This window comes from Oxyura jamaicensis, chromosome 5 (genome assembly GCF_011077185.1).
Source record: "Oxyura jamaicensis isolate SHBP4307 breed ruddy duck chromosome 5, BPBGC_Ojam_1.0, whole genome shotgun sequence".
NCBI lineage: Eukaryota > Metazoa > Chordata > Aves > Anseriformes > Anatidae > Oxyura > Oxyura jamaicensis.
Genome location: NC_048897.1, coordinates 48,615,619 through 48,680,982, shown reverse-complemented (window position 1 = coordinate 48,680,982; position 65,364 = coordinate 48,615,619). Strand labels below are relative to the sequence as shown.

The following is a 65,364-nucleotide window of genomic DNA, read 5'->3' as shown; positions in this document are numbered from 1 at the left end:
ACTCCACAGGGGCTGATTACAAATCACAGATTACCTATAAATGATCGACCTGATCAAATGAGTTGAACCTGAGTCTTTCCAACCCAAAAAAGGTGCCAATCTATTTGCATCTTATAAGCTTCTTGGGAACGCAGAAAAGGAGATAAAGCCTCATCATGCTCCATTTTTGGAACTGAACTGCAGCAATTCCATCCATTTCTTGTGCAGATGGAAGCCAGTGTTTGTGCTGAATGAAGCAGTTTTCCTTTATGCTCTCCTGACTGCTCTGAGAACAGACATTGCTCTTTTGTACAAGTCTTGAGTTGACTGGGACAGGCATACAAGGCTGGGGCAGGCTGGGGCAGGGTGCCTGGTCTAAAGGTTAGGCTGTCATTTACAGTGTGTCCTGGAGACATGATTTTGTCACACTCATCTTCATCATGTCCTCATTTCTTCAAAGTGGTACTTCACCTACATTCATGCTGACACATTTTGAAATGAATTTCGGCCAAGTAGAGCAAACACCAATCCTTTTGTGTGCTGCTTGGATCACGTTCCGCTCTCTTGACTTGGGTAGATAGTCTCTTTGAAGCCACTTGGAAGAGGTGAGTTGGATTGACTCTGCTACTGAGCAGATTGGTTAGGAATTCAAACATTAGTTAGTCTGAGTTGTAATCTTCAGAGTCACTGACTGACACTGCTAACTTGATGGTTGATTTATACACTGTCAGTGACAGGGTCAAGCCCACAGCAGTGCCTCAGCTTCAGGCTTGTGCTCTAAGCACAGGAGCAGGTCCTTGTCTTGCTGTCCCTGACTCACAAGGGTGATGGGCACACAAGTGTTACGGCAAAGCAGTCAAAAGTGGAAACTTCCCGCTAAGTAAATAAAAGGCTGTAATTTTCTTGAGTGCAAGCTCTAACCCCAGAGAAGGCAGCAGCTGCATCGCACAGACCATTCATGTTTACCTTTGCCAAGTTCTGCAGAGGTGCATTACTACAGGAAAGCAGGCTCTCTGGCAACAGAGCCTCCATTCTCATCTGACACCTTTCCTCCCCCACATCCTTGTCTTGGAAAATCCCTCTTGGCTTTTTCAGTTCCTAACGTACTTCATACAGCAGCTGTGCTGTTGGCACAATCTGCCACTCCAAAGCTGAGCGAGCCCACTGCATACAGTGATCCCCAGGTAAGAACAGGAGAAAGGGAAGGAAGGTGAAAGGAGATGTTGGGAGAGGAGAGACAACATGGACAGGAGGAAAAGATGGTAGACAGAGGTAACGGAGTAAGTGTCTTGGTCCCTCATCCAACACTGACCACTCTCTGGACACAAGATCTACACCAAATGGGACCATTTCCCCAAGTATTAAACATAAAATCTACAACCCTACTGTCTGTACCCATGCTGTCCTTGCAGAAGAAATGCATTGTATGGGGCAGGAGGATCATGAGAGAAATGAGAGAAGTCTTTCAAGGCTAAGTCTAAGGTTTAATTCCTGGAGAAGCTTCCAGGCTTCTTCAGGAAAAAGTTCTTGCCACAACATGACATGCCTGAGAAGTATAGATATGTGAAGAAGGGCAGTAAAACAGATTATGGCATTAAGTACTATGAGGTGACATCTCCTTGCCTGCTCTCCTCCTCTAGGAAGATAAGACTTCCTCCAGTGAAGGGCACAAATTTTCTATTCATATCCCACCTCTTTCAATTCCTACCTTGACATGCAATGGGTCAGCTAATTGGCTGTATCCTCATTGGTGCAGCACTGGGGACATATCATTTATTCTTGCTATGGATTTATTCTCTTATTTGGAAGAAGTTTTGACAACTGACTGGACACCTCCGTGAAATGTCTAAGATTAAAGGTTAAGGACTGTGTGAGGAATCCAAGCACCAACCACCACACCTGCTTTGCAGAAAACACGCAGGCACCAGCTAGGGCTTCAAAGGGACTCCTTTGATAGGTAACGCATATGAAATAGAGCTTAGAAAAGAGCTCTTATTCTGCTTATTTTCACTATGACAGATCCTGAGACCTTGTTGTATCTACATGTTGGGTGTTCCTATGCCAGAGTTTCTCTTCTAAATAGAGACACCAAACAGTGTGAGCGAGGAACAGCCCACAATCAGAAAGACCAGCATGATAATGAGACATGAGGGCCATTGTTTGGGAAGGAGTTCAGTGAGGATTAACAACTGGGAAGAAAGGGAGGGAGCCAAAGGGCCACGGAAAGCCAGAGGAAGCAGCATGGAATCGCTGGGCTGGGACAAGCAGCCCCTCGGCATGGGGACGTCCTGGTCAGAGGTGCCCAGCCAGCTGCTTCTCCTCAGTGGAGGTTTCTTCCACAGATAAGAGAAGAAACCTAGACCTAGACATGTAAATTGGAGATTACAAAACGTGTTTCAAATCCCAAACTATCTATGACCCACTAAAAGGGGAAGCAGCTCTGCATCTCAGGGATTCTTTCCTGACTCGTCTTGATCTCCCTTATTAATAAATTTATAGACTCTAAGATGACATGGCCAGACTGTATTCATGTCTAAATTTAGCAGTCAATTTGGTTTATTGCTTCAGGACTGCACTGAAGAAAAATCAACAAAAAAGCGTCCCTCTTTTTTTTTATTTTTTATTTTTTATATATTTTTTTATTATTTATCACTGCAGTTGAAAGTGCATTTGTGTGAAAATGGATCTGAGCTTGGAAATAACAGGATTTAATTATTTATTAAGCCCACACTGGGGACAGCCTTTAAAAAAAATCTCATTGCACAATGTCTTTTCCACACAGTCACTCATTTGTCCTTTGTCTGCTCGTTGTCTGCCTGTCGCAGCGGGTCTGCCAGTGATATTCCCTGCACACAAATGTTGCTGCAGGAGGAAGCAGATGTCTCTGAGCTATCACAAGGGAAGGAGATCCTCTTGGTGACCACTTCACCAACAGCAGGACTGAGACTGTAGCTGCTTTGCAGCAGGTTTCTGCCATTTCAGAAGCCCGTGATGCCATCTCCCATATTTTAATCTGCTCTCCCTCCTTGGAGATATTCAGAAGCTGTTTGGACGTGGTCCTGGGCAACCCGATCTAGGTGTCCCTGCTTGAGCAGGGGGTTTGGACCAAATGACCTTCAGACCTCCCTTCCAGCTTCAACCATTCTCTGATTCTTTGATTCAGCTGAGAAACAAAATTAAATCCCTTCAGTGAAATCAATATGACCAAGTAAAACTTATCTGGAACCATCTGCTGCCTAGTTAGAACACAAAGGAAGACAGTTTCCCAAATTGCTCTTTCAATGGGAAATGAATAGCAGGTTTTATAACAGAATTTCGTCTTGCGGGAAACCAATCAGAAATGCTTTTGTATCTGAACTTAGTAACTGGCTGCATGTCTCGTAATCTCTTACAGAGGCTCCAGCCCTGGCAACTGTGAAAGAGTCTTCTGTTTTATTTTGTTGAAGAAAAAAACACAATGGGAATTAGGTTAAAATCTCCTCTCTTTGAACCAGTTATCAGTCATTTGAACAGTTGTTGGTTCAAGGTCTATTTCAACTCATTTTCAAGGCTTGAATGTGTTGGAGTGACGAAAACCCTTGTTGCATCTTCACTGCAGTCTCTGTTCCCTCTTCTTTTCTGCCCAATTACAACCAGATTCACGTACTTTTAAATGCTCCCACAAAGCTCTGTGGTTTTGCTGGTGAGATGTTGGTGAATGTGCTGTTGAGCCCAGCTTTCCAAACGAGTAACAATGACAGAAATGTGGAAAATGAGCAAAACCTGAATCTCCAGTCACCTTTTTCTGCTTGAAAATGAAATTCTTCAGAAAAGTAACAAAACTTGTGTTTATTTATGTAGTAGGGAGCTCTGATGCCATTAAATTAGTTTTGACATTTTAATGTAATTAGACAACATTAGTGTCAGATAAGATTCATTAATGGACCTTGATCTTTGGTGCTTGTTCAAAATTGATTTTTGCACTGGAAATCTATGTTAGATTACATATATATATATAAATTCACCTTTCTGCTAAAATGTTCAGCTAATTGACATAAGTACATTAATGAGAGCAACACACTAATAGGATTATATCAATATTCCCCCTGCATCAGTTAGAGACCCAGCAGCAACGGTCATTAATTATTGCCTTATGGTAATCCTTGGCAGCTCTTGCAGGAGTTGGATTGTCCTTCTCTGAGAAGATCTTTCTGCTTTGTTATTTTTCCCAGGTTTGTGGCTTTGCTGTTATTTACACTAATGCTATCCCATTGTTCAAAACTTCAAGCCTGGGTGCCTAAAATTATTCTCCTAAATCTACACTTCTGATAATCACTCTGAAATACAGCCAGACTTTCTCCTCTCAGAACAGCTGCAATTGAAAGGCAACGAGCAAAACACGACTAAAATACAGGATGTTTTTGAGGTCAGAGCCTAACTATGCACTTGGAAGGGTTTTGCAAGAGCAGGAAAGATGAGGGTTCAGTTCTCACTAAAAATAAGATTTATCCAACAAATGTCCTGCTTTTCTATGTCAAGTCTGAAAATTTTGGCTAAAGATTTCATCAGAATTATTCCTCATTTATATTAATACCTTTATATTCCTTGCTTTGACAATAGTTGCATTACACTAAAAGAAATTGTTAAAAGTGCTGAGTTCTAGCTATAGGCTAAAGTGATAAAAGAGTTTGGGTATTTTGGCACTGACTTGGTTTTGTGATGTTAAAAATAACAGTGATGTTTAATCTTAAACAACATGGGTTTAGTGATCATTGTTTATCTTTTACATAAAATCCAGTTTTTGTTTATCATCTCAATCCATCCCATTTTCACCCCAAATACTTAATGTATTGTCTATCAGTCCATCAGGCTGCAGACAGCATTTTAGCTACATTTCTTCCATTGGGTTTTTCTGAACAGAGAGTATCTGTATCTATATATAAAAAAGCAGAGATACAAGTAATCCCACTGCTACATACAAGAAGCTGTATGTTTATTACCAATGCCACTCATCTGCTCAGGGAAAGGCAGCCTGTAAATAGAGACTATTCCTCTGTTTATAAACCAGTTCATCGCCGTTGGATGTAATCCACTTTGGAAGCCTTAGGGAAAGAAATCCATTAACTCCAGGTAGCTTTGGACCAGGCTCTGTCTGGAGGGAGACATTTCCACTTGCAGATACAGCTCCACCAGCAATTTTCCCTGCAGAGCCTGAAACAACACGACAAAAACTTTTAAGGCTGAAGCAGAGGAGTGCAAGCTGAAGTGTGACTCTCGGCAACAAACTGATCTGAGACGCCTGTTTCCCAGCCAATATTTTGTAATTGGCTAATACCGTCTTATTATGAGCCCAGGATGTTGGTGTCAATGCAAGTAAATCTCTACAGCAGGTGCAAGATACCTTTGCGTTACACAAGCAAGTGGCTTTGCAAACAGAGAGGAGTCAGGGGACAGAGCACAGAGCCTATCAGCAGGATACAGCAGCAAGCCTCTCTGAGGAGGAAGAAGAAATAGGTTTCTTTGTCCCAGCCAAAAAGAGATGGGAAATTAACTGAAATGTTCATGATTCAAGAATTCTGCAATGGCTTGTTCACCTAAGTGCACAAGCCAATTAAATGAAGGCAAGATAATAAAGCAATGCAGAGTAACAAAGTAGTACTGCTGCATGAAGCAGTGAAGCTTCGGTTGCGATGGATCTGTGCCCTTTGTCCCCCAAATTTCTCTCCATGGTTGTACCGCCAGCTACCTCCCCCTCTCTGGCAGTATGCAGCAGACTGCTGGGGCAGGTAGGTAGACAGGTAGGACAGGGAAGCCTAAAGGCATAGGGATAGAAGGAGGAACTGCTGGGCAGGTGGTCATCCAGGTTCCCGCTGTTTGGGGTTTTGGTCCTAGTTACAACATCTTTGTTTGCACATCATATATAATGTGAGATTTTAAATTGTCTCCTAATTTACATAGGATCTTGCATACATGCAAATGGGCAGAAGCCACAGCTGTCTGGCTTTCTAACCACTTTAAACTCCTGTGCAGAAGAGATCACTGCTCCTTGCTACCTCCAGAGAGCATCCTCACTGCTGCAGGGAGCCCTCACCTAGAGCAGAATACCTCTGCTCAGGAAGCTGCACTCACTTGTCTGATCAGAGTGAGCAAAGGGGCGAGTGGAGGTTTCCCAGCTGTGGTTTGCAGATCCCCAGGGAGCTGAGCATGGTGTTTAAGAAACACGTGGAGAGCAATTAAGGAAAGCCAGCCTTTTGTCAGAGGCTAAAAGGCATATGGGTGCTTACTCCCACTGAAAAAATAAAAAAATAAAAAAAAAAATTAAAAAATAGACATTTATGAATCGAGCCACATTTTTATTTATTTTTATTTTTTTCCAAGAGACAACACAGCTTCCATTCTGCCTTACCTACAGTGCAGGTGGGACCCCACAGAGAGTCACAGTTCCTGCCAGAGGATGCTCATGAACAACTTTACAGCAGCCACCAAGATGGATGGACTGGGGAAGCACGGGCAGATGCACCAGAGCTGAAGCTACATATTCAGTGAGACTAATGCAGAGGAGGAGCAACAATCCCTGTTGTAATGTGCTAAGCAGATGAAGCCACCAGGTTTTGTGTTTATTTAAGGTCATGAAAGAAAAGGTTCTTCAAAAAGTGTTGAAAGTAGGTGAGGGGAATGACTTTGTGAAGCACCTCAGGAAAGCTGTGTATAGTGGCAGCAGGGGAAATGCCAAGAGGTTTGCAGAGAAGCAGATGCACGGGATGCTGAAGTTGGTACATAGGGCATGGAGGATGCGCGGGGGGTAGCACACGGAGTGGGGAAGAGCTGGAATTATGCAGGGCACAAAGGCAAGGACAAGAAGCTTGAACAAGATGCAGCAGAGAAAGGGGGAGTTAGGGAGGGATTGAAAAAGGCTGGGCTGATCTTGGCAAAGACAGAAAGGGATTTTAACAGCTGTGTTCTGCCTGGGTGGCAGGGAGAATGGAGAAAAAGAAGTTTTATTAAATAACTAATAAGCAAATAATTACCCTGGATTTTTAGCAGTGCAATTTGAAAGGCAGAAATTTAGCTCTTTGCATTCTCCCCACAGACAGACCTTGCTTGATTCCTGGCATTGCTGAAAAGAGCTCTGGCATTTTATTTAGCTTTGCTTTCATTTGTATTGAATTTTTCTTCCTCAGTCACATGCGTGGTAAATGTTTTCATTTCATCCTGGCTCAGAAATGCTCAGGACTGACTCCTATCTCTCTTACTCCAGCCCTGCATTGCTGCAAATCCATTGGCAAACTGCAGTTACCTCATTTTTTTCTGCGGATGTAAATGCAAGAAGCATCAAGCCTTGTATTTGGATCAGGAGGACTGACTGCCTCTTAACAGAAGCATAATGAAACCATCAAGAGTTTTCATTCAATTAGACTTCTTTTCCCTCTGGCAAATGATTGTAACACATTTATAGCATAATGGGCAATTACTTCATACTCCTTGTCTGTTGACATCTTATTAAGTCTACGTTTTCTGTCCCTAACAAAGAGATCAGATATAATTGTTAGGAACTACAAGGAATACATAAGAACTACCAGAATACGTTTAAGCAGAATGAATATGTATCTGTTAGTGAGACGCATGATACGCGATGGCAGATTTCTCCACTCCTTTCTGCTCTGGGGAAATCTCCATTACATATTCTTTTACTTCTTCATACATTAACTTTTCCTCTGATGTCAAAGAATGATCTCTGTGCTGAGTGGGTGTGGATTATACAATGAATTCTGCACTTGTGAATATGAGATTGAGAGATGCGATGAAGGCTGCGGAGGAAAGTTTTGCCCCTGGAGGCTTTGCAGATGTGTGTTTTGTTGTTTGTTTGGTTTTTATCCTGTAGCAGGGAGGCAGGGAAGGCAGGGCAGGGGCATGAAGTGATGGAGTCAGGTCTGTTGTGAAGCACAGTGGGTCATTCTATCAAAGCTGATGTTTTCTTTAGCTCTATAGCATTTCTAATCCAGCCTCTGAAGAGCAAGAAGCTTCCTGTGGTGCCCTGCTACCTTGGGATGTCCTGGTGCCAGGCAATAGGCGGATGCATTCAGCATGAGTGTGTATTAACGGGAACAGGATACAGCCTTTGGATTGTGCTACCTAGCAAAACTCTTACACAAGGGTTTTAACAGCAGAAGTCCTGAAGATCATTGATTTTGAGCAGCAGACACAGGCTACCATGGACCTGGGACTCTTCTGGCTCAGCAACAGTCTGGAAATAATTCCCTTTTGAGCATCCCTGCTCACCCTGTTGCAGGGCTCAAAAGTCCTAGGGACGCACTTAGGTGGGCCAAGAAGCATCTCGCAACAGCTCTACACTTGTTTCCTGCGACCTTGCGGAATTTGGGTGTATATCATATGTGAGACATGAGGCCACTGACTGTGGCAAACCGTGAGAGCTTGTGTGGGACATGTCTGGGACCCTGCAAGCTGTGGGTCTTCAGTGAGGTTAGCAAACCACTCGCTGGTCCTTGCCCGTGTTCCAGCTCATTGCACCAGAGCTCCTAATGACTGCAACAGGGCATACAGAGACCTTTTGCACGTCCTTGGCTTTATGCTTTGTTATTTCATTATCCTCTGTGGTTATACACCCATGGCTGTAAGGATGATCATAGAATCATCTAGCTTGGAAAAGACCTTCAAGATCATCAAGTCCAACCATCAACCTAACCCAACCTGACCTACCAAGAAATACCACATCCCGACACAGTTTGCCTGGGAATCCTGAGCACAAACCAGTATAATCCCTTCCTGCCTGGCTGCCACAGGGTCGCTTTACAGCTCAGGTGATAATTTATGTTGCAGTGGGGAGCCGGCCAGGACTGTGGGGTGTCTGACGGAGGCAATGAAATCAGCAAGTCAGACAAAACTACTGCATCTGCTACTCCAGAAGCCAGTAACAAAGGATTTTAACCTGAGCACCCAAGTGTTCACTCCTCTTTATCTGCCTCCTACACTACCTGGAGATAGGCAAGAGTGTGTCAGTGGTGGGCTAGGACACATTTCTTATGTTAGGTCCTCAACATCTTAAAGTCAGCATCTAGGTCCAAATCTGACCATTTGTAAGAGCCTGAAAGGGTTGTTTTTCCATCCTTACTGCCTAATTTGGGTTTGGGGTTGCTTTTCTCCAGCCTCCTCTGAAAGATCCTCGTGGGGATGTTTTCACTGAAACTGAAAGCATTAATTCAGAGCACTGAAGGTGTTAAATCTGGTGTCACTGTCAGAGACTGCTGTGTAACACGGAGGTCAGAAATGATGGCATGTGGGGACTGGTGTGTGCTCTGCTATGAATCTCTGAGCCTGTCACCAAAGTGCTTGTGACACCAGGGGTGTACTTTGGTGAAATGGGGGACCCTTTCCAAGTCTTTGTCCCCATCTACCTTTGCATTCTTCTAAAGAATAGGAATGCAAACACCTGTGCTTCTGCCTACTGTTTGCTCTTGTCTCTTCATCCCATAGGTTCAGGCGTTACTTTGTTTTTCACACTCTACCTAAACTATCCATTTTGCAACCATTTTTCAAGTATTTCTTCTAAAAGGCATTTATCTGGATTTTCTTAAATGAAATACCTGTATGTATTTTGTTTTCAGAGTAAATATGAATTTCATTCTACTTTGATTATTGTTTAATAGCACTGGGATGTTTGGAGGCAGTGTGAATTTTGATTCAAAATGTCAGGTCTTTTTCTGAATAGCTCCTTCAACTGGAGACCTTCCCCATCAGCTCTTTCATAAAGAGAAAGGAGACAAATGGGAAGATAAGCTGACTAGGAAAGAAAGAGATATTCCTTCCCTTGACCTAGAAGCCTGGCAGGACTCTTTTTCAATGCAGTGTATTATGTAGTGGTTTTCACTATTATGCATATATTTAGCAACTGCCGCTCACCAATCTGCAAAGGGAATAGGGTGGTGAAAGATGGAATTCAAGGGAGGAAAGAAATGCAGGAGATGTTTTGTCTCTGCTTTTATATTGCAAAGATTACACTGGAATATACACAAGAATATATCTCCATTGTAACTTGGGACTCTGTAGCTTTTATACCTTTGGCATCTCTCCATTAATATACTTCCTGGTGACATTTCTGAACAAAAAGACCACTTCAAACTGCTGTCAAGACCAATCAAAAAGCAGCTCTAATTACAAACAGAGGTAAAAAGATGCACCACAGTGATGCAGGGGCCTACAGAATGTATATACCAAAACAGCCCTCATCGTCTAGCCAGAGAATATATCCTGAGAAAGACTTTGTCTAGGAGCTGGATTTTGGGCATCTTTTAGGCAGGTTATTTTTGGTGAGGTCCTACTTTGCACACAGTATGTGTACTGGCTTGTAAGTAACTTTCACTAATAAATTCTCTCATCTTGAGTGCTTGGTACATGCTAGTGCTTAGATTCCCAATTTTAAAGAACTTCTGGGGGAAAGAACCTCTAAATGCTATGAGTTGTTACATAGTCTGAGCATTCTTTGTTTCCTTGCCATTATTCCCTGGCAGATTATCCAGCTTGCAGATAAACCACTCCTGTGCACGGGCATTGTGCAAGCAATGTAGATGAAGAGGGTCTGGTGCAGAGTCACAGAAATGCTGCTGTCCTGCTTTTTCTGAGTCTATTCAAGTGTCTTCACACCATGTAGATCAGAACTGGCCGTATATCATAACGTAACCCATATGAAGTAGTCTAATGGCTGAGTAGTCTAATGGACTGTGCTTGCACAGCTTCTGCTTCACCCTGCTGGAGGTCCCTGGATATGTCCACAGTGTACATTATAAGGAGTAAAACTTCACACTGGTACTTTCAAAGCAGCCAAGAGGATCTGGTTACTCACTTACTCATTTAAAAATATTACAGACAGACTGCAAAGACAGAACTTGGTTTCAGTGTCAGGCATGAGAAAAAATGTCTTGCTTCAGTAGCTGTGTCTCTGGGTCTCCATGAGGACAAACAGAGAAGACAAGGGAGCTTTGATTCCAGAAGGAGAAATACAACCCCGAATCTCAGCACTGTGATAGGCAACAGGAGGAAAGGCACATCTGAAAGGCATGGTAAAGCCACACTAGATAGGAGGAAAAGAGAAAAGGATATGAAGGTAACTGGAAGACCATTGGTATGTAACAGATGCATGTCTATGACATAGGACACCCATCTGAGTAAATATACAAGCCAAGAGGAAATAAAGTCAAGAGAAAATATAATTTTCTGTATAAAATATATTTATTTTATGGTTGGAGGGGCATCTTAGAGCAGATCTTATTTCCTTTATGTATTCAGGTATTCAGTGTTATTTTTGAAGTTTATTGCAAGGTCTTTGTTTCACCTCCCATCTGGTCAAAGGCAATTCATTGTGAATATCGGGTGCTTGTTACTAGAGATTTATTCACTGGATTAAACTGAGCAACGAGAGAATATTCAGTCATCTGTCCTCATCCCTCATCATAAGTCCTTACCTCCTGGAGTCCCTCCAAAACTGCTGCACAATCCTCTGTGCAGGAGAACTTGAAATAGCCTTTCTGGCACAGAGGGCCTGGTACAGGGGACGTATTCACAGCCTGTGACCAAACCCAGGAGTCAGGCCTCAACCAAACAAACAGAGAGAGGCTAAAGTAGTGTGACTTGAAATGTTGGCATTTATGGACTCTTTTCACTACATTCAGCCCTGCACGTATCAGAGCAGACGAACATTTTTGTGAAAGCATCTATCAACTGACTAAACCAAGTGCTTATCAGGTGCCCACGTTTTTGCAGTGTTCACAGACTGGAGAGTAAAAGCCTCCGGGTGAGCCTCCATCACAAACCTCCCGTGTTCATTGGCTTATACTGACAGAGTTTCTTCACAGATATTTTTTGTTTATATTACAATGAAAGCACAGCTCATTTTATGAGGTGCTTAGTCTCTTTTAAAGGCTTTTAGAAGCAAGGTGTGTGGCTCAAGTTAATTCTATTCTTGGCTCTGCAGTAATCCCAGTAATGAGAACCATTTCCTAAGTTACCTACCATCCACTGCAAGAGCAGTTTTTGAGTGGACACTGAAGCGACGGAGAATCCCATAACACCTGGCTATAATTTGGTGGTTGCAGCAATCAGAGGCCAAATGACCTTTCAACAAAAAAATCCAAATTTATTTTTCTTTATCAAAGTGATTATTGATTGGCTTAAGGCAAAGCTGGTGACTAACCATATGGGGATGTCTGTTACACGATCGGATTAGTGTTTGCATCTAACTGCACTCCAGCTCCAGCGCTGGGATCTATAGGAGATGGTAAAGCACAATTAGCCTTGTAGCCTCACTGTACATTGTAACTCTTTAGCCATGGAGAAAAATAAAAATAAAAAGGAGAAACTAAATATGAAGAAAAATAGCTATGATGTCTAAAATGCCATTCATTTTTTTTCCTAAACTGAAAGAAGCAGTAAACAGTAACACAGAAATATCAAATGCAGATTCTTATTTAGTTCAGCTTCCTCTTCCAAATGCCTCTACTGCTAGAAGATGCAGAATCATAAATATTTCGGTCATTTGCCTATAAAAACTGTCAGAGAATTAGATCAAACTTCTTTCTTTCTTAAAGGATGGAGAATAACGGATTATACTGACTAAAAAATATGAATTATTGAATACATTCTAAAGCTTCCTCCTTATTCTTTCAGAATCTTGTTGCCTCCCCTTTATTCTGTTTTTAGAAAATAGTACAGGGTTGTTTTTTTCTGCTTTGGGATGAATGTGGAAAAATAGCTTTTAATACAAAGAACCCCCTACCTTCTAATATATGAGACGGCTTGGGTTACTAATCCCTATTACTAGGAGCAGATGCTGATTGTCCAATTAATCAAAGCAAAACATTAGGCATTAATTACACTTAGTAACAGAATAATTGCTTGGTTTACCTAAACTGTGGTAGGAACGTTTGTTTTTTTTTTTTTCTTTCTGAGTAGGATAAGCTTATTTAAATTATGTCACGTGCATACCCACAAAACATAATGAAAATAGATCAAAATCTGCTTAGTTTTGCACATGTAAGAGGCGAGTTGATCTGTGAAACAGGGTTAGTGCGTTGATGTTTGCAGCCTAAGAAATGATTGGCCCTGGATATGTTCTGGCAGAAGGGAAAATTGTTGTGATATACGAGAAAATACTAGATAATTGTTGTGTGGAAATACTGGCAACTACTTCTTTTTTCTGCTTCACCTGGTCGAGGCTTGAATGCTTAGGGGTTCAGCCCTTCCACTGCAGTACTATCAGTCAAATAGACCCCCAGTGTTAGTGGAATACTTTCTCTCATCAAATAAAGATGTAAATAAACAAAGGCATCATCTAACAGCACATTATGATCTTTAACATATTCTATGCAAAGTTTTTTGTTGTTGTTGTTGTTGTTTTTTTTTAAAATTTAATTTCCTTTGATGAGATGGGCATATATGTTCCACCTGGATTTTAGGCACCCTGTCTGTCAGTGCAGTGCTGATGTGGCCAGACCGTGCCTGTGGCACCCAGAGCTGTTCCAAACATAAAGGAGAGGTAACAGTTGTGTCAGGAAGATTGGAGCATGAATGTATATCTGTGCTAAAAAAAAAAAAAATTATTTTATTTTTAAAATGAACAGCATTGGCCTTTCCTGCCAATAGGTTTGGAAATGCCATACTTTTCCCTGGGAAAGAATCACTACCTCCCTGGTGAATAAACAAAGCAAAGCAAAAAATAAAAATGAAAAAATGCTGTCAACCAAGGCTTGGAAATGCTTTTGCCAGGTTTCCACCTGCAGTTCTTGGAGCAAACAGCCAGCTCAGCTTTGCTGTATTTGTTACCAGTAGCCTGTCCTATGAATGTTTGTGATATTTCAGTTATAGAAAAATGTGTCTCTTCAGTACCCTGACAAGGCATGAACCTTTTTTCATTCTCATTTAAAAGAAAAAGAGAAAGGTGGAAGTAGAGAAGTGCCTCTTCGCAGGATGCCAGGAGACACACACAGCACTTCTCTTGCTTTTGTGGAGACCCTTTTAGGTCTTCTTGAATAACTGGCCTTAAGATAAAAAAAAACGAAGCCCTTCTAGTGGATGCATTCTCTGAAACGCATCCCGGGCATAGCAACCTGGCACTGGCACTGAGAAGCACTTGTCACGATGAAGTTAGTGTCCTAGGGTGACAGGGACCGCGTGTCCCTAGCCAGGAGTAGCTGTTCCTCCTCTACCTCTGCTGCGATTCCCAGCCGTGGTCAGAGCGCCCCATTCCTCTTGCGGACAACAGATGGGAGCAGCACCCAGGTCAGACGGCTCACAGCAAGCTTCGTGCTGACCTGAGTATATGTATACCTGAGAAACCTAAATGTTTCTCACAGTGCTTCACAGAAAAAGCTGATCAGCAAGATATGAACTGCTCTCCTCCAACACGGGAGAAAGGTTGTACTTCCAAATGTCAAAGCGTGTCATAAAACCTTCCGCCCTCTGCACGGCTTTAATCTCAGGCATAGGTGGCAGCAGAGGAGTCAGTGCCCTGGGGACTCTCCTCTTAGTGCTACATCCCCAGAGGTTTTCCCTTCAGAGTCAGCTTGGAGGAGCCTTGCAGAGAGCACCGCAGGCAGCAGCTGTGGGCAGAGATGCTGTGCAGAGGCGTTTACAAAATCACTCCCTGGTGCTAGACTCAGGGATGAATTGTGCAAATGACAAGTCCAGCTTTTACGAAGGAGTGGGAGAAGCTGCCAATACATGGGAAGAGTGAAGAGGAAAGGAAAGGAGCAAAGTCAGTGACATGGGCTGGACATGACAGCAGAAAAAGCTGCTGGTGGTGTATGGGTCTGTTTTCACTTGGAGTGACACTTACGTATTGCTAAGATCACAGAATCATAGGATGGTTTGGATTGGCAGGGATACAGCCCCATCCAAGGTCAGGGACCCCTGCCGTGAGCTCAGGCTGCCCCCAACCCCATCCAGCCTGGCCTTGGGCACTGCCAGGGATGGGGCAGCCACAACTCCTTGGGGCAGCCTGCGCCAGGGCCTCACCGCCCTCAGAGTAAAGAATTTCTGCCTAACATCTAACCTAAACCTACCTGCTTTTAGTTTAAAGTCATCACCCCTTGCCCTATCACCACACCCCCTGACACAGAGCCCCTCCCCAGCTGTCCTGCAGCCCCTTTAGGCCCTTTCAGGTCTCCCCGGAGCCTTCCCTTCTCCAGGCTGAACACCCCCAGCTCCCTCAGCCTGTCCCCACAGCAGAGGGGCTCCAGCCTCTGAGCAGCCTCATGGCCTCCTCTGGACTCGCTCCAACAGGTCCCTGTCCTTGTGCTGGGGCCCAGAGCTGGGTGCAGGGCTCCAGGTGGGGTCTCAAGAGAGCAGAGCAGAGGGGGACAATCCCCTTCCTCACCCTGCTGCCCACGCTGCTGCTGGTGCAGCCCAGGATATGGGTGGCTTTCTGGGCTGCAGGCACATGTTGCTGGCTCATGTCGAGCTTCTTGTCCACCACCACTCCCAGGCCTTTCTCAGGGCTGCCCTCAGTCCATTCTCTGCTCAGCCTGTGTTTGGGTTTGGGATTGTCCTGGGCCAGGTGCAGGAGCTTGCACTTGAAGGACCTTGCACTTGAAGGCAAACTGTAGCTAAGTCAAATTGTGATTGCATTTTTTCCCTAATCATTCAGTCTAATAAAAGGTATTATTTCTTCTCATAGACTTTTTAGCACATAAAAAATAATAATGACAGTAATGGCATTACTAACATGGCAATTTTGATCCATTGAGAGTAGAGATACAGGAAAACCGCTGACTTGCCCAGAGACACATCCAGTTCTTCAGAGGCTTAACAAAACAAATACATTTGGAGCTTGACCATTGAACTTCATAAAATAGGACTGGCCCAGAAATGGTGAAGCTGCATTTATGGTTGCTTAAATTAGAATTTTATTTAATGGCACTAATACACAATGATGATCATGGCTTTCTTGTCATTCAGCAGTTTGTTTAGAGTCTGCACCAGTGCCAGGCTTTCCTACATCCCCATGTGCTTCAGGAAGTAAGAGGCTGACAACTGAAGAGCGTATGCAAGAGGGAATGTATTGCTGTTTGTTTGCGTACATGAGCCTGCGTCTGCACGTATTTCGTTTATGGAGATAATGTTCTGGCTGCTCATGAATGCTTGAACAGCCAGGTCTGCCAGCCACAGCAGTGTGTGAGTGCTACTTATACCACGCTATAAGTAAGGGCAAGAGGAACAAAGCTGAAAAGCAGTTTGTCCTTGCTTTACTTTCCAAGGCTTTGAGAAAGTACTAGCAAGGAATGTAAACCAGACACAGTTATCACTTGGTTTATTACAGAGTAAACACATCATGTGAAATAAATTTATGATATGATAAACAACATCGCCACTTACAAACTTATTTGTTAAAATCAGCTGATACCTCTGGCTGTCACAAGCAGATGGTGAAGTGAATTCTGAGTCCATGAGAATGATTCCATCCATCACAAAAACCCAATGATGCACGCATCCTCCATAAGTGATGCTCCAAGTGTCCTTGCATTCCTGACATTACATCCAAGAAACTGGCCAAACACGAGTCCTGTTCTAATGGTATGCAAGCAGCTCGCACACAGAACTCAATTTTAGCAGAGCCGGTCAGGCTGGAGCAGCACCCAGATCAAGTGCAGCCCACTTCACAAAGGGAGAGTGGCCACTCTGGCTTGCTCTGGTCAGCTCTGCAGAGGGACAGCCCTGGCATTCTGGAGCACTGAGTCACGACATGGGGCATGAAAAGATGCTTCATGCGGTGGTCAAGCCTGGCCATGCAGCGGGGTGTGCCAGGCCTGGCACTTGGCACAAAGAGGGGTTATGCAAGCAGAGGCACGCACAGGCTTAGGTATTTCTGCATCAGGACTTCCAAATTTCTTTGCTACTGTCGTTCTCGGCAATGGTTTTACTTTCTGAGCAGCAGACTTGAGCATCTCCTCTGATCACTGCCATCTAAGTTGAGGTAATCGGCCACTGAGGTACCAACAATAAGCTCCAAAAGCAGTAAGAAAGCCGAGGTCCCTGACCAGCAGCACTCGGCCAAGTCCTTGCAGCACTGCCCAGCCTTCACTGGAGCCAGAGCACAGCAGGGAGGAGATGCTGATGAGGCAAACAAAGCATTCGGGTCAAAGAAAAGTGACTCAGCTGGAATAAACAGGACCCGATTGGGGATCTGCTTTCCCACACAGTGTTCCTTCATTGTGCTTTGTGATCCTGTTCTTTTTCTGATATCCTGCCTGTTGCTTACTTGTGTTTTCTTGCTTGGCTCCCCTGCCTCAGTCTCTGTTTAAATGCCCTTGCACGGTGTTTGCAAATTCCTCTCCTTCTGCTCCGGATCTTGTGACACCTGCGGTAGCTAACATTGTGTCTGGCCAACTGATACTGCCAGCATACTGAGAGCTCACCACCGGTGAGACTATGGGTGGCATAAATAAGTCCAGTGGTTCACACCCACTCCCCCACCTTTTATTTTCTCACACAATAGGGAAAAATGAAGAAGTGGCCCAAAGCTGCCTGTCCACAGGTCCACTCTGCCTTCAGTCCTACTGTTGCTGGAGAAGAGGTGATGGCAGATAAAAGCCTGTTTTTATCATGTGATACTGTGCACACGTGTCGCTCTGTGCATAATGTAATACAAACAGAATTAGCGGGGATTAAGGTTTTGTTTCTGCTCCCACTAATAAACGCCAAAATCCCCACTGACTTTACTGAAACAAAATCAGGCCTTAGATGACCCACCACTGACATTGTAAGGATCTGCCCAAACACGGGATGCTTTGGGTACAACACACAGAGCCATATGGACAGCCTTCTTTTCGGCTCCCCCAACAGCTGCCAGAAGCTGTAATGCTGGCTCTAGTACGACAATAAAAATAACCCCAGCAGAGATGGCATTTACTATAGGAGGAATAAGGCCAGCTTCCCAGGCCACTTACCTGACACAAAGCTGCTGACTGCTGCATCTTTACGCCGATTTACACGGGCTGCTGCTGTACCAGTGCGACAGATTGACCCGTGCCCGATGCCGGGCTGCGTAGAGCTGCACTGGGAACAGCTGTGCCATGGAGCTGCCCTGCTCTTCCTGAACCCAGATCTGAGAGCTCTGGAGCATGCAGACATTGATTATCTTACATATAGTCCTACACAATCTGGGATAAGAAGGAATAAACGCATGGCATCTGTGGCACTAATTGCCAGTCTTTGTTTGATATCAATGATTTTTCCATAAATTTTTCTTCCGTGCTATTTGCCTCTCTTTGCCTCACCAGATTTGCTCTCTCATCATCTTTCTAGACTGACATACACTTGAAAGGACATCCAGCACTTTGAAAGCTGCTGTTCTTCAGGTTTTATAAATTTCTCCCAGCTTAAGTTCTTGATGACAACTCTGCTCAGAGCATGGCTTGTCAGTAACACTGATCTAGTGGAAACAGCCCAGTTTGAATTTGGTGAACGATGCCTTCCTGAGACATCCTAACAAAGCATAGCCAAAGAGAGGAATTCTGTTTTATTTCCCACAGCCACAATTTCCAGATGCCTGGTACTTCTTTTAAGGCCTTTTTTCTCCCCCTGCAAATGCTATGAAACAAATAGAGGGTTAAAAAAAATGATTATTTTTTATTTTTTTTAGCTGTTATTTTCTTTTGTAATGGGTCCTACAGGCTTGATGGAGCAGACTTACTGGTACTGACTGGTACAGAGTTAAACAATGTTCACTCCCACTGGCTTCCAACTGGAAACCAAAGGTGCTCAGCACTTATGGGAAACACTCAGGATTTTATGATCCAGCCCACCATTGTCTGCTCAGTCTTTTTGAACTGTGAAACATTTAAGGCTTGGATTCTCTCACTGTGCATAACAGAATGCAGCCCTATATGAAGCTGTACCCTGTGGGCACTTCTGCAATATACATGATAATTGCTACATACGTCTCCTAGCTATACATCCAAAGTAATTCAGACCTGTGCTTGCTTTCACTGATGAAGGGAGAACAGGAAGGATTGCTCCTGAATCAATCTTTCGAGTCGTAACAGCAGCGATGTGTTCCCAGCTAGGAATATTTACACAAGGTTTACCCAGTTCTCACAGACAGGGAATAAGTCAGCCTAGCTTTTATTTAGGAGTAGCTGAGTGCATAAAACTAAGTTTTGGTCCAATATTACGCAGTGCCTGGAATCTCAACCATAACATTGAAATGATTTAGCAGTAATTATGTTTTCCTTTGCCAACACCAGAGTCACACTGCTCATACTTTATAACTCCACATACCTACATTGCAAATGCAACATGACGCAGTTCTATGTCTTGATACCTAATTATCATTTAGTCATATGAGTGAAGAGCTAATTATATGACTTCAATATTTGAACTTCACCTTTCTCTCTTCCTTTAAATCATTGTACATTCATTAGACTTTATACATATTAGAACCCTCAATGAAAGAACTGTCTAATTACAAGGACTAGTGCTTCAGCTAGGGAAACTCGAGGTAAGTGTTACCTATGTATAGCACTAGGTTATAAAACTAAAGTACTCTTAGTTGCTGCACTGTAATACATAACAAAATCAGCTAACAGAAGCCCACATTTGTTCTAATAACAACATTGTTCTAATACTTTCTTCCGCTCAGGAATGCACAGAGATGTAAGCATTTCTGAAATACCCCAAGTTTTCAAGAGACATGTTCAGCATAGTATTTTTCTCTTCCCTGCTCTGTTACTGCAGACAATCTTCTGAAGCTATTTTGCACAACTTGACAAGTATCGAGAATTTGCCAGGTGTGAATGTACATACATGACAAACAATTCCATGGAATTAGCTTTATAAAAGCGGAGAGTACATTTGTGTAAGTACGTTTGCTGCTCCTAACTTCATTTAGTAATTTACCAAGACAATAAATAAGCACTGACCATCAACTGTCAGCCTTGATATGGTAATAGCAGATAACTTAACTATTTCTGAAGCTCTGGAAGAAATCACTAACCCAGCAGCACTCCCTTGTCAAAAACATCACCGTAACTGACAATGTAAGCCACGAAAGACAGAAAACAGAAATTCGAATCATTATTTTACTTTATGCCAATACTTGCAAATGACGAAAGTGCTCTGCCCAGCCTTTGACAATCTACTTTATTCCAGCAGTGTCAGCTTGGATAAGGCTCAACAAAGGGAACTGAAATACATACACTGTCCACTGGAGCATCTTTTTTTATTATTATTTATTTATTTTCTGGTGTAAAATGTTCTGTGTTGAAATACTGACACCACAATATGTGAGCTAGCTGCAATGAACAGGCAAAGTGGAGTATGCTGCTGCCAGCCTTACGCTGCTGCAAGTGTGTAATTTACACAGTGAAAAAGCCTTAAGCCTCCGCCCTTTGCATGTGCTTTGTATCACAGAGCTGCCCAGTGTACCACGAAAGGAACTTTGACAGCACAGGAATTCTGTTTTAGGTCATGCATGCCTTCCTCTTCCTCCCAGATCAGTGCAGGGACATCAGCAGAAGGTGTGTGTGGATCTCCCATACCCCAGCTTCTTGTAAGGGCACAGCAAGTGCAGAGAATTCAGTGCTAACCTACAGATGCTTTATGTACGAAGGTAGCTGATCTGTATCTCATCATTCTGAAGCAGTATTTCTGATTCCTCAGAAATTTCATATGGTCTCGGGTTGATGGCACAAAAATCTCTTGCCTACTATTTTCAAGTTATTCATGTGGATAAGTATCCCTTGGAAATATTGCTATTGACAGCCGCATGTTCTTTACACACCTGTAGATACTCCAGCAGTTCAGGTAGAAGCAACAGATTCAGATCTGACCTACCATTCCTGCTTGTGATCCCCTTGTAGATTTGAGGAAAGTCGGCAAATGTCCAATATCCTTTAACAACCCAACCCCAAACGCCGTTCCTCATTATGTTACTGGGGGCTGAGAGATGCTCAGTGACTGGGGTAAGGGGCAGTTTCTTCAGCTAAGGCCAACCCATAGTTCGAGTGCAACACAAGACAGGGAATCCAAGTGTCCCATTGATAAACACCAAGAATATTTCAGGAATATTTAAAAGAGCAGCCTGAACAATTAACCTCTTGTGTGCATCAAATTATTGTTTTTTTTTATGGTTCTCCAAAAGTCGTAAGAACTGGTAATTTAGATACAACTCTGTGGACAAGTGATAACACAAAATTCTTACCACACGTGGCAGCAGGCACTCAGCAGACCCCATCACTATTACTCTGTGTTTATTTGTACGTGGTGACACTGGCAGCCCCTCAAGACCCATAAGGTAAAGCCACTTTCGTAGCTCTCAGGTCCATGAAGTAAGGTTAAGCAGGAAAACCTGCCCAACGGTTACTGCACTATTTATGCCATCAGAAAAACATCCCCTGATGATGACCAGTGAAACCCAACTGGTCAAGCACTTGGGGCAAGATTCGCAAGGCAAAAATCACTTTAAAGTATGTATTTTATCAGGTGACATTCGTCAACCCACCTGGGATGATCTGAGGCTGTGGTGCATGCCACTTGTACTTGGGTAATGGCTAGAACGCTTTAAAGGCTTGGCATCTCCCTGAAATGTAATGGAAATATTGCTTACAAAGGCTTTTTGTAGCTAATAGTTAAGAAACATTTTTAGTAACTTCTGATACCCATGGCTTCTGGACATAAGTCCTTTCCATCTGTGGCGGTGAACATCACTGATCTCAGTACCATGTATTGCGTGGAAACCATAAAACTAGCCAAAGACGAGCCTCAAGAAAAAGCAAAAAGCAGTGAAAGCCCACATTTAGCTGAAGGCAGTCCTGTCCCAGGAGAAAGGAGCAGGTAAGAACGGCAAGCCTCAAACAGACTTTCAGTACAGTTTCAGTTCAGTACAGACTTTCAGTACCAAGTTTCCCACCAGTCAGAGCAGCTGGTTCCCTACTAGATAGAACGTTTATTTACTTAACCCTGCACTTCTTTCCCTGATTTTCCCCAACCAAAATCTCAAAGTGCTATGGAATAAAGTGTGCTGTGAAATAATATTGTGACTACTTTTTGGATTATGTTATGATACCGGAAAATACATTTATGCTATTAGAACATTTGACAGTATTTCCCCTAAGAAATCATAACAATCAATGTATTTGCCTTCTGTATATGTTTAAATATCCTCTTAACACTGAAATGTCCATCTTTTGGTATGAAACCAAATGCAGATTACTTTTAATTGTGGAATATAAATGATTATTGAAAAGAAGAAAATCTGGGACATGGAAAGGTGGGGGAAAAAAAATTACCTTTTCAAAGGTAATGTGTTACAAGTGCTAAAAAGAGCATCATCTTCACATCAAATCAAGCAAGGTACAGGATTCAAGAAACAATGTGCCAAGAGGCAATTTCTCAGCAAGATGTTAGCATCAGAACAAAAGCGATGTGTCTGGAAGCAGAACTGCTGAGCTGCAAACAACCTGGGTGTGAGTCAGAGAACATTAGGACAGTGCCTGTCCACCAGGAATACAGACTTGATTGCATGTGACTTGTGTCAACTCTGGAGACATCAAGAGTGGAACATAAAAGCAAGGCAACAGATACATTTCTAAATGAGCCATTCAGCCTCTAAGGCAATGAATCTGGCAACAACTCAAGTTCCAAGAGAAATCATCAACATTCCAGGTTTGTGTTCCATGGTTATAGCCTTCATTCCTTTTTTTTCCTTCTTTTTTTTTTTTTGTTTTCTTTTTTTTTTTTTTTCAGGAAAAAGGTCACTAAATCATCCTGTTTTAAATCATTAAAAAAACAATCATCTCCTTTTAGACTAGCCCATAACTTTGAAACCAGAATCCAATTGCCTGTTCAGGCTCATTAGTGTCTTTGGATCTTAATGACCCACTCAGTTGCAGTAAATGAAAAACTAATCCTTGTTTTATGCCATTGGCCAAAAAGGATTAGCCAACTCTTGCTACTCATGCAATCAGCCTTGCACCAGGGAGATTACTACCATCTAATACTGTAAGTCTACACATTCCAATCTGTTACAATAAGTAGCACTTAAAGCTTATTTCCTTGAAATGCTTAAGCGTATTAATGCTATAGTATAAGACTGTTTTCTTATGATGCAATGATTCTGCTACCACCGTCCCTACAGTTTGCATTTAAATAGATATATGCAGTGATGCCTCTTGACTTCCAACATTGTCCTAATTATGTTCATAGTCTGGAAATGAAAATTAAAACATTTATTTATTTATTTATTTTGCCCAAAAGTGGCAGTCAAGCATGTGGTATTTTTGACACCCTACAGTTAAGTCTTAACAGGTAGCTAAACATAGAGCTACTGCTTATATTTAGTGTTCTCTACTCAATACCACGAGTTGTAACTCAAGTTTGTACCACTTGTACCACTGCAATTTTACAGCTCATTATTCTGGCCGCTCTTGTTATATTACTTATAAAATGAGTGGATATTTGTATGAGATGAGTCTACAGTGTGATGCTATATAAGATTTTTTTCTCGAAGTATTCACACAATGGTATTGTGGAGAATTTAGAATTGTAAAGAACCCATTTCATCACTATTACATGCCTCATTCAAACTTGAATATTGAACAATTTTTCTGATACAAAATGAAGGAACGGTTGTGTTTTTATCACCTTAAGTTGTATATATAATAGAATAGCCCTAAAGAGTGCTATGCTGTGCATATATGTTTTATATCGATAGATTGAGTTACAGAAAAGGAATAAATTTCACAATTTATTGGGAAAGCTGATTTTTGAGTGGAAACAGGTCAACAAATGTGCAATTTTCTATCAAAGGTGTTGTGTGAAGCCGTAAATCAGCATTACATGAAAATAAATACTATATCCCAGAGCAGCTGGAAGTCATTCCAGGTAGCCTTTACCTCCTAGTTTCTAAATTAATTTTAGCATGAAACTTGTCCAGCTGTTGCATATTTGTTAGTTAAATATGCTCTCCAGTTTATAAGCATGTTTTACATTTGGGCATCAGTAAAATTAACAGTAAAACAGTAGATGGGCCTCTGCTCAAAGTGTTACAGAAGTATCACCCTACAAACTATAATGGTTATTTTTTGCTGGAAGACCACTAAGCACGACAAAGGAAAGTGGACAAATGTTATATACACTAGCTGTTACAAGGAGTTTTCAAGTGAAGCAGTTTTCTGGGCAAATTGTAATTAAAAACGTAGATGGAGTGGTAAAGACATCAGGCCCTAAATAAACATTTACCTTCTGATTAGAATACACATACCAGATTCAAAGCCAACCCCCTGCTCTGTTTATTTAAAAGAGTGGGTTGGTTTTTGTTTGTTTGTTTTTACTATTATTACCTTAGGGCTCAGTTACAAACCTGAACTCTGTTTTACTAGGTACAGTACAAGGGCAGAACAACAAGACAACCCCCACCTCCAAAGGTTCACAGTACCAGTAGGACCATATTACCACTTCGGAGACAGCTGCACAGCTTTTAAGAGATTACAGCTCCCCAGCTGCCATTGCTGGCGTGCTGCTGGAGGCTACTGGTCTCTAGCTAAGCTGTAGTCACCTGTCCCTCATCCACAAGAGCCCAGAGTCAGCTAAGTTAGCTGTCCACACTTCCAGCAGTGATACAAGTTAAACCTACTGACTCTGCCTTGAGGAGTGAGGAACAACCACGTTTTTTAACTTTATCTGTACCACGGGGCCAGTAATGGCAAATAACAAGTGGTAATGAACAAAAAAGCACGTTATTCTCAACCAACCCCTGCTACATTGACAAGAGGATCTCTACCTACACTTTTAGACCAGAGATGGGTGTAGTCAGGTGTTCACGTAAAGGACAGTAAGAACAAAATCTTTCAGTGTGACAAATGTTCATTTCAGCAGTCCAGCAACATGACCGCTATTGACTTTATAGGCATAATAACAAGGGCTCATTTCTAGGCAGAAATTGACAGTTTCATTTACAATGAAAAATCCCAGTGCACGTTTAAAAGTAGTTCATGGTTGTAAACCTCTGAAAAGTATTCCAAATACTGTGTGGTTGCCTCTTATGAAATAGCTGTATTTTTTATTTATTGGTATTAACAAGCCTATCCAATTTCTGTAAGTAATCATCCAGCAAGATCTAGAACTGTGGTTTCTTCCACTTCAGCCAGCAGCCTTGCAGTATACTACTGCAGTATAACAAATATCTGAGACACGGATGACAGAATTCATCAGATGACAGGAAAAGAAGGTTCAGCTATGGAATAACTGAGCCAATAAAATTGCAATAAAATTACACTACATCAAATAACACAGACAGGCTCACAAATTTGCCTTTAGAGAATTAGGTATGCAGTAAATTAGAAAAAATATTTTAAATAAATAAGCATGGAAGCCCATATAAAGTCCACCAAACCCAAATGTGTCTTACTTCTTGTATGTGTCTTACTTCTTCTGGGTCAAATGTGTCTTACTTCTTCTGATCGTCCCCCTGTACTCGGCTCTGGTGAGGCCGCACCTCGAGTACTGTGTTCAGTTTTGGGCCCCTCGCTACAAGAAGGACATCGAGGTGCTTGAGCGGGTCCAAAGAAGGGCGACGAAGCTGGTGAGGGGCTTGGAGAACAAGTCCTACGAGGAGCGGCTGAAGGAGCTGGGCTTATTCAGCCTGGAGAAGAGGAGGCTCAGGGGCGACCTTATCGCTCTCTACAGATACCTTAAAGGAGGCTGTAGAGAGGTGGGGGTTGGCCTGTTCTCCCACGTGCCTGGTGACAGGACGAGGGAAAATGGGCTAAAGTTGCGCCAGGGGAGTTTTAGGTTAGATGTTAGGAAGAGCTTCTTTACTGAAAGGGTTGTGAGGCATTGGAACAGGCTGCCCAGGGAGGTGGTGGAGTCACCATCCCTGGAAGTCTTCAAAAGACGTTTAGATGTAGAGCTTAGGGATATGGTTTAGTGGGGACTGTTAGTGTTAGGTTAGAGGTTGGACTCGATGATCTTGAGGTCTCTTCCAACCTAGAAATTCTGTGATTCTGTGATTCTGTGATTCTTATCAGTTGGATCTCTGCAGCACTTCACTTAAACTTCCTGAATCCATCTCCACCCTGCTTAAAAAATAACCAACCTCCACCAAAGTCTAGGCACAGGTACTGAAGGATAAGCTGTGCTGCGTAAAAATGGTCCTAAGGCATTTAGGGGTTTAGCAGATAAGACATCATGGCATAGTGCAGCTCTTGGTCACTTTACATGGGCAGATAGTGATAGGACAAGGGAGAATGGTTTTAAACTAGAAGAGGAGATATTCAGATAAGATTTTTGGAGAAAGGTTTTTACTCAGAGAGTGGTGAGGCACTGGCACAGGCTGTCCAGAGAAACTGTGGATGCCCCATCCCTGGAGGTGTTCAAGGTCAGGCTGGATGGGGCTTTGAGCAACCTGCTCTGGTGGTGGCATCCCTAGTGGGGTGGAACTAGATGGTCTTTAAGATCCCTTTCAACCCAGGGCATTCTATGATCCAGGGCTTTGTGGGTCTGCAGAGAGAAGGGGAACTCTACTCCCCTTTGGACTTTGAAGACCTTTGATTGGTGGACTCTGCAGACTATAATGGTAAGATGATTTTTGTCAGCCTGTTTCACTCAGTCCATGTGCCCTTCTAACTACTTTGTGCATTTGCAGTGTCTTCTGTGAAGTTCGCTGAATAATGCTGTCTTCCTTTTATTTCCTCTGCTTCCATTTCAGCATTGTGCTTGCCTGCTGTTACACAGAGTATTCACTTCAAAGTAAATTACCAAGAAACAGATTTCCCTTATAAATTCATTAGGAGTTTCAAAAACTAGTAATAGTAACACATAACAGGAGAAAAAAAAAAAAAAAAAAGCAACCTTGTATCTCCTTCAAAGGCCATAAATGTGAAACTGCTGCTTTTGGGGAGGACAGTTCTGAGGCGTTGACAGTGCACAGTGGTATGGTGGCTCTGAACAGTCAGCACTCCTTGCTGAGTTACTATGGTATCATCTTCACAGCCACCCAGCCCAGAAAGCAAGCCGTTTGTGGAGAACTGGTGGATACCCTTGTACTGACCACTGTTAGACTCTGGAAACTGACTTTGTATTTTTTTTTTTGAAAACCTCTAGATAAAGTGGAAGGATCTTACTTTGCTTTCAGTGTTTCAAGTTAGATAGACAGAAGTTTAAATGTCAAGTATTATTACAACATTATTTCACTTTGGGTATTAAGAGATATCTACAAAACCTTACACAAAATTAACGTTTATTTCAAAAAATCTATAACAGATAACCAACTTAAGAACACTGTAACTCAAATTCAGCTTTGTCTGGTACAATAAAGTTACTTTTACTAACACTTTATTTTGTAACAGAGACTGAAAGTACTCATCTAGAAGTACTCTTTAGATGCTCTCTCACAGATATTGAATTAACTCAGCATGCTATTTTAAAATGGTATTTCTGCTGCTTGTAAGTGCCAATTTAGGGACAGTGTATCATAACATTTTATGAAAACAACATATTTAGAAAATAAATAAGAAAAATAAAAGCTGCATCTCAAAGCATGTGCTTGCTGGATATACACATGCTCTTGCAGCAATTGCAATAATGTATTCTTACATGAAATGAAAGGAGAAGATGAAATGCTTTGTACTTTAACTTAAGAAACTGAAAACATTTGTCAAGGCTAAGTAGGAAAAGAATTTAAAAGGAAGGCAAAGGTATTCAAAAGAATGTAGATGGCTTTGTATTTTGTAAGGAAGAATGAAAACCTTTCACAGAAGGAGACTGTGATGATCTCTGATCCTGTCCAAATGCAAATGGAAAACTAAAGTCATCTTTTCCATCTCCAAATGCATGAGAAGTCGATTCCGAAGGGAAGGGAAAGGCAAATGCATCCTCACTTTCTGATTTCCCAAATAAGCTTCCTATACAGAATGAATATTATATTAGTAGATTAAGTCTTACTGAAAGAGTACTGCATTCAGGATATAATATGCTTCCTTTAACAATATCTTACTCCCAGTGCCCACTGCATATCAGCCTACAGTTGCGTGTTTATTTCTGCACTGGACATGGTACTTAAAGGTGGGCATTGTCAGAAATTATGTAGAATGAAGTACTTGAATGATTTAGAACAACAAAACACTTTTTTGTTATATACTGGGTGAAATATTTTGAATACTAAGCAACAGAGTCTTTGTAAACTGATACATTTTTGTGGTTTCTTTCTCCTCTGAAAAACCACTGAAAGATTTGGAGAAACAAAGCTACAGACAGGAACTCCCCAAGTTTTACATTCAGTAAATCAAAATTCATACCCTTTTCTCTGCAATACATATGTATGCATACAAACTTTTGTTCATCCACTTCACAAAAGTAGCTTTGCACCTGCAGGACCTCTAAAAAGAGTAGATTACAGTTCCCTTCAGAAAAATGCTTGATCAAGAGTGAATTTTGATCCTACTGTTATCACTGAAAAATTGTCCTTTCTCCTCACTAAAGCCAGGATTTCACACAGAATGTATAAATGTGTGTGGCTCACTTAGTATGGGTAGAAGATATGGTTTATGAAGTCTCCTCTCTCACTTGTGCTATTTTTACATTGTGTACCTCCAATGATTTAAAGTGATGATCAAGGTTTCTTTTATCAAATGAAAACTTTGCTTTAATTACAGATGAGGAGGGAAAAAACAATAGATGTATTTTTCTAACACTGAGCTAGCGTAGCCTTAAGTTAAAAAAGTGGTATTTACGAAGTACTATAGCTTTGTACGTGTAAAGAATAGAGCGCCTTTCAGGAATGAAAAGGCTTACAAAACTTCAACACTTAAATTTTTCTTTCCCCTTGCAGCTCCTCTCAGAGTTTGCTTCAAACACACCTAATACAATCCCTACTTCTGTTTCTTCTTTCTCACATTTCTGTTTTCCATGAAATTTCACACATTTCAGGTCCATAAGACAAGTATGCAGAGAAAGATTTAAGCTAGTCAAAAACCAAACATAACCAATCACTAAACTGCAATATCACAAATAGAAAACAAGTACTTTCAGACTTACCAAAATCTTTCTGTGGGGACATGGGATTCAAGTGTCCCACAGGATAATTATCATCTGTCTGAAACAAAGCAGACATTTTATTTAACAAATTAAAGAGACAGAAAATAAGTTCTATGCTGATATGTAATAACTGAGAAAGACATGTTCATAGAATCATAGCATGGCTTAGGTTGGAAGAGACCTTAAAGATATCTAGTTACAACCCCCCTGCCATGGGCAGGGATGCCACCCACTAGATCAGGTTGCCCACCAGTGAATATTAGCATTTGAATTTAAATTTATGTATCAGTCCCTGAGTTTGCAAAGTAAATTCTTTGATACATTTCATGCTTTCCTTACTTGAGATATATACAGAGAATCCTTAGGCAAGATTGATAACAGATACTTAAGTCCATAATAGACTTTCAAATTTCCCATCTAACTTGTTAAGTGTGAAGAGTGAAGTGACTGTGAGAGGCTGGTAAATTCCTGAGCTGTCACAATATAACATGAATTCTGACAATATTAGGCGACTTACCTACTCACCTCACCTTACCTAGACCTACCTCATTCCTAAACAGTTCACAAACTATTCACCAGTCTATTTTCTCCTACACAGCGCTGATGATAGGAGATACCACCAACAGGTATTTTGAGAAATACAAGATAAATATTTTGCCTCTTTCCTCCTTTAGATTTCACCTAGTAACCAAAAGACGGAGCACACCCACTGAAATATAAGATACCTGGGTTCAAGTCCCTTGTTTTTGTAATGGGGTTTGTATCTGCATTACCAGTGAGTGGTACCTAACCACTGTGTTACGCACTGACACACATCTATCCTGAAGATCCATTTGACTATCTATTAGCCCAGAGAGAATAAAAATTACTCTGGAGTACTGCAGTTAGGCAATCTGCAAAGTATAAGGAGCACTAGCTAGGTTTCAGTCCCTTTAGTTGGCTATCTCCTCCATTGAAATATAGATGCTAATACGTATTTGCTCTTCAGTACTCCTAATAGATAAACCTTTCTTTTCCTCTGAATTCTGTGAAAACTGGAGGATAAAATAAAATAACAATTTAGGCACCCAATTCCCCACTACAGCGAGACAAAACTATGCATGATAGTCATGTGAATTGTGAATTCTGCCAGGGTACCTAAAATTTTGCATTGCAATGTTAAACCAGTAACCTTTTTGTGAATCTAGTCACTTATGCACCTGCACAATACCCAATCTTGCCCATAGGGGTAAGATCCAATCCTTGATCAGAAGTCATCACAGGAGAATCAGAAGGTAAGGAGATAAGCTTTTTCTAAAGGTATCAAATGTGAAATTAAGCATGCTAATAAAAAAATGCTTAAGAGATGATCATTCAAGAAATCCTCATTCACGGTCAATCCTTTATTTTTTTAGCATCGTTTGCTTTGTGGAAATTTAATATTCTTATGTACTCATTTTTACCTCATCAGATGAATTTTCTGCCCCAAACACAGAAGAATCAAATAAATTAAAGCCAGGAGACTTCTGGGAGAAGTTCAGGAGAGAAAAGAAAGCCGGAGATTTTGATGTTCCTTCTTCACAACCTAAGTTGTGAATACTGCAAATACAGAAAGGAAGAACATACATTATTAGTTTTAAAAAGTAGCACAGACTTTTTTTGTTGTTGTTGCTGTTGTTCTATTTGTCCTTATTATATTTTGTGACTTTCCCAAATTTCTGTAGCTTCCATCAATAATTACTTCTTGCAACACAGAACAGGTAATACAGCCCTTCAAATCAGACTGAAGAGTTCCTACCAATTTTACTCTCGTATTTCAAAAAAAATGCGAAAGATAGAAATCGGTTAACAAATGTGACTGCAGGAAAAGAAAACAATTTTAGCAAATGAGCTACAAAGAACCTGCCTCACATATTTGTAAGCCCCCGCTACATTTCAAGTAACAATGATACTGTAAGAACAAAATCTAACTCAGAAAATAATAACAATATTTTCAGAAGAGCTTTCTATGGAAGTCTTTCTATAGTATCTTTCAAAAAATAGCAGACATATACAATACACATAATTACAAATTTTCTTATGAAATCTAAATATAAAAGCTGAAATCATACAAGTCAAATGGAGGTGTTTTAGAGAACTGGGTTTTCTTCCCCTTTGCGTCAGGTGTTCCAACAAACTCAGGTGTTTCAGGTGTTCTTAGAAAATGTTCTGCACTTTCCTCTGCTGAGTCTGGATTATTTTCATTTGACTTAAAATAGGTATGTATGTTCTATTAAAAAGAAACATATAAATAACATTTATGGCATATGTAATTTCCCCAAATATTGTTTTAAACATAGTAATTGTATGCTTTAGGCTTGGTTAGATTTTTTATTTTCATAAAAAATAAAGGGAATTCAATAAATTCTCAGTTACATATTCTCCACAGTTACAACTGTAACCTTAATTTACCTAATTTTAAATGGGCTACTTCTGATTGCAATTATGTATGAAAATTTTCATTCCAAAACTTAAGAAACTTGTAAGCTGAGCAAAAACACTGATTTGGAATAAAAGAACTCTCTCTTTCTAAAGTATCTCAGCTAATGCTTTAAGTCACATTGGAATCCTCGTGATATTCTAGTGAAATAAAGGAACATCAACCATCAGAATATATTTCATCTGACAGAGATATTTCCTCTTTCTCAGAAAATGTTAACAGAGAATATACACTTGAATTCTGTAGAACAATTTCCACCAGGCTCAATATTGTTTTAAAGATATTTTTTCTCCACCAGCTGCCAGCAGCCATGAACCTGTAACCAGCTAGAAGAAGATGAGTATCTCAAACTTGATCTCAGTATCACCTATAAATGCAAGCTGTACAAACAACTGGCTTGAATAATACAGCATGGTGAGCTTAAACTCCCATTCAAGTACAGATTGTAGAAGTAGTGCAAATGGAGCCTTTCAGATTCTGTAGCCAGCACAGAGCCTGTTTTCTAGAATTTTGTGGAAGAAGTGAGTTTCCCGTGCATCTTAGCTCACACAGATGAAAGTTATATGTACCAGTTCTATCTAAAAAATGCTGTGTATATGGGCCAGATGGCCAAAGTCAAGGTAGCATAAAAACCCACAGAATATTGACAAGGCCAAAAGCAATGTTCATTGTATTAGTAATCAGAAGACACAGATTGGCTTCTCACCTCTTGGGTGCCTTAAAGTGAGTCACTTTGCCAATTCCTGAGAAATCTAACAACCTCTTACCAACTGATTCAAATACTTCAGAATAGTTTCACTACAGTAAATAAAATAACTGTTTGTGACATAAGAAATGCTTTCCTTACTTGAGGTACATAAGAAGAATCCTTAGGCTCATCTTCTGCTTTATCATCACATTTGGCCTCTTGGTCTTCTATACAAAGAATACAGTACTGCTTGTATTATAGCAACATTTTAAATGTATATGTAAAAGTTATGTTGTGGAAAGAATCCTTGAAAAAGATTTACTAACTTGGCGTTGCTATTGATAAGGAAGTGTTCCCACCATAGTGTTCATAATAACCCACTTTGTGGCCATTTTCGTAATAGTTACCTTTCGTTCTGCCACTTACTTACTAGCATTAAAGCAGAGCTAAAGCTTCTTCATATTGTTTGGTGTGTTCTTCAAATATAGTTATTGCTCCCTGAGAGTCCTATTTTTGTCTAATCCAGCTGTTGCACTCTGAGAGTGCTAATACCAGTCAATAGAAACCACGTGGAAACAACATAAAAAACACATCCATATGAGACTGACGGAGCATATCTTCAAGACCTGGACAGAATCTAGGGTAGGAAATTAGTAGAAAGCTACCCAAACTTCTGCTCGATGCTGTAGACCATGCAACATTTCACGTACTGTAGGCTAAGATCCTGTGTTTCAGGACATATAATTAGGATCCTATTTATAAAAAATTAGACTATAATTTTTGAAATGCATCTAAATTGACAGTGTGATTAGGAACAAACAAACAAACAAACATTTAAGCTACAGCTCAGTGCCCTGGGATTTCAAAACTGTAGGTGCATCTGCAGCTACTCTTTCGTTTCTGAAAGTGTTTTGTGCATATTTCTTAATTTTCATTTTTTTTAATCTTAATGTGATGCTTCAAATTTCCTGAATTCCTTAGTTTGCAACAGACCTTTTCTTTGCATTTTATCATGCCTTTTGGGTAGATTTTCACACAGGTTTCCAAACTGAAACTAAGAGCGTAGACTTACAAGATATGCTGGGAGGTGCCCTTTATTAACAGTGGTTAATGCAGAATGCATACCACATTACTGCACAGTTCAGTCTCCATTTAAATTAGGACTCAGCCTGCCTGCTGTATTCACAATTTTAAACTAAATAATCAAGACGTAAAAGGAAAACAAATGGTGGTCCACTTCACACCAGAGTGAAATTCTGGGTCCTAGAATTTTCCCTTTAATCATTTTGTGGTCTAGTTTACAGTAACAGCACACCTTACCAAAAAATACCTGTGGTACTTTACCTATTACTGTATTTTCACTCTCAAACTGTTGATTAGTAGTCACTTGCTTTGGAGGAACTAGCTGTCTAAAAGACAAAAATTACACTGCTGTTTGTTTGAATGTGGATTATTTCTATAAGCTTTAATCTCAAGAATGAAAGCTACTTCATTAGAGAAAAGTTACCTGAACTGCATTTGGTTTTGCAAGCTTGCTATTGATGGAACTTGGGCAATTTGTAGATTATTAGTCCGCGCAGTGTCAATAACCATCTAAAACATAGCAAAAAATTCAACTGAGGCAGAATACACAATTGTCACTTCAACAATATCATTCTGATTTCTCTTTAGACTGTGTAAATCAACTCTGTTAATCTTTCCTAAACAATTACGCAACATATACACTTTTTTGCCTGTCTGTTTTACCTACAGATTAACATTTTTCTTCTTACAGCATGGTACCCAAAAGCACTTCCATTTTTCTGACAAAGTTGCATTCACAGCATTGATAACGAGAGGTTAAAAATTAACTTCTCAGTCACAATAACATTACATAAGTTACAAACTTTATCCAGGTTCTTTATTACTGCAGCCAGTTTGGTCCTGCTTGACAATACAGCATGGGCTGAAGGGCCTGTCTCCATGTCTTAAGGTCAAAGTGGGCACACATAAGTGAGTGCCTGCTATGTGAACGGAATAACTGTAAGTAACATGCAAACACTCCCACCTCACAGAATTTCATCAGATCAGAAGCTCTGTTTCTAACATGTATTTGTGCCTTAAGGGCAGAGTGGCACTAGGAATCTATGCCTCAGCATCAGATAACACATTAGTTCACAGCGAGTTGCTAGTTCTGGTTTGTTTTTAATTTGCAAAATGCTATCAAATTGAATTCAGCTTGGGGTAAGGGACAAAAGGGCTGGGTATGCAGAATCTGTCTGCCACTCACCTCCTGTAGTTTACCATACTCCTTTTCTGAAGCATAAAAACCTCCCTTCCTTCAATCGTTTTATTTTTCCCTCAGACTTCATCTTCTCGTTGTTGCCATCAACCTTTCTTAAAATTCTCTTAACTGTGACTTACTGCTTCCCACTATTTTCTAATGCAATTCTAGCTCCCAGATTCCCATCTTCATTTTTGGATTATCCAAGCAACAACCCTTCCATCATCCTCATCCTGTTCAATTCACTCAGCCTGTCGCAAATCAGAACTGCCTCAAGTTTCTTTTGGTCTTGTTTCACTCAGTCTATAACCCTTGCCTTTCGTGTTGTCTTGTCTCATCTTATGAAGGTCTTCCCTCCCCCCATTGGGCATCACTTGCTTTGTATATTTTCATTCCTATTATTATTATTTTCTCTTCTTTTTCTGTCCTATTAAACTGTCTTTATCCTTTATCTTTCCTATTCACTCCCCCATCCCTTTGAAGGGAAGTGAGCGAACAGCTGTGTGGTGCTCAGCTGTCTGTTGGGTTCAACCACAGCATCTACAAAGATTACTCTAAATTTTAAAAACATTTTGCAAAAGTATACATATTTTCAGTTGAATTAGAACTAGTACCACAGATTTTTATTACGGTTACCAAGTCTTCAGCGTCCTGGTTCCAATGTTAAGTTAGCTTAAGTTTTATATAAGATGTTACAGCACTGGATATATTTGAAGTATTTTCAATTTAAACAACCACACAAAACATTATACAATCACATGTTTTTACCAGTGGGAGAACTGCATACCTGTGACGGATTTTCTGCATGGCTGGAGGAGCAGCTAGTAGCAACTGAATGTTCCATACGTTTCTCTTTTTCTTCTCTCCCTAAATTAACAAAACTTATTTAATACTGTCAATAGGAGTAAGTATCCAAAAGCACTGCATTGTTAAAGTGCGCTTGTCAACAAAGCTTAGAAATTTTTCCTGTTAATGAACAGCTAAAACAAAGGTATCAGAAAACATGAAAGTATCAAGCAAATTCCAGTAAATAGTATTTACAGGATGTTGGTTTTATTTTTTTTTCAAACACTGCTAAGCGTATTCTTCATTTTATTCTGGCACTACGTATTAGATATACCTACCATGTCACTTTACTCATTGCACAGATAAGAGAAGAATCAGAAGGTTTTCAGAACATAAAGACAGGTATGTACTCAACTTGCATTGAAAGCTTGGCTTCAACTATCACAGTAAAATAGCTGAGTACATTTGATACCATGGTTTTCATTTATTTACACAAAAATAACCCAAAATCTTCACAAAAATATCATTAGAAACACACTGCACCTTTGTCTGTTCTCTTCATAGAGAATCTAATAGTCTGTACAGACTGGACTGATTTCCGAGGAATGCACGGGAGATGTAATGGTTTATACAGTTGATGTTTCTCATTTAACAAAGAAGGGTGCTCACTCTCTTCAAATATCCTAAAAAAATTAAGGCATTGATTGAAAAAGAAAGGAAATCATAAAATACAACTGCTTCAAATAAGTGGAGTTTTCAAAGGAGATGCATGATTCCAGAGAGGTTCTGCATCTTGCAGCTCCAGCAATCAGCAAGACTTAATTTTTCCTTAAAGAATACCAGACAGAGAATGCCACTGAAAGCAGAAGACATGAAATAGCAATAAGTTGATCATAAGAGCATTGCTGACTTGAATTTTGTCAATATCAAAGTATTAATAGTTTTGGGTTTACACTTTTGTAAAAGCACTTTAATAATTACTGTAGCTCTTAAATCACACTTTCACATTTAAAAACGCTATTTTCCTCCTTGAGATTGTCCAAAATACTTAGACAAAAAGTGTTAGGTAGACAAAAGACAAAACAGCAGTGTTTTCACTTGTAGGGTAATTATCTGTGTACGGTAAATAGCCTTTTAATGAGTAGAAAGACAAAAGTTAGCAGAACAATGCAGGATAAGGTGCCTATTTGGCACAGGAACATTTACCATTTTCATTTTAATAATGTTTTATTTTATTTTCTCTTTGCCATTCCTGCTGGGCGCCTCTGTGCTCTAGCTGCAACACCTGGTTTTTAGCTGAGTAGGCAAAACTACTAAAAATAACCGAAGACTCAAGCTAGTCTTCCTGGTTTTCTTGAAAGTTTTCATAAATGAAAATAGGATAAAAAATATGATGAACTTTATAAGATAGCATAGAGTAAAGTTAGTAATACTGCTGGTTAAAACATACCAACCTAGAAGCACTGGTTAAGATATCAGACTTAGCAACACATTAAACTCAGGTGCATGGTCAACTGTGATCACATAAAATCAGGAATGCACCTCAGTCAAATAATAATGATGAAAAAGAACAATCTTCACCTATAAAGTTGCATACACACTTAGTGCTGAGCTGGACAACGACCTAACAAACCATAGAAATCACCCAAAATATCAATCAAAACAGAAATAATTTTAAAATATCTGTTTCTTTTATTTACAGCAATTATAAATGTTACTTGTATCAAGAATGATTACTAGAGGAAGTAAGATGTTTATGTGACCAAATATCTTTAAGATCAGATGTAGAAAACTTTAAACCAAGGAGTGATAAAACTAGAGCTAAGCACAGAACCCTGGCTAAAACTGCTTTAGTTTGTTCAGTATGGCTCATTTGGCTATTTTATCACAATCATCAATGAAAAATGAATTGAACAAGGCTGCTGCTGATGGTTATGATTTAGATTGCCATCACCCAGTTTTTTACACAAGTTAGGATGTCAATTTTGTTTTTACAAGTTCCTGGAATCAGTTTCTTTTTTTTTTCTTTTTTTCTTTTTTTTTTTTTTGTAAAACCTAGCAGACAACCCTCCATATTTCTCAAAAATTGCCATACATTAAATAAAGCTTTCTTTTACAATATGTATCTATTCAGAAGAATGTATTGATGGTAGAGTTGCAAACAGGACTCTGAAGCTCTTAAGACATATTTTTAGTAACAAAAAATTCCAAAAGAGTCTGCAGTTAAACTTTATAGATATACAGTACACCTGCCTCCTTTCTTCCCCCAAAACTGTTGAAATCTTCTTTGACATAATTATTAATTACTGAACAAAAAAAAAAACCTGAAGATTAAAGCTCAAAATAGTCTGAATTGCAGTAACAAGAAAGATCATTTGTCTTCTCTATTTCATTATCAGTAACCATCTGAGTAGATAAAAATCTTCATCTTGATTCATTTTGCAAAATAGATAAGATTTTTACTAAAGTGCAAAAAAGATAGATATCCTTAAGTCAAAATCCCATTTCTTCAGCAGTAGTTTCTTCTCTGTAGTATAATGAAAACCAAAGACTAGTATGACTTTACCTTCACTATAGGATTTAAGTGCATCTGATTATACGTACAAAAAATCACACTGACTACTGTGGTATTTACGAGGACACTCTACTGAAGCCAAGTTCAGAATTCTAATCAGGAGCATGTAAGCAAGTCCTTTTGGAAGTCGGACTTTTAATAACTAGCTGTCATAATTCATAGTAACTCTGAGGTTGTGGTCAGTATGGGGTTGACTCTTCATATATGTTTACACCTGTTAACAGCTTGTATGAAAAGATAAATTTGCATTTTGCAGTCAGTCTAATCAATGACTAGCTGGCCAGCAATGTTCTAGTCCTTTAAATGAAAAGTTACCACTGCCATCCTCCTGTCCAAAGAATATACAAACCAGCACCTATTAGTTAACTTCCGAGTTTGTTTCTTGTCTTGTAGCCATCTGAAGTATTTCATGGGTATTAATTTTTACATTGTTCTGCTCAGTGCTTTCATCGCTCTATTTACTTCTGTCCCTTGATGGTGCTGGCTTCTCTCCACGCTGTTATGTCAGTTCGTGGAGATTCAAAACTCTTTTTCCATCCTTCTTTTGTAGCAGAAGATGAAGATAACTCCTGCTTCTTCACAAAGCTCTCTTTGCCTAGGAGCCACAGTGTAGTGACTGCAGAACAGCTCGCAATAGACTCCTTCTTTTAGTACCCATATTCTGCTGTTATATTTTTGTACATTGTCTTGAGTCTGCAAAGGTTTAAATTCATATGACTCATTATCTTAGCACGTTTTCTGTTTGAGTTCTTTTTACAGTGATTATAATCACAGACTAATAAAATATTTATTTTTAACATCGGTGGTTACTTCTATGCTTCTGTGTTCATCTTAACATTGGCTAATTCTATGCTTCCTTTTTCTTTTAATATACTAATGCCACATAGGGATATTTTTAAAGAATTTTTAGTTTTCCACAACCCTTTATGCTGTGGATATCTTTGACAAGAATAAGCTTTAAAAAACAAAAACATTAATTAGTAATCAGGTGGTGGTCTGATACTATATGCTATTATCTCACATACATGGAGGTTAAAGAGAAATGTGAGTTGGAATAGTGTAAAATGTTTACAGAAACTTATAATCATGACATAAGCCGTGGAATTATTTCTTCAGTAAGAGCACCAAAAAGATCTACTTTTATGCAACCTAGACAAAACTTCTGGTGAAAGTAAAAGCACCTGAAAGATCCATGACAGAGATAAACGTACAACTGGAAGGTCTAGCAACGCAACCTATGAATTCATTTCCATTAAGTGTTTGATTGAATACTTCTTACGTCTCCACGCCCAGAATATAAATCTCCTCAGGCCATTTTGTTTCTGCAGACTGAACATACTTGGGTTCCTTTGAAAATTCTACAGGAGTGTTTCCAATCTTTTTCACCTAGTCTTACAACAAAGTAGATTTCTTGTTTCTCTTTGTTTCTAAGATCTTGCCAATTATAAAAAGCTTAGAAGGCAGAACAGGTATAAGGCTTTAAACCATAAAAAAATAATTCATTTGAATAATTCAGGGATATAAAAGCAGATATTAAAAACATAAAATGTCCCTATGAAAAAAGCTTAGAGAGTTAAGATGGCACATTTCTGTACATATGGTCCACTAAATTCCAATTCAAAACTCTAAAAAACTTCTTTTTCAATAAGACCATGATGTAAAATCACTTGGAAGACTTTTGGACATATTTTAAGTTTTAAATGGTCTTTGGTCTAACAGAATCAGTTTTAGGCGTGATTTTTTAATACTTACAAGAACTCCAGATGAGTGCAGGATGGTCCTGATGGTGATTTCAGTCCTTGTAGTTGAGCTCAAATTAAAGTGAGTCCAAGTTGTAAATGATAACTAATTTACTAAACCATTAATCCTGTCTATGAAACTTTCACTCATGCTTGTTTTTAAGAACCAAAATAAGAGTTAAATTTCTTAAGTAATTCAGAGCTGAAGATGAATGACATTTGTAACCATTACTCTTTTTCACCAATTATGTGTTTAGTAGAGTTAATGCATTGTATTTCCAACTGCATTCACTGTAAATGTATCCCAAATCTTTAAAACTATACACACAGATGTATTACCAGTAGCTGTGAGGAGCAAAGCCTTACACAAAATACTTGTGAATAGTATGTTTCCAGATGCATTTACTTGCCAAGAATCAAAATTAGCCACCACCTTTTACTACACCTCAAGTAACAATTACATAATTCAACCACATGACTGTTGCAGTCTGCGTATAAATGACGAGATAGCACTCTGGATGAAAGCAAGGGAAAAGAAATAATTTTTAACATACCTTTCCTTAAAATCCTTTGGCTTCTCTAGACTTTTCAGATTTTTTCCTTCAACCATTTCTGAATCATTTTGATCTTCTGTAGTCTCTTCAAATCTCTTAAAAGATAAAGAACAAATAAACATAAAAACTTGGTTTCTAAACTTGATGAATCAGTGCAATTAGAAGTTTTTTTGTAGCCAGGAAAGAAGGAAAGAAAAGGAATTTATGCAATTTTTACTGTAAAGAATATTTAGTTAAATACATTCATATTAACAGAACCTTCTTAAAAATAGTGGGACCTGTGAAAGCAGTATACTCAAGCCCTGGGGCTCACAAAGGAATAGTCCTACTATATTTTGTTGAGTATGCTCTGGCCCTGTTGTGCTAGCATGAAAGTCATCGCAACACAGGGCCTTGAGAAAATTATGGTGTAAACTGAGGTCAACAGAAAGCAAGCTTTAAGAGCCTTTATATTCATGGACACCTCTTCTCCAAGAAAACATATGTGATGCTATAGAAAAATAATTGCCAATTCTGATATCATCCTGTTGTTCCATGTGTTTGAAAATATACTTCTCTTTTATGTTTCAGAAAATGACAGTATAAACACCTGCATATATATAGTATACTTGTATCAAAGAAAATTAAAATACAGTTACCTTTTTAAAATAGTTAATTTTCATTTCTAATTCCTCTGCTTCTCTTTCTAGTTCAATTGATTCTTGTGTAGCATCTTCAGCAAGCTTTAACATTTCCTGTGTTTTTTGCCTCAGAGAAGCACTTTCATGTTAAGGGACAAACATGGCAACATTATTTTTTTCAAGCAGGGAATACTTACAGATTCCTCACAATTCTATGCCATAACTGAAAATTACAGAGCTACGGAAAGCTCTGACAAATATACATTTCATAGACCAAATCCAAATCAAACTTCAATTAGTCTTCTCCTCCTTAATGAAGCATTTTGACTGACATGTCATTAAATGAAATTTTACTTTCTTCCTTCAAAATGCTCCCATAAAATTTAACTGAAGAATATTATTTGACCTTCAATTTTCCATGGGGAAATGCCTACTAGTGCCACTCTATACATAAATAAATATTATACTTTTTTAATAAAAACACATGAAAGGTGAATAGAAACTTTCCTCCCCATAAATGGTATAAACACCATGCACTAAGGATACATATGCAAAGCCCAGTCATTAAAGGATTTAAAAGGAGCAGGCTCTGCAGAAACAAAATTTTGATTCAAATCATTAACAAGTCTAACATTTACAAATACAAGATACATTAATGGTTCAGGAACACTTATCATTGCTTAGCGTACATAGCAGAAATAGCAGCAATACTGAAGGTAATGCCATTTAAAACGGAACAAAAAAGCTTGTATGAAAAATAAATTTACATTTTTGAGAGTCTAGTTCTGAAGTAATTTGGGGATGTTTTTACTCCAAGAAGCCCAATGGCAAATCAGCATGTGTATTGAAAATTCTTGTTCCAAATCTGAATTTGCTACATTTTTTTTTTTCCTTAAAAATGGTGTAACAAAAAGAAGTATTTTTAATCAGCTTAAGAGAAATTGTGACGAATCAGTTAGTGGATTTCTGTACAGCACTTGTAACGTGCAGTACACTAGCAACAGTCTGTACAGTTTAAACATTGATAACCATAGTACCCAGAACATCCGAGCAAGCGTCTTCTTTCAATCTATATTGTTCAGACTGCTTCAGAATTCTGTTTTGGATTTCTTCAATCTCTTTCTTTTTTTTGTAACACTCCTGTGCAAGAGCAGTTTCTGCATACTTTTCCCGGTGTTGCTTCAAAATCTCTTTATACTGTATTATGTAATCTTGATACATTTTCCTATAAAAATAAGTCACATTTTTTTCCACGTATTAAGCTATTGTTTATCAGGAAAAAAATACTAGTTTATGGAATCAGTTCAATTGGACTTGCTGTTGTTCTGCAAAAAGTCATATTACTTTTAGCATATCACTGTGTGACTCTAATTTTTCTCTTCCATCTATTTTCAAGGAAGACTATACTGCACATAACAAAGAATACATTCATGATATAACAAACAGTCATTATTCTGATAGGAATGTAGACCATACCATGTTCAAAGGTAGCCTGGCAGATGACAAATGTTTCTTCCTCCTGTAATTGTCATGAAACTCACAGCAAGCCAAATTCTCTGCTTGTGTTCACTGGCACAATTCCACTGTTTTCAGTGGAGCTGTATCAAACTTACACTAAAACAGAATTTGGCCTAGCACCCAGTCTTTAAAGCAGCCTGATGCATCACTCAAGAGCAGCCTCCAAGGAAATGCTGAGCAATCTGCGTCTGATTCAGGGAAGACTTAAACATACACATTAGTGTGTGTTAGTCCTAGAACAATAGCACTATCCATGTTTAAGGTTAAGCAAACATTTAAACTTTCAATTGGCAAAGAGCCAGAATACTCAGGTTTTTTTAGGACTGCCCTCAAAATTAGTCCTACACTAATATAATTCCACTGACATCGTGTGAGTACATAGCTACAAATTACTGAAGTAAGTAGCATCAATTAAGAGGCCCCATTAAGTAAATGTCCGTGACATCTTACAAGTTTAAATGGGCTTCAGAAAAAGTTGCTATAAAAACAAATACCGTAACAAGCAATTGGATATAATTCATCACATAAGGCTGAAAATTGATCAATATTATGTTTGAAAAAAAAAAAAAGAGAAAGAAAAACACTGTTGCAGAGAGCAGCCATCATCTTGTGTTAAATCAATGACAGTGACTACATTGGAAAAGATTTTACTTGGTCTATTTTCTCATTCAGACAAGGAATTTACAAAGATAGACTGCTAATGACAGATCAATATTCAACTATCTCATTGGGAAGCATCTCTTGTTACACCTGTAATGATGCTAACCATAACTTTGGTTACAGGTCATTTCCAGTGCAGAAGTAGTATCTTTAGCTGAGCAATTAACAACACTGAGTAATTAACAAAAGAACTAGTTTGAGTTCTTAATGTCACACACATGCAATGTGAGTATAAACCTACAGGAAGTCTGTATTTCCCACACAGACAAGTCCTAATTATTTACAGTCTTTTAATAGTATGAATAACAACCATAGCCCAGTATATTTCTCTCCACATTTGAAAGCAAAAGCTTAATAACTGCTTAAAATGAAATTAAATCATTAGTTTAAAATGTTTGTATTCCATCCAACCTCATCATTGGAAAAAAAAAAGGATGAATTTGGACATATGCAAAATACATAGTAAGAGTTGACAGTAAGAATTTATGCAGATGGTATACATTTATAAAGACCTACCACAACTCCACACATCTAGCATGCATCATTAACTCAGCCTGGTCAATTAACTGATAAAGAAATATTACATAAAATTACTTGATATTAAAACAGGGCCCTACAAAATCATAGATTTGAAGGTGAATAAAATGTCATCCTCTAGTAAAAGGTTATGTGAACAATGGAGGGGCAAATTTAAAAATACTAAGTTATTAGTACACCTGTAGATTAGCCAGAAATTCCTTTATGAAACAAATTATCATGCGTAATAGCAACTAAAGCCAGAGACCCACCTGCTTATCTGCATTAAGGAACAGCTCTCACTACAACAAAAGCATTCTTTAAAGAATATGTTTTATCTCAGACTACTGTTAATAACTTGAATGCACTATGACTGAACGACAGACACTTCTGGATGCCCACTGGTTAGGCTGGGCAATCAAAGAAAGTAAAATTTGTGTCCAGACACAACAGTAGAAGTTTCTGCTCTTACAAAAAGAAATTTATTTTTTTTTTGTCATAGGAGAAAAAACTAGGATATCAGTTTTCAAATAAAACTATGCTCCAGGTACTAGTTCCTGTTAAAGTGACTGAAGTTCAAAACACCTGTATAGAAGAAAGCAGCTGTAGATTAACACTGCTGTGATTCAAGGTTATGAAACCAAGGAATTGAGATTTCTCAGACTTGATGTAGAGAAGGACATTAATCTATTTGCTTTTCTCCATGGGCGGTCTTTGGAACCCAAGAAGCTATGGGATTTACTAAAGATTTGTGTATACTGTACCAGATTTACAAGGTATGAAAGATGGAAGATATTTAGTTCTATTGAATGTAACAGATGCTACAAACAGTGAAACAATGAAATTTGCCGATATACAATTAAGAATGCATTACAAATAAATGTAAATAATAATAATAATAATAATTTGTCAAATAATTTGTTGCAACTGGTACATTTCAAACTTCTGAAAATAAACCTCAAACTTTAAATACATGCCTTTCCCAAAAATGTATTTTCCACAGATAAATATTTCTAGCCATATAGCGTTTGGTGTAATAGTCTTGAGAAATTATCACCATTTTTAGTATTTTTCCAGTTCATGTAGTTAAACGTAGGCTATTTAGAATTCAGCACTGTTCACACTAAAGTCATTAGAAAATGCTCTAATTTAATGTCAAAAGGAAAAAAAAGAAAACATCCACAAAGCTCCTGAACGCTACATAGTTATTTATTCCTCTTTTCATTTTTTGTTCTTCCCATCCCTTATAAAATGTAAGTGATATATGTGATATTTTCAAGATGAATTTCCAGTACTACACATTCTTATGTGTTCTTGAAACTAATAATAGTAACAAAACTGAATGCTTTTAAAACCTCTACAGTAAGTGCCTAACTAAATGTAAATTGATCTGCCCAGCTTTTAAAAACATCCTTCAATTTAAAGCAGCATGCCTTGAATATGCACTTATGCCAGATAAAATGGGCATTCAGCACATAAAGTTATAAATATTCTTATCTGTCTTCCTAATTTGTATATTTAAAATTTGTTGACAGCACATCTTGCTAATTTGAGTTCACCATCAAATGCTTCAGTACAGAGGAACTGTATTTGAAAGAAATATCTGAAGACCAATTGTGAAAAATATATAAATTAAATTCATTTTATCATTTATAGTCATGGTGTCTTATAATTAAGCTCAGGAATACAAATCAAAAAGTTGGGGGTTGGAACTGAAAGTAGTTATCTAAAGAAGCAATTCAAAAGTAATGATTCTTTGGCTTATCATAGAGTCATAAAATATCCTGAGGTGGAGGAGACCCGTAAGGATCATCAAGTCCAGTTCCTGGCATCACACAGGTCTACCCAAAATTTTAGACCACGTGACTAAGTGCACAGTCCAATCGTTTCTTAAATTCAGACAGGCTTGGTGCAGAGACTACTTCACTGGGGAGCCTGTTCCAGTGTGCGACCACCCTGTCGGTAAAGAACTTCTTCCTGACGACAAGCCAGGCTTGTCAGATCTAACTAGTGAAGGCCAAAATGGCTTAATCCTATACACATAGCAAGCCACTTTAGTCTTATTTTTCACCAAATATGGAGCCCCAAATAGGAAGGCATCTATTTCTGCTGTCTAAAATTACTGGAAAGAAGAACACATACAAAAGAACAAAGCCAACTTAACTGTAGCTACCTACAGTTACACCTCTAAATTGGTATTTAGGTATGTAGATGGATCTGTCATGATTTTTTCAGCATAAGGCTAACCAATCTCTTCCCCTTCCCAAGCAGATCAGTGAAGGTAAGCAGCCTCTCTAAAGTGAAGATCACTTTTACATGAGTGTTAAACAATACTTCAGAGGGTTAACTTTGCACACCCCATTTTGAAAATTTCAGTGAAGATTTTCAGGGACTGTTCTTTATCCTGTTCAACGTAGGCAGCTACATCCCATAACAAGCCATTTCTTTAAAATGTAGAAATTAATTAGTGAAGATGAAACTTAAATGAAATCCCACTTACTATACAAAATTGAACATGTAATTAATACTCACAAGAACCTTACCCACAACTGGTCTTAAGTTGGTTATAGAGTAGGCTTTCCTTAGGCACCTACCTCATTTTTCATCATTATTCATTCAATTTGTATGCTTTGTAGTTATTTTGAATAATATATAGAAGTATATGAAACTTTTATTTGTATATTCTAATAATCATATTCAATTCATATTCACAAATAACAAAGACTCAAAATTATCTGAATGCATCTGTTATCTTATTTAGTGCATGTATGAAAGTAAAGGCTTAGGGTCATTTACATGATGCTTCTGAAAAAAACAGAACCTCACTATTTCCAAAACCTCTTCCCAAACCTGAATATCTGAAATACACTATGTGAAGACATGTCACAATAATGGTTAAAAGCGTCTTTAAATAAAACATATTCCTGCAAATGTGGTCAGATAATTTCATATTTCTGCCAAAGCTGAAATATTAATTGCCTTTATTTCACAGGCTTTTCTTGAAATAAACGGTGTTATGAAAAATTATAATAGGCAGTTAGGAAGCAATTGAATTTGGAAAAAAACATATTTTATCCTCCTTCACTAGTAACTACACAGTAGCAGGTGAACTCATACTAATATAAAACTTTTTTTTTTTTATTACACTGAAAAATTTACCAAAACTTTATCTTTGCTGATCAGTTTAGAGAGGTTAATGGGCACTACTGCTAAAAACCTCATTTCAGATGATCATAGCTACCTCTCATTTTCTGTAGCTTCTTGCAAAACTTCGAGTTCATTTTTCAGATATTCTTCGTGCTTGCTAAGAATTGCATAGGTGGGCTTCCAGCTGTGGAGAAAGTACAAATAAGTATATAAAAGGTCTCTCCTAATAAAAAGGCATATAAAAATGAAAACATCAACAAGTTATTTTGGCTAGCTAACTAGAACAATTAATGTTTTGAAAGTCAAACATAAATGGTTTTAGTGCAGAAGGTTTTTGCATGCACGTGTTTATTTTCTCAAGATTTTAAAGTTGCAAATTCAAGAATACATATAGGATTACTAATCATTATAAAGCACTCTTTAAGGAATAGAGAGAGCTTCACAAGCTTTTAGGACCCTGGTGCTAAGCATTTAGACATCAAAATACAAATTTTAGGTACTCAGAACAGTACAACCAGTAAATCCTTTAAATGTGTATGTTCTTGGAAATGCACGCTCCTTTGTTCTCACCACTATCACCAGCACCTATCTCATACCTAAATGCAAGCAGCAGCCACCAACTCAGAACTTCTTCCACTTGCTAAGCAAGTCCTGCTTGGGAAACAGCCAGAAAGAGATGATGTCTTTCAGTATGGTAACCCAGAAACCGCAAGCACTGACCTGGAAGTCTGGAGTCACAGATTCCTACAGAGCAAACTGATAGGTCCGCTTTGCCTCCTCTCATGTGGTTCTCCTACAGCCTTGCAACACAATGAATCCATTTTGTGTGGGTTTTGGTTTGGTTGGTTTGGTTGGTTGTTTATAATTTCAGGCGCCTCATATAATTTAAGAGCTATGATGCAGCTCGCCAAAGTGATGTTCCCACAGCAGGATGCTGTAGATTAGACTGAAATCACAGCAACTTCAGGAAGGAAAGGACTTCAGGTCATGATGGACTTAAGACTCCTGAAGCTATGCCAACAGTACTTTCTCAATATCCAGGTATTAAAGATGCCTCTTCCCTGAATGTGGGAACTCCAGGAAATAGGCAGATAATCTCTGATTCAAACAAAATTAAGATGTGATCTTTAGGAGAGGCATATAGTGGGTCTTTAAAAGTAAAACATCCTGCCTGAAAAAAAAGATAAATACGGAGCATGAACCATAGAGTCGGGATGTCTCCTACCTTCCCAGCTGAGATACCAGCTATCAGAAAACACGTTTTCACAAAGAGTTGTAACAACAAAATGTCCTGGTGTTGGCTCAATTACAGATGGTGAGAAATAAACTTAGGAGTAACCTCTTATTAGGACTGAAGAGACACCTAAGTGTTGTGAGCTGAGGGAAAGAACAGAAAAATTAAACTTAAGCCTAGAGAGCTAATTAGATGCATTTGCTACTAACATTATTCATATTCAGAGAGAATAATCTCTGTAGAGACAGGTTGCAAACAGCCAACTTCTGAGATGTTGGGAGCAGAGATTCAGATGATGGTTGAATCATCTGAACAGGCTGGGTTAGACTGGTACAGAGATCCCATTTAGAATGAAAGAGAAGTGCATGTTCCCTCCAAGTGAACCTTCTACAGAAAAAAGCAGCACACCCTCTCTGCCTGGTCAGGGCTTGTAATGATCTATAAATTCAGCATTTGTCTAGAACACAAGCTACTCTAGGGCAACACAAACACCAACAATGAAATTTGGGTGGAACTATCTGTCCTAGGAGAGGTGCATATAAACACAACTTCAGGAAGACTTACATAGATCCTGTTAAAGATTGAAGAGAGAAGAAAAAAAAAACTATAAGCACCTGAAGCACAGCTATCTGGCAACCAAATAAATCTGGAACAGGAAAGATACAGGTCAAAAATAAAGTTACATTTAAAGGGATGGAAATTGATGATGAGGAGAAGAGAAATGGCAATACAGAACAAGGTCACACTGAACAAAGCAAGCAATTCTCTACTGGAAGCTGAGAGCAACTGAGGATATATGGTACTGTTTACACCTTATATTCACAAGTAGGGCAAGTAAACAGCATTTGGAGATGTGAGTATACCCTGTGGTTCAAAAGCAGAGAGTTTGTAGCATGCAATCATACAAAGTAGAACTGTGCATTTGCACAAGCACTCCAAAGCTGGAATAAAACAGAGGCTGCAGTAACAGCTAATGTAGTGCAATTTCCAGCAAGGAAATAAAAAAGAACAAAGACCCTACAATTAATTTGCTGGAGTCCAATAACCCTGAACAAAAGATAATATACTTCAGGTGCTGAAAAAACACAATATATAATCAACTTTTGTAACAGCATTTAAATTTGTCAACAAAAAAAGCTGAATGAGAAAGTGCAGCATCCATCCAGGGAAGTTAGCATTATTTGGCACAAATTGTTTGACACCATTGGTGATTAAAAAGTAATTACAAAATGCTACTTCACCACACCTACCACAAATTTGGAAAAAAAGCTACACGTTAAAGAGGTCAGACTTTAAAATGTAGAAACCAACAGTACATACATAGAAGTGCACTGTTACACACACGCTTTTCGTCTTCCAGAAAACTCTGTACCTTTCTTTGGAGGAAAAAAGTGAGCAATGAAAAAGTCATGGAGCTTTTGTTAATCAAAGTGCAAACCATGCCATGTTACATTTTCTATTCACACCTATTCTGCAGATAAACAAAACCCACAGAGTATGAAAACGCAGTTTTGCAACAGAACAGAGCATAAGGGATCCAAGTAGCTGATCTATTAGTTTGTGAAATGCATCACTGTTTCACGGAGGGTCTTGGTAGCTATCACATTTATTTGTTTCTCCTTTCATTGGCTAGGGTATAAAAAGATCTTTATTCACACTAAACTGAAAGCACTAAAAATTTCCTGTGGTTTACCAAGTGGGACAAGACAGGTTTCTTTTCTAAATTAACAACATTCTGAATTTATCTGCCCTTATTTCCATGAAATCTCACCATCCTTGAACCCAAATTAAAACACCAGAAAATAAACAATAAAATTGGAAAAAGTCCCATCAATATATTTCACCACATGTTCTTGTTTGGGATCAATATTTCAAGTCTGAATCATTCAATCAACTAAATATTTTTTTCAGAAGTCATCACTTTTCCAAGAATATGTATTTCACTTTTGTTCCCCTGTGCCTTCAGCTCTTTGTTAAGCAGACTAATACGGATCTTTTTAGCAAACACAGTAGTGTCCCTATACACGTCTCCTGTATTGTATTGTCTGTAAACTTGCTGCATGTAAGAATCCAGTATTTTGTTCAAAGTCATTGAACGTGCTTCAATATGTTTATGATGCTTAGTAATCCAGACAAAAATTAGTTTATTTGAGAGCTCTATTGAGCACTACTGGCATAATACTTGTCTTTGAATCAATCAACTGTGAGGATGATTGTGACTCGAAAGCAGTATCTGAATTTACAAAATTGACATTAGATCATGTTCGGTGTACATGGAGTATCAACTAGATAAATATCAGAAGTTTAAGATGATTCTAGCACATAAGGTCTTTATTTGTCTGATCTCATAGCCAGGGCTTGTTTATTGCAGTTTTCAGTACGTTATTACACAACATTTTCAATAATATGAGACACAAAATATCATCCTTCTGCAAGCATAGTCTTTGTATGAATAAGCTATCCATGAATGAGTCATTTCTCATTTTCAGTCTCTTTACAGTAATGCCATTTATTATTTTTTTTAGGACATCAGTCAAAGTCCTTTGAATTCAACCACTAAAAATCAGGTCAGATCCTTAATTCTACTCTTAATTTTTCGTTTCCATATTTGCATCACATAACAGTTACAACTTCAAAAAATAGAATAAAAATAGTAGTAAAAAGTAGTGTGAATGGTTTCAGTAATTTACAAAAGTATTAATTCTACACTGTGTTGGGGGCAAGAATTTAGTATAAAAGAACACTGAGATTTTCTTGTCAAGCTCAAATTTTTTCCTAACTTTTTATGTTAAAGCTATGAATCATTACAGAATGGCAATCAATTCAAACAGCTCCCAAATACACCCACTTCAGACACTATTGATTCCCTTCTTTCTTCTGTTTTCAGCTATTTTGAAGTAAACCTAGAAAGGACGCTGATGCTATCTTCACTTCTCTTTTTTATTCTTAGAAACACACATATTCTCTATTCATATCCTGCAAATTTTTTCAAATCTGCTACAGACATTTGTTTTCAAGCACTTATCCCTAGATACAGTTTTGCAATAAAACAAAAAGGTTAAGATTTGCTAACAAACCATCACTTCAACTGCCAAGAGCTAGACAGGCTTTAGAAAGATGAATACTGCAATGAAAAGACAGGATTACATCATCTGTGCCAAATTTTCTGTATTGTCAGATGCCTACATTTGTCAAAACTCCAATGTATACAGAATTAGAAAAATCATGTTTCCAATGATCATGTTCAGTGTTACTACCTAAATATGTTAGCATGCTGCAAAGATGGTACCTGTGACCTCTGAACATTTTTATTCTAATAAAGCACTAAAACAGGCAAATGTAGCTTGTTTTTCTATGATTTATTTGTTCAGGGCATGGATAATACTGCAATTCTTGTACCTGACTTAGAGGTTAATAAATAACTGGAAAATGCTTAAGTTTTCTTTTACATCACTCCTGTCTGAGCACACATATTCTTACACTACTTCCTCAGTGACTTTCGTAATGCCACCTATGACCAAAAGTTCAGCTTATAGTGTACTTACGCGTTACAGCTGTCCTTACTATTCTCATTTTGCTTGCGTAAATCAGCAATCACCTCGTTGCTGTTATTTATATTTTCCTTCAACCTAGCAATTTCATTCCTTTTTTCTGTGATTTTTACAGAATACACTGAAATATAACAACAACAAAAAAATGATTAAGTATTTCTTTCAATATATCATGAAATAAAATGTCTACATTCAGGAGGAGTCAAAATTTCTTCCAAAATACTTGGACTCGATAGTGCAGATGAGCGGACAGGCTGCACTTAAGCAAAGCAACAACAAAGTGAATGAAAATGCTTGAGCTGTGTGGTACCTTAATTTTCATTTAATATTATGAGAATTGGCTTTGGAAGGAAACACTGATGCTGTTTTTCATCCCCATCTGCATAGGACTGAAGTAATTGATAGTGGTAGAAAGTAAAGCGCTCTTATTAATAGTTAAAGCTGACCCTTGTTTTCTCTGGAGGCCACAGAAGTACATGTGTCTGCAGACACTAGAGGTAGTATACAGGAAAACTGGAGTGTAAGCCACTTTGCCTTTGCTAATGTTTGCATCTGGGGAGACTGACTGGAGTACAAAAGTTGCTTGAGATAAAGGTCTCTTTTAGACATGTTTTCTTTTTACAGAAGTCCAGAAATACAAATGTTTTGAATGGGAAAGCTGACTTCAAGAAGGGAAAAATAAAAACATCACTAACAGCGTACTAAAAGCATATACACAAGTGACTGCCGAGATCAGGAACAGATACATCCTAATAAAAAATGAATTTACTCAAATTGGAAATTCATAATGCAAGATAAATTAATACATTGAGTAGGAGATAAAGGTTAAATAATGGAGAACATGCATCATAATGACAAGTCTTCACGAACTATCATATCTGGGGAGATCCTTAAGGCAGACTGTTTAATTCCTGCCTTTTCTAGCAACAGACAACTCATAACAAGAAGAAATACTGTCTTAATGGGCAGTTAGCAGAGAATACAAATTGATGAACATTACCAGCATTCTTTTTCACAAGTGAAAGCTGCAATATCTATCATGCATGCCCACATTGCAATGCAATGAGCACAACTTGGTTCGTTTTACTCTGTCCTGTTAATTTATTATTTTCTACAGGGTTTCAGAACTGTTTGTGCCAACTCTCCCTTGCCATCACGGCTGCCCTGATGCGCTGTAAGACAAAGGCACTGTCCCTAAGCAGAAGTCCCTCAATCACAGCCATCCTGCCCTCCTCATTGATTTAACCAGGACAGTCATCTTAGTTATGTGAGATGTATCTTAAGTCACGTGAATTACTGCTCTAGAGCTTCAGGTCATCCTGAAGTTTGGGCCTGGTTCTGCAGTACTTGCTAAATATTCACTATGCCACCTGGGTTGAAACCAGTAAAGAATATCCTTCCGAGAGGAACATCAGTCAGTGAAGAGGAAAAGAATCCCAACATATTTTAGTATCTTAATTCCTTGAATTGACTGTACGTAGCATGAAGCATAACTATTGGACAAGCAACATATGCTTAATTTGTTTAAGCATATGAAACTTGAAAATAGCCTGCAGATGACATTTTGAAATTTACCAAGATAAAACTATGTTTTAAGAAGTCTATTATATAAGCAAAGCTACACACTTAATATTTCATTTAGAATTTTCTGTAGATAAGCATTTCTGAAACAAGTGTGAGCTGTTGTATTCACTTTTCTTTCCTAAACGCCTCATGGATGAGATCCATCCCACCCAGACATACAATACAGACATCTACATCACAACTAGACACACGTGGCGCCAACCACACTCATTATGGAATGACAAAGATTTTTTTTTTTTAAGTATACTTTATCTAATCTACTTTAAACCCTTACTTTAGGATGAGACAAATCACACCCTAGAAGTGATTTTTTTCTCTCCACTGGTTATAGAGGGACTCCAGCCAAAAAGTCTGGTGAATCTTACACCAAAAGTCAGAGGCTGAGTGACACAACTGTTCCTCTGCCAAGTAATACTTACAGAGAGACTAATTTAAATCATGGAACTATTTCTGGGTAAGTTTTTGAACAATTTAACCCAAATATTTTTAAGTTCATGTGTTGCTTGTGAGTTAATCCATATATAGATATTTCTGAACAGAACAAAGTAGCTCTAGTATGTTACTACACGGGCTTGGGATTTTCCCTAGAAGCATCCTCATTTACAGTGAGCTTACATAAACTTTAAGACAAGAAACAGCTCTAAGTTTAAATTACATGACCAAAGAGTTAATACAGAATTCTAGGTGTAACAGATTGAATGTTATAGACGTTGTAAAGTTTAAAATACTTCAATTTAATATTGATAAACCTCTAAATGTATAAGTACTTGCTTGGACATATCAATCAAGATTATTAGAAATACAGAACAACAATCAGACCAGAATGCTCTCTTATTCTTCTTCCCCAAGGGTATGAACTTCAGTTTCTACTTATGGGGTACCAGTGATGAGCACTGATGTCCTCAGGTGGTCTAAAGAATAGTTCCTCTACAGCCATTCCCGTAACTGAGTGATGCAACATAGCAATATGATCAAAAAAATCAGTCAAGATCTAAGTTCATAATATTATGCTGTTTGTTAGTCCTAGGTAAAAAGAATTGCATGTGGAGCAAGACTTTCCCATTGGGATTACTGTTTTGGATCCCAAATAAAATTTCCAGCCGTTTGACTGCAGAAAAGAAGAACCAGGCTTGAGTAGGTCACAACAACTGAGAGAACTTTCGTTATTATAGGAAGACAGAAAAAGAGAAGAAGCAGTGAGGCAGAGGTCCAAATCTGGGAAGAACAAAAACCATGAAGAAAGAAAGGCAAGCAAGTGGCAGATGTACTGAGCAAGGACAGCTGAATCAAAGAACTGCCAGTTACTGTGAGGAGCCACAGAGTAAGAGCAGGAAATGGCGCAGCATGAAACTGGCTGTCCATGACACAGCTGAACAGCGTTAGCTAAAAGTCGAAAGCAAAAGCAGAGTCTGCTAGGGAGAATCACCAAGTATTGATGGCAAAAGATGAGGTAGGGTGAGAGCAGGACACTGGACAGCTTTCATTATTAAGCTTGCTTCCGCCCCTGCAACTCAGAACATGTACCAGACTAATGAAACAAAGCAGTGTACTCAATGATAAAAATAAAATTATTATTAAAACGATAACTTATCACTACTTACAATTTATCTGTTGATTAACATGTTCCTTTGCATACGAAGTTTGCTTTAGCTGGAAAACTGAAAAGAAAAATACGTGCTTTTTCGCATTTACCTACAATGAGCTGTGAAATAAACGTTGTGCAATATTACCTGCACAGACAACAATAAACAAAGATTTTAACGAGATATCTAAGATTACCCCTTCAGACAAGCAGGTTTGCCATTAAGTAATTGATAGCACCCTGCTTCATAACCTCATAATGAACAAAACATTACGTAGGCAATCACCCAAACCTTAATACTACAAATTTGCTTGTTTGAATTTAACTGTAAAAAGCTGAAAACATCACTCTATGCACAGCAGTAGTAATTTTCAGTTTAAAAATATATGATATAATGACCTACCAAACTCGAGCAGAAGTTTATCCAAGTTGCTTAAGAGCCTGTCACTCATCATGTAAACTACAAAAGAAAAATGCAATTCATGGACTTAAACAAGCAATCCAAAGCTTTACTGATACAATAAACAAGTCAAAATTGTAAGGCAATACCACGCATTTTAAGATAAAAGGAGTAAAACAGTTTTAACTGCATATGAATTAATTATCTAATCCATTTTAGTGGAACCAAATTTCTCACTGACTGTGGTAATGGGCTTACTGAAAATCTAAGCCACGGTTAGGAAAAAGGAAGTGTATAATTTGGGTAAAGGTTCCTGGAGCAGTTCTATCCTTGAGAGGCTTAATGTTCTTACGAGGCGTGGAGAATGCAAGCAAAGATGCTTGTGTACAAAATGTGTAGCCTCTACTCCAGCTGGTTTACTAAGCCTATCGGCCACAATGATGGTAATGGAAAAGCTTCTTATCCATTCTGTACGCTCCTCCTGTTGTAATTGTGAAGAACATTTAAATCAGAAGATGTGTGTGTAAGTGTGATTAAAGTCACAATTCACATGCAATGGAAAGTGGATTATTACAAATTTATTCTTCTGTTTGTATAGTGCTGCTATGTGCAGAAGTTTAGTTAGATTTTTTTTTTTTAATGTAGTCATATAGTCTTCCAAAAAGGATGTAATCGCCATCAGAACATACTGAACCCAGGTAGTTAGCTCTGACACACTTCACATTAACCCAAGTTATTTGAAATGAGACTGTCCCACAATGGCTTCTCTATGGGGGGAATACTTCCTTGGGTTGTGTGTAAAAAGTAAAGCCACCATCAGTGGGTGATGAGGATGATATCCTAATCCAGGATAAAGAGGAATAGAAAACAACTGCAGAATTTAACTAAAGTGGCATTAAGACTACATACTGTAGCACTGAGACTGTGAAATCATGTGGGGAGGGAAAGGGGGAAAGCATTTAAGATGCTGGATGTTTGACAGAAATGAATTTGCCTAATAGTTAAGTGATGATCAGAACACCTAATCCAAGAGACTGGATTAGAACAGGCAGTGGTAAAAACTCTGAGAAAGAGGTAATAGTTTTACCAAGTGTATTTACAAGATTGGTACCCTACCTAGTTCCTGGTCCCTGGAAACATTTCTGATAGCAAACAAAATATTTTCTATAAATACTAAGAAAAAAAATCCATAAGTACTTCAAACCACACATCAATGCAAAATATTTTTGCTTTTGCAAGATGTGAAAAAAGAATCCCAAGTAATTCCTTAGTAATTCCTAAAAAAATTAGTTGGGATTATATATTAAAGAACTGTTTTGTTTGCAGCATGCAAAACAAAACCATCACAGTAAATTGTTGACTGATGTGTATCTGACCCTAAATGTATTTAAGTAGACACTGATAGTTAAATATCCTAGAGAAGCATTTGAATTTCAGGAAATCTGTATTGTAAGTAAATTGGGAGTCAAACAGCAAGCACCATGTGGAAGACGTTCATGGTTTGTTTATTCCTTCTCTAGGAACAGTTTAACGTTTGTTAGTTGTTTCCCTGACAGTTCCTATAAAATCTGCAAGAAAATGGGGCATACACAGAAGTTATGCAGACCTACAAAAAAGCACAAGCATTACTTTAAACACATAAAAGCTAAGAAGTTCCAGTCATTGCTATATAAATCACAACACGAGGTCCACCCATAGAGCAGATTATGCAACTGCTAATTATTAAGATGAAACATACCATTTACTCCTTTAAAATAGTTATGATACATTTTATTCTTTGAATGTTTTTGAAAAAGAGAGGAACAGAACTAAAGGTAGAGGGTTTTTTATTCCATCCTCTCTGGTTTCACGGTACAATTTATTTAAAGGGTAAAATTGCAGAAAATGATAGTGCTTCTGAAAGCATGTTTATGTAAAACATTTGCTATTCTGGACATTGTTTAAATGAAGTAAGGTAACTACAAACGATAAATGCTGTCCTGTGTTACAAATTCAGAGGACACATGTTCCTGGTAGAAAAGGACTGAGAGATCCAACTACCTTGGTAATCTACAGGATTACTGTAGTTTTTAAGAGGAGCAGTAAGCACCAGCCTGAAACAAAAGACATCTAGATTTTGGACAACTGATAACTTTCAAGATATGACTGTCCTAAAGGATTCTTGGTCCTACTGGGGAAAAGCTGCACCAAACCATTAGCCAATGTTGGATGACAAATTAAGATGTTCTCATATGAGGCTATTATTAAGTCTGAAAGATGTACTGAAGAGCAGAATAATTGCTCCATCAACTTCTGCTACAGCAAAAATCACGTTTTTTTTTTTTTTTTTTTAATCAATCAAATCTTTATCAGATGTGGTGATTAAATCGATAGCTTTGGTAACAATGCATTTGCCGTTTTCCTGTATTTTAATGCTATTAAAATGTGTATATATTTAATACACATATTAAACAGTTTCAAAGAGCAACACTTCATTTCTAATGGATGTCTCCAACTAATGCTGCCAGTGCTGTTCAGAACGCTGCCAGGAGAAAAATGTTCCTGTACATCTTGCATTTTTGTACCACATTAACAAATGTAATTATATGAAATTGAATTGTGGCAATAAAGTTTCATGCATTACAAGATTGCACTGACTGCAGAAATCACAAACAAATTGCCTGATTATCTGCCAGAGTATCTGCCCATTATCACCATCCTAACACTAACGCAGTATCTCACAGCAGGCTTACAGCTGTAGTTTCATATCCTACCTGACAACGGTCATTACTTGGTTCTTCATTAAAAGGTGAAAAATACCCATAAGCTAAGAGATAAAGTCCTTCCTTAAAACCAAATGCCCTGCGCTCAGATTGAACCACGAGGGCATCCTTTACAAATGTTACCTTCCTAGAATAAGCTGTAATGTATTTGTTATTGATATGACCCTTACTCCTTAGAATTCCGTTATGACGCTCAATTCTACACATTGCTGTGCAAAACCACTGTTTTTTGTTAACTTTATATAAATCATTTTAATTCCAGCAAGGCTTCTGAGATCGAGGCGTATCTCGCCTATGTTGTTCACTATCCCTTAACACTCTTATGTCACGGATTGTTTGCTTCTTGAAATTTAGTTGAGTTCACGTTTCTGGGCTAAATTTTATGTCTGTAAAAAGCCTGTGGCTGTCATCGTGCTGTCACCTTCCTCTGCCCGTCTTTTGCTACATCGTTTGAGGAACGCGGTAATGAGACGAACACCGCATTCAGGGTGACAACTGCTGCTGTTTTCACTGCTTACAACATCCACCGGAGCCCTTTTCTGACTGATGACAATTCTGCGGTGCTAGTTATTAGATGTGAGTTGGCATAATTGTACGGCTCTTCATTTCTGAATTCCCTAACACTTCTCTCCTAAAAACGCCCTGCCACTGTGCCTCGTGTGCCATGCCTTCATTACGAACGTGGCCGTCGACTCCTCCCTGAGTTAAACATCTCGACTGACGCATTTTACCTAGTCCTTCACATACAAATTAAAATATATTGCCGCAGACGATTCTCTAAATTCCTCGAAATAAAAAATTAACCCGATTTTTGACTAAATACTAGGGGAAAAGCCGCCTTGCGGGACACCTGACGGCCCGCCGCTGAGCTCCACAAAATGGCCGCGCAGCAGCGGGTCCCCCCCCCGACGGGAGCGGGGCGACGGGGCCGGGTCGGTCAGTGGCCGCTCCGCCTTTTAGGGGTACATTGGCACCTGGAAGGTGCCGAGGACGTGGTGGCCCTGCAGGGTTAAAGGCACCGACAGAAGGGGAAGGGCGAAGGGTGCCAAGACAGCTATCCAGGGCCTGACACCCGGCCGTCAGGTGGAGGGAATGCGGGGCACGGCCACCGCCTCGCTCCTTCAGCTTCGCCTCTGCGGTCTCGAAGGGATAAAAAGGCCGACCCAGGGCCAACCTACCCCGGGAGGAGCCCTGCACCCGGCAAAGGGCCCGTTCCGGGGCCGGCTGCGAGCCCCGCGTCCACCTCTGCCTTCCAGTGAGGCTGCAAAATGGCGGGGCAGCCCCCGCCTGTCCCCGCGGCCTCCTCCCCTCAGCGCCGCCGCTGCGCGGCCCTCCTCGCCTCGGTGCGGATGTCCTCCCCAAAAAACACCCGTGGACGGCGAGCCGTGAGGGAAGCAGCAGCCTTCCCCTCCTCTTCGGGACGCGACGAGCGGGTGAAAAGCGATGAGGATGCTCCACCTGCCGGGCAGAGCGCGCAGGCGGGCCGGGCGAGGGGGCTGCAAGGCCCCGGGCGTTTTCCTTGCAAAAAAAAAAAAAATAGAGGTGTTTTTGGTGCCACGCGTGTTGCTGACCCCACGGGTGGGTAGCAGACGTGTTGGAGGAGCTCCCGGCCCTGAAAACTCTGTAAACACAAGTTTACTGATTTTGTCTTTGTTAAAATTCCAGCCCTTCCTGCAGACCGCCTGACCCCTGGTGCAATCTATAGCAACTCTGGAAAAGTCTGCGACTTTACATCAGGTTAGGTAACTGAAACATCCAGGCCAATACAGAGCTCATATATTGTTGGGGCTGGAGTTTTATATGTTTATTTATCCCGTGCTTTGGAATGATTTCATGTTATGATTTTTCCCTCATGCTAGATGGGAGCAGGGTGCTCCGCTTTGCACTAAGCTAACCCCGGAGCAAGCTGAACACAGATCACATAAAGCCTTCTTCACATCTACAAAGATGCAGCCCATCCCTCTGAGGGACTGAAAATGCATTAAAGTGTCATACTTCACATCCTGGAGCAGGGCTGGAAGGGGAAGCTGCTGGGGAATGCCACCAGCCCCGTCAGCTCCGATTCACGCCACCAGCTCCTGTCCTTGCTGATGGTCTCGCTGCTCGCTTGCACAGAAGTTGCTCTAACAAAATTGTTTGCCTTTTTTTATTGATGTGCAGCATTACATGGCAAAAATGCACAGCCCAAGCTTGGAAGAGACTAGAAGCTGATACTTGCCTCCAACCAACTGTAGTAGCTATGGGGTTGGGTTTTATTTCCTATTAGTGAGGCAGAAGGTGGATTAAAACTACCAATAAACACAAGAAAATAAGCTAGATGGGAAAGGTGAGGAGGGTACAGGGTGGAGGGAAAAAAAAAAAAAAAAAAAAGACATCAGCAATGAGGATGAAAGAAGAAAGGACAGGGAAAATAGAAACAGGACAGAAGAGACAAATAGAAACCGTTTCTGCCACCCGCAGCACGGGTGTCGGTCAGATGCGATGCTGCTTTCAGAAGAGTGAATTGAAGCAACAAAAATGCAGCTTCAAAGAGGAATAGCTGACCTACCTGGCTGCCAGTCAGAGCCGGAGGGGAATGAAAAGAGGGAGACACGTGAAAAGCAGCGTGCCCCTGTGGAAGCAGCCTCTGCGCTGTGCCCCCCTCCGCATCTCCCCGGTGTCCTGGAGGGGAGAGCAGCCTCCCTGCCTGGCTCCCAGGGACACTTTAATTCCTGAATACCCTTAGGGCCTCCGCAATTACTGTTTTGCAGCCCCCCCTTCACAAATCATTAAATAAAGCCATCGAGAAATATCTTCAAAGCTTCAATCTACCTTAAGCAAGCCTCTTAAAGACCCTGCCTAAACGTCTAGAAAGAGGAGTTTAATACTGTGATAGTGTTCATTAACACCTCTCGATGTCCCCGTGCCGTAAGCAACGATACCAAGAGAGGCTGAGGTTCCCACAGGTCCCACCCGAGCTCAGCCGGAAGGGTGCCAGTCATTTCAACAAGCTTTGGATAAAGCCAGCGGGGACTTCCCGGTTAATTCCCTCTAAGGACTGTCAAGAGCTGGTCCCCACTGGGGTTCTTCAGGGCTCCTGACCTTCTTTACCCCATTTATTTATTACAAGGACGCCCGACCCGAGGCGGTCACTGTGCACCCACCAACAAACGGTTTCTGAAGGCTGCAGAAACGAGGGCTTTGTGTCCCGCTGGTTCCTCCTTGTTTGTTTTGCCTTGCTTCCCAACAGCATTCATCTAAAGAAACCCAAAGTCATAAACAACTACTTTCATTATCGACCGGCAAGCAGGAAGGACTCTTTCATAGTATCATCTCCAATCAATGCTGAATGGCTCGCATTCCTCTGAAAAGAGATATGGTCAATGCAGGGCTCTGAAAGGGCTCCCAAACCAGCTCCCTCCCGGCTGGCAGACCACCAGGGCTTGTGACTCCCGCCGCGGAGAGCGCTAACACTGCCTCTCTGTGGACCCAGCTCTTGCTCTTAGGGCTTCACATGCCCCTTTCATTTCGGCGAGCTCCCCTCAGCCTCCTCCAGCTGATGCAAAGGGCTAAGGACCCCCGGCTCTTCCCCGCAGGGAGGACAGGACACCCTGTCCTCGTGTCCCCATGAATGAGTCTGGGGACATCTCTAGGGCCAGATTCCCCAAGAGGAAAACAGGGGAGTGTCGTTTTCTTTTGCTTCTTACTTAGGTCTCCCATGGTTTTCCTCCCGCTGGAGGAGAGTGGCCGGTGTCTGCCCTCCCACGGGGTGCCTGCAGGGTTTTGGAGATGCCGAGGGGGGAGCGACCCAGGCAGGTGCCCCCGACCCTATTTCCGACCCCGGGGTGCCAGAACTGGAGACGGAGCTGGACTGCCCTGGGCGTGCTGCTGCTGAAAGAGCCCCCAAAGCTGCTGAGATGCTCCCTCGCCAAAAACGAGGGACCCCAGCTCCCCCCGAGCAGCCTCCATCCGCAGCGAGCAACCTCTGGGGTCCCAGACCAGCCCTGAGCCAGCTTTGCTCCATGTGCACAACTCCAGAAGACGTGTAGACACACATTTGGGCACCAAACTGTCCCAGGGTATCTCATCCTGGTCCTTCACCCTTCCCCAAACACCTGAATTGTCCCCGTTGTTGTGTTCCGTTAAATGGGTGGTTGGGTGACAGCCCTCGTCCCCATCCTGGGAGAATATGCAGTATTTGAGGAATTTTGTTTGCATTTCCAAAGACACGAAATATTTTTCCGCATGAGCACCTTCTTTTCGCATAGGACCTGTTCCTATGGGGAAAAAAAAAAAAAAAAAAAAAAAAAAAAAGTGTAAAAGAGGGAATATTTGTGGGAATAAATATGTATGAGCAGAAACTTTCATATTTATTTTAACATTTTATTTTGTGTTTGTTTCATTTTTTTTAGAATTTTCAGATAAAACCCTGACGGAAACCAGAAATTTTAAGCAGAATGAGGGTTTTAAATGAGCACACCTCAGTTAAGAAGGAGATTCAGTGCAGCGTGCATTTATCTGCGGGTAAAGGCAGGGGACAAACAAATCCGGGTGCATGGGGGACCTTAAACCAGGCCCATAACTTCAAGAAAACCGAAGAGAGAGCTCGGATGTGGGAGATCTGTCCTGTCTTCAGCCTTGGCCTTGGACAGGGCCCTGAGCAAGGAGGGTCTTCCAGTCTTTCCAGTCTTTCCAGTCTCCAAAAACTTCAGTTTTTTGAGTTTTCAGTGTTTATTTCGAACATGAAATGGCCTGTGGTCTGATGCTTCGTGTCGTGGGGTACCCAAATTATTCGCATGACAAACCCTTGATCAATACGTGGTAAGAGTGAAAAGCGGGGGAACACCTCTGTCGGTACCGCAGCATTTTAAGGGACTCTTCGGGTTTTCCGAAGGTTTTCGGATCTTTAAATGAGGACCCAGCCTGCAGACTCTCTCTAACATTGAGCAGATTACGGCTTTAAACAAAGCCCTTTTTGGGAAGAAACGGAAAGATTGGAAACCGCTCTTTCAACAAGCCTGGCGCTCTTAACACTAAAATTAAGAAAGGCGAGCACACAAAAACCAACGAAACCCGGGCGTTTCCCCCCACATCAGCCCAGCGGGAGCCCGAGAGCCCCCAACCGGTCCCTCAGGGGGCATGGGGGCAGCGAGCCCGCTGCTCCGGCCGAGCATCCCTGCTCCTCCGGGCCGGGGGGCAAAGCCACCAGGGATGCTCCCCGGTACCTGCCCGACCCGGAGCATCTCTCCGGCCCCGAGGCACAAAACGCCGCCTGATTTCCCGGGGACTCGCCCCAGGGGCTCTCAGGGGCTCTGCAGACCCGGTTAGCATCACTTGGTGAACTTCCCGCCGAGACCTCTAAAGTGGGGCTTCTCCTTCCCAGGGGGATTTTTTTTTTTAATGCATTGCTTAACGCCAATCAGAGGCTTAAAAAAGTGTATTCGCACCTCGGCTGCGTTAGAAAACTCCTTCTGCAGAAAGGACCGCAGGGGACTGCGCTGCCGGGACGGGGGTGGCATAGCTCTGCCGCTCCCAGGGCTGGGATGCTCCGCTGTCCGCAGGCCAAAGGACACACCGTGCAGGGCTTTTGCTTAATCTTTATTTTTAATGTGCAATTTTATTCCTCCATCACCACTGGATCCCTCTCTGCAGGGGTAACCCCGCATGCTACCTGTAGTGGGGGCCTGAGCCGTGCCTTGAATTAAGGTTGCAGGCGCTGGCTCTCAATGTCACGGACGGTGCCCTTGGTATTTGGGGAAGAAAACTACAGAAACACAGCGGGGACACCCCGGGGGGTGCTGTCTAGGTGCTGGTGTCACACAGCGAAGCCCCTCGCTGGCCAGGACCCCCCCGGGCTGTGCCACTTCCCCAGTCCGGAGCTGGAGAGGGCGAAGAGCTGCAGGAGCTGGGCTGATTTTCCCCCTCGGGTCACCTTTTAAATGGTTAAGGCAGGATTCTTAGGTATTTTTTCGGTGTTGCCTTTCCTTTCTTTCACCCCCCCGTCGCAGCAGATCCTCTAGCGCTCCCCAGCCGGGCCGGTTCCTGGGGAACAAAGGCTGGGGAGCGGGGGACAGCCCCTCGCCCCTGCGAGCCGCTCTCCCTCCTCTTAATGAGGATTCATTTCTTTAGCCTACAGTCCTGGCTTTCATTATGGAGCCTGTCTCGCTCTGTTCATGGTCATTAGGCTGCAGCCCAGTAACTCCCTTCGCCAGATCATGTGCACGATTTTTAAAAAAAATATATAAAAAAAAAAAATAAAATCCTGCAGTAATATTAGTAATCGTCACCCTCACACGGCCAGGAGGAATTAGGCACCCAGCAGCACAGCCTTTCCACCCCTCCACCTCCCAGGCAGGGATTTTCTGCCCCAGCCCGGCCCGGGATGCTCGAGGGGGCGGCCGTGCGGGGGCAGCGGTCGCCCCGTCCCACCCGTTCCCTTGGGAAGCCCGATGCTCACACCGAGGAGCTTGGGGTTTTTATTTTTTACCCTTGGTTATTTGGGACCTTTCACTGAGCTGTTCAAGTTACTTTTCTTCTTTTCCCCCACCCCCCTTTTTTTTCCCAGCAGAGGACATGGATGGGGTAGAAAGGGGACTCTCCATCACCCTTTGAACCTCAGCAATGTTTGCAGATATTTTCCCCTTCTCTGATTTTTTTTCTTCCCCCTCCCCTTTTCCCTAAGCGGATCGGTGAATCAAACCTGGCTCTGCAAAGTGAAGCCGAAAAGTCCCCCTTTTATTTATTTTTTTTTTCAAGTTTCTGCGGAGTGCCCCTGAACTAGTGAGTTTTGTCTGTGCTTTTCTGTCTCCCCGGCTCTGTCGGGTTTTATGAAAATGAGCAGTATTGAAAGCTTTTCCATCCCGCTAGCTGTGAGCCTCACATAAATGATGTAAATGGCTCGGAGGGTTTTTTTCAAGTGAACTGTGTAGATCTGTGAAAATAATATCAGGGTTTTCCGTCAGAATGAGCTTAGCACTGTACTGAGGCGTACCATAATCTGACCCGACACCTCCGACCATCTGCGCTATCTATCTGCCTTCTGATTTACCAAATCTTCACAAGCAAAAGACAAATTGTACTTGATACTAAAGAAAAGACGGTGAGCCCAGCCCGGCTTCCTTCTGCGGAGAAAATGATGGGAGAAAATATAAATCTGTTTAATTTCGGTCCGTGGGCAGCTAGCAAAGGGGCTTTCTGAAAGAAGGAAAGAAAGGGAAACAAACCCAACAAGAATGATAATAATAAAAATGAAGGAATGAGAGGGGAGGAAAGAGTCAACGGCGAGATATCAAATTAAGGAGGCATTTCTTTGACAAGTGCTCCAGAAAAAAAAAAAAAATAGAAAGAAAGGGAAAAAAAAGTGCATTGCAAAAGGCGGAGGAAAGAGCATATTGAGCTTAATTCAGAATATATGCTGCCTTTCCGAGCATGGCCCCTAATGTTCCCGGGAAGAAATTGCCACAGAGCCGCTATGTGCAGAATAAAGAGCGGATTCTGCGTCTTTGCTTTCCTCTCCCGGAGAACAACTGGGACGCTCTCAGCCCAGGGGTGCTTCCCTTCCCGGCCCGGGATAAAAAATGAACCTTCACGGAGGCTGGCTACGAGGTGATCAATATTTCAAAAGATTCCCGAAATCTGCTTCGAGTCGCTGTCCTGACCTACAAATGACTTCTCACTCCCCGCCGCTGTTCTCGGCGTCTGTTCGGGGCCACTCAGCCGAGAACAATAAGGTTTTAAATGTTAGGGGGGG

At 40.1% G+C, this 65,364-nt stretch overlaps 1 protein-coding gene across 1 annotated transcript; it reads right to left on the bottom strand.

Moving 5' to 3' along the window:
• Positions 1–27,663: 27,663 nt before the first annotated feature.
• C5H14orf39 (chromosome 5 C14orf39 homolog) lies at positions 27,664–57,037 on the bottom strand. The gene is made up of 18 exons (XM_035326708.1): positions 56,914–57,037; positions 54,877–54,933; positions 54,493–54,549; positions 51,302–51,428; positions 46,617–46,706; positions 41,719–41,906; positions 41,228–41,270; positions 40,700–40,820; positions 40,062–40,156; positions 35,737–35,876; positions 35,195–35,274; positions 33,652–33,737; positions 33,489–33,553; positions 32,304–32,371; positions 31,089–31,246; positions 30,441–30,576; positions 28,999–29,056; positions 27,664–27,866 (listed from the first exon to the last, which is right to left on the bottom strand). Exons 2-18 carry the CDS (start codon positions 54,926–54,928, stop codon positions 27,664–27,666), a joined length of 1,767 nt encoding a protein of 588 aa, XP_035182599.1. The 5' UTR covers positions 54,929–54,933; positions 56,914–57,037.
• Positions 57,038–65,364: the final 8,327 nt, after the last annotated feature.

What these genes read in the sequence shown, in the direction of transcription:
- C5H14orf39 (XM_035326708.1), bottom strand. Translation starts at nt 54,928, where the DNA reads ATGATGAGTGACAGGCTCTTAAGCAACTTGGATAAACTTCTGCTCGAG. An exon ending in GAGTGAAAATACAGTAATAG is followed by an intron (nt 32,372 to 33,488) that starts GTAAAGTACCAC and finishes TTCTTTGTATAG; the next exon opens with AAGACCAAGAGGCCAAATGT. An exon ending in AAAACACCTCCATTTGACTT is followed by an intron (nt 30,577 to 31,088) that starts GTATGATTTCAG and finishes CTGTATTTGCAG; the next exon opens with TATTCACAACTTAGGTTGTG.